Below are 72089 nucleotides of genomic sequence, written 5' to 3'. Positions count from 1 at the left end.
AAGATACATGTGCTGCACAACCAACACCTCACTCCCTACCTCAGGCCCTGGCCATCCCCATCTGTACCTTGCTGGTGCCAGTGTACACCTGTATGTTTGCCTTTCATTAGCTGGGACTAAGCTGCTACACATGGTGTTCAGTGTTTAGGACACTGCAAAATGACACATGTGTAGGCCATAGTTGTCAAGCATCTGCAAAAGGCTGAAGGTGGGGAGGGTGTCATCATGACACAACAGTGCACTGCAGCAGGGATCCAAAGGATGCTATGAATGGCTGTATCTCCCCACACAGTCAGGGTCAGGGAAGTGTGGCAGACATTACCCTGACGCCACAGCAATAGCGATGGCAGTGTGTGAAACTGTCTCACTTGGGTTGGAATTTGTTGGGAGGAGGAGAGGGTTGTCTGTGTTGCAACATTGCATTGGCCCTTGTTCTACTCAGCAACAAAATAAACAACCTTTGCAAAAGCTCGAATCCAGGACCCTGCACACCATAAACAAAGTAATTTACCACTAAACCATGTCAGATATACATAACCCTCATGTTTTCACAAGCATATCATCCAGCATGGTCATTCAACTGCACAGGAAATTCATCCAGCACATTCACTCAACAGTACAGGAAATGTATTTATACATGTAGATGTATGTACGTGTGTGTGTGTGTGTGTGTGTGTGTGTGTGTGTGTGTGTGTGTGTGTGTGTGTGTGTGTGTGTGTGTGTGTGTGTGTGTGTGTGTTGTGTGTAAGCGCTTTGTGTGTGTTTGTGTGTGTCTGTGTATCTATATATATATATATATATACAACAACATATATATATATATATATATATATATATATATATATATATATATATATATATATATATATATATATATATATATATATATATATATATATACATATACATAATCTAGATATATATATATATATATATATATATATATATATATATATATATATATATATATATATATATATATATATACATATATATATATATATATATATATATATATATATATATATATATATATATATACACATATATATATATATATATAGATATAAAAGAGAACATAACAAATACATATACGACAAAAGTTACCATTAATTGAGGTGAGGGGGCCCAAGCTAAGTACCTCTTCTAAGTATTGATATCATCTCCTCCCCCACAGCCAAATAAATCTGCCCTGTAACACAATACAAACACTTGCAAGTCCCATACCCAGGACCCTACACAACATAGCCACATGACATTAACAGTAATCCATCCCACCTGTATGATGTCAGGATGGTATCAACAGCATATCATGCAGTACAGTCTGGCTACCATAGGGAATGTACAAATTGGAAGCAATAAATCTTCTAAAGATACATACACACACACACACACACACACACACACACGCACACACAGACATATATATATGCAGTATATGCAGATACATACATACATATATGTAACTACACATGCACACACATAGATATGTCTAGGAAGATACATATTTAGAGGGTGCACAGCATACTGAACAGCCAGTATTCCTACATTTGCCACCTTTTTAAATGGACAGTTTATGATTCACTTATACAAGAGACAATTGTTGCATGAAACATATACCCACAGAGAAGTCAAAAGATATGACATCACACACAGGTTTGCCTACATAAGAAATATTTATTTGTGTACTATTACAGTTGTATATGTCATGTCATATATCTCTTAGGTCTTTGAAATACATACTGAGTAATGCAACTCTCAAGCAGATCATTTTATGCAGTAATCCGGAAGCATAACATATGTTGCTGTCCAGTCCAAGGCCTTCAAGTAGTACAAGAGTAAAGAAAGACTGGGCCAGAGGATAACAATCAATCAACAGGTAATGCAGATGTATAGTTCAGCAGCCTCCAATTACACTTCTACTCAATCCCTAGGGGAAAAGCATTTAGTTGCCACAATGAGGATGTATCTGTTACATAACAATGCTTAACTGAAAACATCACTATCACACTGACAAACAGAACAGTCTGTATGACAGTAAGTACTAGGCCACCAATGTTCCCAAGGTGAAATGTATGAAAATGTACATCCATATACCGATATCCCTCACATGCTGTAACAGATTAAGTTATATATGGTGCATACCTCTCCCCCATAGACTTACTTACAGGGGCATATAACACTGTTACATACACTGACCTCTGGACTGCAGAAGGGCACACATGTTTTGTCCAGCTATAGCCCACATATATATGGGCCCTACCCACAATATGGAGGGAGAGTCTGCCCATTTATACAGTGGAGGAGAATGATGTCATCTCACACCTGGTGCAGCACTACCAGGTGTTGTTTGGCCAAACAGCCCATGATCAGCAGGAGTGGACCGCCCTGTGGAATAATCTTGCCCACGGAGTAAACGATGGCCTGCATAACCGCAGTTATGAGCAGGTCCGGCATCGCTGCATTGACCTACTTCACCATGCCCATCAGCATGCTGCTGCAGTCAGGGGGGCCAGCTTGCAACAGGGGGAATCATGCCATCCAGCCCCCCCGACACATGTTGAGGAGCTCCTTGCCAGACTCGGGGCACCTGCCTGCCTGCACACACACCTGGCAGAGAGCGTTGTGAAGGTGGGTGCTACTCACACAATGGCAGAGGAGCATGCAGGTAAGGCCACAGGGTACATCAGTAGACCACCATTGCATATCTATCCACATCTGTACAGTTAGATCATGCATATGTGAGATGACATATATAAAGTCTGTTGCTGCATAGTAGTAATAATAAACAGATGTGCATAATATGTAGTATTGTGGGCTTGTACTGTTGATGTACTGTAATGCTGCACCCACCCTGTACCAATGCCACAGCTGTGGCCACTGAGAACACATTTTTCACACACTTATGTAGGTCCCTCTGATATACCTCCAGGGCAGCAGTCTGTTGTTGCTGAGTATGGTGTTTGTTCAGGTTTGCCAATACACCAGTTATGTTATGGTCATGGTATATTCCATGCACACATTTAACACACTTACCCATAATGCATGCCGTACATGTTCACATATTGTTGCTGTTAACTGCATTGCATCATAGTGGTCACCATGATGATGTATCTGAAGGGTATGTCAGACTCCTACAATATAACTAACATCCTGTCATTTCACAATGTGTGCACAGAGTTGAACACAATAGTGGGACAAATGGCCTACAGTAGGGACATGTGTGAAACATCACCCTTATACAGTGCTACAACAGTGTATATACCAGTATTACAATGGCAACTGTTACAGATCTACACTACGGCATATCACAATACTGCAGTCCACAACCTTTACAACCTGCAATGTGGTCCTAATATGAGCAATGAGTGTGTAATATGGAATTGTATGTTAGGACAGCAAATATGGGGAGCACATACCTTCACAAACACTGGAAGCATATGTGTGCACACACTCCAGATAAAATATAGTGGAAGCAGCTGTTGAGGTACTGACTGCATGCATTCTTCATGAGAATGCACCTTCCAGCAAGTACACATCCCCAATGTCACTCCAAGAAATGGTCTGCTGTCCAATACATTTGGCCATCAAATGTGCCCACTTACCTGCAACAGAGGCAGCTGTGGCTTGCACACATCTTACATGCCATGTCGTGGACCCCATACCCAACAGGTAGCACCCAGGAGTCATGTATGTGGCGAGGATTTATGGAACAGGAATAATGTAGGAAATAAACAGATGGCCATCCAAGACAGATGATGTCACATGTAGCAAACTGGTCATGCAGGCTGCCTAGTAACATGCCACAACACTTAGGAAGTTGCAGGAATGTCTAATAAGTACTAGCTGTGCAGTACCCATGTCAGCAATTGCTCGGACTCTGCATACATGTAGTCCATAGCGTTAGGGTAATCAGATGGGACAGTTATACCACAGGAAACATCAGCCAGGCCTCTCTACAGGTAGCATATGCACAACAGAAAAGGTCTCCAAAGGCATTCGTTGCAATGTGCACTGGTATACCAAGACCATGTTGGAAACCTACAGACAGTATCAAGTAAGATACATGTGCTGCAAAACCAACACCTCACCCTACCTCAGGCCCACCATCCCCATCTGTACCTTGCTGGTGCCAGTGTACACCTGTATGTTTGCCTTTCATTAGCTGGGACTAAGCTGCTACACATGGTGTTCAGTGTTTAGGACACTGCAAAATGACACATGTGTAGGCCATAGTTGTCAAGCATCTGCAAAAAGGCTGAAGGTGGGGAGGGGGTGTCATCATGACACAACAGTGCACTGCAGCAGGGATCCAAAGGATGCTATGAATGGCTGTATCTCCACACAGTCAGGGTCAGGGAACTGTGGCAGACATAACCCTGACTCCACAGCAATAGCGATGGCAGTGTGTGAAACTGTCTCACATGGGTTGGAATTTGTTGGGAGGAGGAGAGGGTTGTCTGTGTACATGAGGCAGTTGTAACATTGCCTCAAGATTCCCAGATTCACCAGCTGGACCGGAGAGGAGATTGACAACTGACCTTTGGACATGCTAGAATAATATTGGGAATTCCTTAATAATTGAAAACAAAGGCCAGTGGGGAGTGAGGGTGTAGTGCTTTTCATTTTTAGTGCTGACTTATATAATTGCTTTAGTGAGCAAGTGCCAGATAACTTAAGTGCAATGTGTTACAGGTAACTTAAATGCAAAAACGACAAACAGTAACTTTCTTTCAAGTGAAACAAGGCCAGTGGGGAGTGAGGGTGTAGTGCTCATATGTCAGGAAGTGTAGCGGTTCAGCTATGATGCATTATAGCTGTTATTAACACTGAGTGATTGTGGTCTCTATAATGTTATCCATTTGTGTTGTAGGTGTCCATGTGTCAGAAGGAGGATTGTCTACTGTCATAGCTCACAAGGGGTATGGCACTGTGGTGACACCTTGGCTGTGCCATATCCTGGGTACAGATGAACACATGTCACAGGTCTGAATAACAGTCACTGCCTGTGCCACATGGCTGATAGGTCTGGGGGTGGTGTATACAGGTGGGTGCATGGTGGCTGCTGTTAGCAGCCCTTCTATAGTGGACAATGGTAGTTGTACTGGGTGGTACACACCACATGTTTGTGTATAACACACACAGAGGATTTGGTGTTGATGCACTACACAGAAAATACTGTACACATGGATATATGTACCTGTGAAAGGAACCCATTTTAGCCTATGTAATTCCACCAAGCCAGACTATGCAGGGAAGTAATTAGTGTGGGAAGAAATAGCCAGATAATTGTTATGGATAGGCTTGTATAGGCCCTAGAGCCAATAGCCTAGCACCAACCTATGAGCCTATGAACCCCAGCATCGCTGCACACCTATTCAGTGGGTAAGATGACATTTACACATCTAACACTAGTTGTGATGGAATGTATGTCCACAGAATGATACCTGTGAAATGTTAGCATATGCCACACAGTTCTTGGACAGATGACCCCCTGGGACATGTATATTCTGCAACCTGAAGTAGATCCCTCCACATATGCGCACACTCATTCTTGGCAACACTGGGACTAGACCCCTACCTAGATATGTAGTGCTGCAGATGTGTGTGGCTTTAATTGCACACACCACACAGCTATTAGGATGAGGTGTGTTCCATGTTACATGTTACATGCAGAACATCCCCAGGCATGTACAGTATGGCAATGAGGGATGCAATGGTTGTTTATGGACAATACAGAGTGTGACATACCGTCATATACACATTGACAAACACATAACAGTCAGACACACATCTGAGAGACATGGGCCTATCAGTGCTAACTACCTTGTCAGTGTGTCCATTGTGTTACAGGTAGGTTGCACACACCACATGCATAACTGCCCTGGATAGTATTATCAGTTACCTGCATGGTTGATGGTGACAGTGGTCACCATACAGTGGTACATGGGACATGTACCAGGGGTACCATGGTGTAATGACAGTATACCCAGCACCCACACCCCACTGTGGATATTGTACACAATGGAACCCATGATGACACTCTGACATACCCACCATCTCACATTGACCAGGACTCCAATACAACACCTTGTCCATCCCAAGAGTGCTGCTACAGGGATATGCATCTAATGCACATGCCACATGCATAGTAGGGTGATGCATTGTCATGCCTCTCCTATGGGCAGCAACATCACCAGCCCTAATACTGTGTGGCAATGCATATTGTAATAGGAGTATGTGGCCTCAGAATGCTGTACCCTACATATATACACACATGCACACATACACAAACTTGCCAGAACTCAGTGGGTATCCCATGCCTATCAACCCATTTGTACAACAGTGTTATGCTGGTACTGCAAATCCCAGGTAGCCCTTAAGGAGAAGAGTGTAACAATGTGCATGTAATGTCCGGTACAGCAGCAGCCACATCTAACTATGGCAATGGGGGGGTGCGGTGGATGTGAAGGGCCTCAGGATATTCCCAACTACAGGTCTACAAACACACAGACACTGTAATTCTCAGTAATGCACATGTACACATTTTTCAGTACTGGGGTCCATCGGTGCAGGTGTTCTTATGTGTGTACCAGGCTGTTGTCCATGGAGATATAAGCATAGGAGATGTGTGTACAGTAGTATCATGCCACCTGCCATGTGTCAGCAGGCCATCTATCAATAGACACCAATTGGGTGATCCTCAGGGTGAGAGTGACATGCATCAGCCAATCATCTGGGTTCTTCTTGCAAAGGGCCAGTGAGGTGCTCCAGTTGACATGTATGCAACATGTATTACATAACATGATCAGTGTCTGTCTTGGAGACCTGTACCCAAGCATGTTCTGTTGACTGTAGTAGTGTAGTTGAGGTATCCATGGCATGTGGTGCGTACAGTGGAGTCCTATCTGTAGCATTTATAACACAGTTGGGCAGACATGTCAGTGTCAGTGTCAGTCAAGCATAGATTGCCTGTAAGTATCCAAGATGGATACCTGACATCTGCACATCTGTACAGAGGACTGACAGACATTAGCTAGCCAACTGGCTTTGCATTAAGATGAATGTGTTGACAGATAGATGTCTGACACCGATAGGTATGCCATTACTACATGACAGCAGCCCTCACTGACATGTGCTATACACACAGTAGTCTACAGCAGCCTACAGTTATTTTCCACATGTCAGATCATTATCCAATAGGAAATATTTAATGAGACACAGCTCACACACCAGGAACACGACAGTGAGGACTCAGAGTCCATCTTTGCATGCAGGGGTGTTTGTTTCCAGTGCTACAATTAGCAATCTACTCTTACTTGGGAAAGCACTGTCAACAGTAGTAACATTATGATACACTACATGCCAGTGTGACTGCACATAACTTGGGATACTAGCCAGGTATGTAACACATTCACATGGATAAGAGTGTTGTACATAAGTATACTCAAGTGTCCCAGACAGCAGACTCACAACCCTTGCTACTGTAATGACAGCACATAGATGCATGTAATGTACATGGCATTGCATACACTTATTACAGATGTCATTACCCTGCTATGGTATCAGACTGGAATGTGAGCACTGGTTACCAGGGCTGAGCCATGCTTAGCATGTGTCAGCATTGTTTAAATATTATAGCTAAGTACATTTGCGCACTGGTAAGCAAAGCCTATATGGTGTAAGCACCTGTACATTTAACCATACGTTAGCACTGCTAAGCTTCATGCAAACCAGCGCAAACATGCATCAAGCTGCTCAAAACTGCCTTAATCACTCTGTATCCAACAGCCCTTGTTCTGCTCAGCAACAAAATAAACGGCCCTTGCAGGTCTTAAACCCAGGACCCTGTACACTACTCCATCACAGCTGTGAAGGCAGGTGTTGCTTTTCCAATATATCTGTCAGTACATATTGAATAGTATTGAACAATTGCAGTGACTTTTACAATTGTGTAGTACTTGTTAGTGATATTACTGTTGCATCACATATGTTGTTATATCTAAATATGCACATATCAGATACATACGGTGTGATACATCTGGGAAGGTATACACAACAGTAATGTTTACACATGTGAAGGATATGGATATACATATACATATATATATATATATATATATATATATATATATATATATATATACACATATGTCGATATATGTGTACATGTACATACACATATATATTCATATAGATGTATTTATATACATCTGTATATTGCATCATATATATGGCCATATATAGATCTCTGTATATATATATATATATATATATATATATATATATATATAAATCTGTAGACATATATTTATACATGTGTATATGTATATGTGTATGTATATATATATATATATATATATATATATATATATATACATATATATACGTGTATGTATATGTATGTGTGTATATATATATATATATATATATATATATATATACATACATATATGTATGTAGATATGTATATGTGTATATATCTATATAGATATATGGATATATACATGGAGTGGAGTCATACCTCAGCACCAATAGTTTTAACCTCTTAGTGCAAGGGGATGTCATGTACATATTGCAGGTATATATGTAGATTGCTGCTAATGTAACAGAGGTTGTCTTAACAGAAATGTTGTGTGTTGGAGGTCACATCTGCTATTGACATGTACGCCATGAGTTACTGACAGACATCCTAAGGTCATCATAGTACAGTACCACTGATATCACAGTAATGGTCCTGTGGAATACAGCAGAGATATGACCAATAAATGTGGACAGTCTGACACGCTCTGTTCAGTCTAGAGGTATACACAGAACCCCTTAGTGCAAGACGTGTGGACCAAGCCTGACAATGTGGATGTTAACAGCCATGTAAATGGGTATATCATGTAAATACTTGAATACATATGCCCACACAGTTTATGCATTCGCACACTCCTGTCTGTCCTGACACATAATAACTGATGGTGCAGAGGTCACATGGCCACATACTACCCACTATTTAGTGAATACATCTGTACAGCATCCCACTGCTTTGTCAGAAATACATGACAGTTATGGTGGCCTGGCAGCAGTACATCTGGCAAATATCCGGACATAACATCACACTTGATAAGTACACTAAGCCAATAGGCATATAAAAGCACTGTGCAAACTACAGGCAGACTGCCACAACACTGGCCTACATTTCTTATGGGGGAATACACATGTACCTGCAAATATTTCAGGCTCTACAGGCATGTCACTGCACAGAGTAACAGACACCTGTGTGAAAGTGCATACCCACAACCAATGTGAAAAAAGCCACAGCCACATATGGTAAACAAGCTTAATATTACAGTATATGGACTGTCTGATCAACACCACCCTCATATGTGCCACTCACACACTAACTCTACATCTACTGGGCCACTACACAGTGTGGTCCTTTGCCTGTCTGTGGTATGTGTGGTGTGGTGTGGTATGTGTGTTTGGCCCTACAAACATGTAAGCCGATAGGGTACCATACACTTGAGCAGCATGTAACATCAGATAGAATAGGACCAAGAACAATGACATCTACCACAGTCTGTACACAGGCCAAGGTACATATTCACAATTCACTCACTGTCAACAATCACCCTAAGTAAACAGACCTCACTACTATACACACAACCACAGAATGCCCAGGTTATGTCCTCAAATATAACCCCTACTATACATAACATGTCTAGCAGTCTGATATCTCACTGGCTTGTTATCAGATATGATGTCAATAAATAACGGTGTATAGAACATATGAACCTCTTACTGCATGACATATGTATAAAGTTTGACAGAGTTGTGGCTGGAGGCACAAACACAGGGCCAATATTGACATGTTGTTGTGATAACCTCATACATTTACTGTTGTAACAGGGTTTGTTGTAACATATGTCCTATGAGGGATATGAAGTCAGTAACTCTCATGGCTGTCACCCTGTACTGACTGCAATCCTCAGACTATGCTTCTGCAGTTTTATGATAGGCAATCTGTGAGCAACACAAGAGACATAAGACTCCAAACACTGGCCAGTCTGCAGATAACCCTACTGTCATGACAGGTATTAAATCATGTAGACCAGCCATATCCACACAAACCCTGTTAAACCAACATTACTCCAAATGCAGAAGAGCAAAACTTGCATTTTGTAGTCATGTTTGCAAAATCCCCTTCCTGTTTGTTGGCCTGTCTCCAAAGTGCATATTGTTAGAGGTATAACCCACTACCATCTGAGATGCTGTTTGCCAAACACTGACATGAAAGCCTGCTCACAGTGAATGAAAAAGGCCAACACCCACATGACGTTCCTAGTTATAAGAGTGTGCTTCCATGCAATTGGCTATGGGAATGTTATCACAGCTGTTCCACATGCAATCATCTAGTGGGGGACTGAAATTCGTGCACAGGCCATCAGCTGATCATGAGCATCACTTACAAAACATAAGCTGCTGCCTAAGCAAAGCAGGTGTACTTTTCCACATCAACCAGAGAGGGAGTAAGAGAGACAGACAGACAGAGACAAAGTAAGACAGAGAGGAGGTAGGAGAGTAAAAGCCAAGCACATTTCTGTCACATACGTACCAGTACGGGGTTTCAAACCCCTGCTTGACTATATATTGCTATTACATGTCTATGCAGTCATTGCACACACCACAGAGCTCACATGTTGGGGAGCTGTCCATAGGTATATTTGACGGTGAGTGACATCAGCAACAGTGATAAAGGAAGGATAAGGTAGGTGTAGTACATGTGCCGGTCCACAAGAACAGGTGTCAAGGTCGACACAGCCACACTCTCTCAGGGACTCACACACATTATCACAGTTGGCAGGGACAGGATTAGACTTCCTAACTAGTTAGTTTGCCACAATACAGTAATATACAGGTATCACATGCACCACAGAGGTTAACAGGCTGATATATGGGCAAAGGGTATGTCATGGTGTCTGACATCAGAAGGCATGCTTTAGTAGGCCAATGGGAGGTGTAGTGAGTGTGCATGGCATCCATATCATTATACTCCACACACACACAGACACAGGTTTGCCAGTACTGACATGCATGGTGCATTGCTTCACAGGTGTGTAGTGGTTGACTGTGCCAGAAGGCTGTACAAGGCTAGGTAAAGGATATACCTTGGCATCAGGCCACATGACAATGGTCTGCAGTGTGGCTCAGGGGTGTAGTGTCTGGATTGGCCCACATAGGTGGGTATTGTATTCACCATCCACTCATCCGGGTTACTATTGTGGTTGGTCAGTGCTGTGCAATGCTTGCCATGTATAGGTTCTATATTCCATAACATGGACGGTGACTGGGATGTGCACACATCCCACATGCATGTTCTGTGACATGTGGAATTGTACTTGGGGTGTCTGGGGCATATTGTGTAGACAGATTGATACCATCAGATGTGCTATTCCTGACCTCATATGGTGAGAACTGGCAATGGACACCAAGTTGACCATGCACCTACATTAACAGCATGATACAGGCATTCACTGGTGTCAGTGGCATCTGTCCATACAGGACATGTGTATAAGGCATGGTATGTCCTTTGTGGGTTACATTTGCTGACTCTGCAGTTGTTGCAGGTGTCCAGTGGGGAACATAGCAAAGGAGCACTGTATGAAATGATTTGTAAGGATGGGAAAGGATGCCATGTCCTCTGTAGTCCACTGCAAGTACACCATGGTCACTATATGTGGGCAATATGCAAGGAACTACCAACACAGTGGTTATTGCCTAGCCAAGTGTGTTTGTGTATGAGACATGGGTGGAGATTGTTCTCTGGGTAATACAAAAGTTGCCTAAATTGTTCCCCAAGCCATGATGTCACATGTAGGGGTATGGATTGTTTACCCCAGCATCTCTGCTGTTTGACATCTGTTATCCTAGTAGGGTGGACATTGTGACATGTAATAAGCCCACCATATAAGAAATTTGCAAAACCCACTCCACAGTGAGTCCTGTTATTACACACTCACCACTACCTCCACACAGGATACTTATGATAAGCACACACACACCAAGTCTCACAGTTGCCATGTCTGGGATTAGAATTCCTATCTAACTAGTACATCGCACAACAGCATTATGCAGTTATAGCATGCACCATGGAGATTACTGGGCTTTTCTTTCCCCAAAGGTGTATTTCAAAGTGAATGACATCAGCAGGCTTGCCAAAGTAAGGCAATGGAAGTTGTAGTGACTGTGAATGGCCTCAAAAGCATTGATCCCTACACAGATAAACACACACACACAAAGTTTTACAGTTGGCGTGTTTGGGATTAGAACTTCTACCTAACTAGCACATCATACTACAGCATTACGCAGTTATAGCACGCACCACAGAGCTTTCTGTGCTATTCCTTTCCCAAAGGTGTATATCAAAGTGAATGACATAAGCAGGCTTGTCAAAGTAGGGCAATGGAAGTTGTAGTGACTGTGAATGGCCTCAAAAGCATTGATCCCTACACAGACAAACATACACACACACACACACACAAAGCTTTACACTTGCCATGTCTGTGATTCTAACTCCTATGTAGCTAGTACATCACATTACCACATTATGCAGCTATAGTACGTGCCACAGAGGCTACCAGGCTACTCCTTTCTTAAAGGAGTATTTCAAAGTGAATGACATCAGCAGGCTTGCCAAAGTAGGGTAATTGAAGTTGTAGTGACTGTGAATGGCCTCAAAAGCATTTATCCTTACACAGACAAACACACACAAAGTTTTATAGTTGCTATGTCTGTGATTAGAACTTCTACCTAACTAGTACATCATGCTACAGCATTATGCAGTTATAGCACATGCCACAGAGCTTACTGGGCTACTCCTTCCCCAAAGGTGTATATCAAAGTGAATGACATCAGCAGGCTTGCCAAAGTAGGGGAATGGAAGTTGTAGTGACTGTGAATGGCCTCAAAAGCATTGATCCCTACACAGACAAACACACACACACAAAGTTTTACACTTGCCATTTCTGTGATTAGAACTCCTATCTAGCTAGTACATCACATTACAGCATTGTGCAGCTATAGCACGTGCCACAGAGGCTACCGGGCTACTCCTCCCTCAAACGAGTACTTCAAAATGAATGACATCAGCAGGCTTGTCAAAGTCGGGTAATGGAAGTTGTAGTGACTGTGAATGGCCTCAAAAGCATTTATCCTTATACAGACACACACACACACACACACACACACACACACACACACACACACACACACACACACACACACACACACACAATTTTACAGTTGCTATGTCTGGGATTAGAACTCCTACCTAACTAGTACATCATGCTACAGGATTATGCAGTTATAGCACATGCCACAGAGCTTACTGGGCTACTCCTTCCCCAAAGGTGTATGTTAAAGTAAACAACATCAGCAGGCTTACCAAAGTAGGCCAATGAAAGTTGTAGTGACTGTGAATGGCCTCAAAAGCATTGATCCTTACACAGACAAACACACACACAATGTTTTACAGTTGCCATGTCTGGGATGAGAACTCCTACATCACACTACAGCATTATGCAGTTATAGCACATGCCACAGAGCTTACTGGGCTACTTCTCCCCCAAAGGTGAATTTTAAAGTAAATGACATCAGCAGGCTTGCCAAGGTTGGGTAATGGGAAGTGCAGGTCATAGGTTCATAGGTTCATAGGTTGGTACTAGGCTATCGGCCCTAGGGGTGATACATGCCTAGCCATGACAATTCCCTAGCTATGTCTTACCACAATATTTACTTCCGTGGACCTCTGTCTAGCAGGGCAACTGACATGATCCCCAGGATCTCCCATCCAATCTTCAAGGTTCTTTTTGAGGAGGGCCAAGGAGTCACTCTGCTTGACATGTATGGGCAGTTTATTCCAGAGTCTGGGGAGTCTCTGGGTTAGGAACACATCCCTCCAGCATGCATTGTTCATTTTGCTGACAAGGTTTGGATCCCTGGAGCATGTGGCTGTGAAGGATTTGGATTTAATTAAGTGTAGCATGTCCAACAGCTCTGGGTTTGACATGGCATTGTATGATAAGCAGAGATCACCTCTGAGTACACGATATGTGACAGAGTATAGTTGGGTGATTTTCAGATGGTCAGCATAAGGCATCTAGTTTAGACCTGTGAGTCTTTTAGTGAGGTATGTCTGCAGCTTTTCTAGTTGTTGCAGATGTCTTGTGAGGTACATACCTAACAGGCCATTGCAGTCTGTACTGGGTCTACTGAGAGATGACTACAGTAGGACAATGGCTTCCTTCTTTTTCCTGGATACAAAACCCTTAGTGATGAGGTGTGCCACATAGGAAGATTTCCTGACTGTTGTGGTGATGTGGTTATCAAAGGTGAGACCACTGTCCAGCTGTGTCCCTAAGTCTCTTATCACACTTTAGGTGTTTAGTGTACTGCCACATATGTGGTACTAAACATGCCCCTTCCCAAAGGGGATAACTATACATTTCTTGGCATTGTGTTGAGGACATGGCTCAAGCACCAAGCATCTCTTTCTGTAAGGCCCTTCTGTAGAATATCCACATCATGTAGGAAGTAAATATTGACTCCCAGTGTGCAGTCATCTGTGACCTTTGTTAGCCAGAGTCCCTTAGTGATGGCCTGTACTTCAAATCAGCAGATGCCAAACAAGAGCGGTCCCAGGACTGAACCCTGAGGTACTCCAACTGTCACTTGTCTGGGGCCGGAGGTGGTGTCACCTACTTTTTCAGTGTGGATTCTGTCAGTACAGCAGTTGGCAGCCCATTGGGTGATGTAGGGATTAATGGCCAGCTTAATACATTTATCTATGATTCCAGACTGGGGGATGGTGTCAAAGGCCTTGGTGAGGTCCGGATAGGCTGTATGAACCACCTTACCCTCATCCACAGCTCTGGAGACTGATTCAAAGATGTCAATCAGGTTCAGGAGACATGATTGGCCCTTCACAAACCCAACCTGTGTGGGGTCCAGTGTTTGCAGGTTGCCAATGTCTTTGTTTATAAGTTCCATGATAATACATTCCATTCCCTTACAGATCAGGCACGTCATACTGCTGGTGGTGTAGTTACCAGGATCCAAGGTGGATCTCCCCTTGTGGACTGGGTTAACTGTAGCTGTGCACCACACAGTGGGCATGAATCCTGAGGTGTGGCTATGATTAGACATGGCATGTAGGTGAGGTGCCAGTTCACTTTGTAGTTCATGTAGTACACAACCCATGGTGTTGAATGGTCCCATGGATGCTGTTTTCTTAGCTCTGGAGAGTGTGCTTCTTACCTGTGTGGCCATTATTATTGGAATCTGGCAATCTTTCAGTATTGAGATAGGCCCTTTCGGGGGTGGGAGGGGGTGCAGTTGGCACTGAATTGATCTGCCAGGATATTGACAATATCCTTGGGAGCAGTATATTTAATACCATCCTGTTGTAGCTCAGAGCAGATCTGAGTATTGCCATTTAGATTCCTGACATAGCTATGGAACAGCTAGCAGTTGTCTTTGGCATTTTTGGCTATATTATGTTCTCAGCTAACTTTGAAGGATGTTAGGAGGGATCTCAGCTTCTTACTGAGGCTGGTAAAGGAGTATTTTGCATCTTGGAAATTCCCTCATTTCTGCAACAGTTTCTTCCTTTTGTTGTACAGTATGTTTATGGCAGGGGGCCACCACATTGGCTACCTTTTTCTTGATGGGGAGCATCTTGGTTCTATATTGGATGGCGTGATTCATGTATGAGTGGATGTGCTCATGTAGTGCCTACATGTAGGATTCAGCAGTCATCCTTTTAGTTCCCGTCTGTATGGGTGTCATGACATTAGTCATGTCTGACATGTGTAGCATGATGTTGGCTTTGAAGATGTGTGTTGCGGAGGTTTCCTTACTGGGGTATGGAAAAAGGATGTGGATGTTAAGGGTGAGTAGCTTATGGGCAGACCTGACCACTAATGGGGTGACCATAGGTGTAGAGCATTTATTTCCCATGTTGGTAATGACCAGGTCTAGGATATTTGAGTCCCTGGTGGGACTATGGGTTACTTGATCCAGGGCATTGGGAATTATGACTTCCAAGAACCGTTGGGCACACATGTTGGTACACAAGTAGTTTTCCCATTTAATGGCTGGGTAGTGTAAGTCACCCAGTATTAGGGTGTTTGCTTGTGTCATAATATTTCCCACTATGTTTTGAAAGGTGTAGTGGGAATCTTGGGGCATGGTGGGGGATCTGTAGCAAGCTATACAATTTGGATTGCAGTCTTACCTAGTGTTAGTTGCACCTGGGGCATTTTAGATGCATTCTCTTTGGCAAGTAGCCTGCTGGTGTGAACATCCTTGGTGCATATGGACACTCCACCACCTTTAGTGTTTTGGTCCTGATTTTATGGCTGACAGGTGTGGTGAGAGCTGTACCTGGTACTGCAGGTATGCTCTCTGGACCCTTGGATCAGGTCTCTGTTACTGCACAGATATTGATGTTCTCCATTTTTAGGAGTGTCTAGTGACTGAATGGCCACAAAAACATCGATCCCTAACACACACACACACACACACACACACACACACACACACACACACACACACACACACACACACACACACACAGAATTTCACAATTGCCATGTCTGGGTTTGGAACCCCCACCTAACTTGTACATCATACTACAGCATTAAGCGGTTATAGGATGCGCCACCAAGCTTACTGGGCTATTCTTTCCCCAAAGGTGTATTTCAAAGTGAATGACATCAGCAGCCCTGCCAAATTAGGGCAATGGAAATTGTAGTGAGTGTGAATGACCTCAAAAGCATTGATTCCTGCACAGGCTAACACATACGCAAAGTTCTACAGTTGCCATGTCTGGGAATAGAGCTCCCACCTAAGTAGCACATCACACTACAGCATTATGCAATTATAGCATGTGCCATGGAGCTTATAGAGCTACTCTTTCCCCAAATGTGTATTTCAAGGTGATTGACATCAGCAAGCTTGCCAAAATAGGACAATGAGGAGTGTAGTGACTGTGAATGGCCACAAAAGCATTGATCCCTACACACACACTTGTCATGTCTGGGATTAAAACTCCTACCTAACTAGTACGTCACACTATAGCATTACGCAGTTATAGCACACGCCACAGAGCTTATAGGGCTACTCCTTCTCCAAAGGTGTATTTCAAGGTGAAGACATCAGCAGGCTTGCCATAGTAGGGCAATGGGGATTGCAGTGTGTGTGCATGGGCCATAACCCATTCATCTAGAAGCAGACACACAACACTCAGGCACATGCAGGTTTATATTTCACAAGTACGTGTATACAATTGATAGATGAATACTGACTTGTACAGTCATGTTACATAGTTATCACAAGCACCACAGACACTATAGTGCTGAGGGATACCAGCGGCAAATGTCTACAGTGATTGCCATTTGCACATAGTGTGGTTTTAGCCAATTTGATGTGTGCTGGGTGGGACAGGCCTCATGATGGAGGCTCTTTGTCACTGTCTGTCACTGTCTTCCACATCTATGTATATGTAATTTTGGCCTATTATAGTGTGTTGTCCTTGGATATATGTGTGTATTCCTATCCAATGTGTGTACAAAGCATGACTGGTGTGCAATGATGAGTGTGTGCACAAACATCTGTAACTGTCAGATATGTATAGTCCACTGTTGTTGCCAGACATGGGCTTCATTTCTGTAAGTGTGGGTGCATGCCCAGTATGACCTTTCAGTATTTTGTTGTCAGACATGGGCTTCATTTCTCTAAGTGTGGGAGCATGCCCAGTAAGACCTTCTGTACTGAATGTGTGAGTCCATTCCAGAAAGGTTGTACTCCAGTGCAGGCTTTTGTGTTCTACACCTACAGCTAGCAACCTGTTTCTGCAGGTTATCTGTAGATCAGTTGACAATATGGGGTCAAAATGGGCAAAGGATAGTGAGTTACTGTAGGTAATTATGTCTGTGCTGCTTCTGCTACATGTTCTTGGTGTTAGCAGAGATATTCAGACATATGTACTGTTTTACAAATGTGATGTTTTATGTCATCAACTACTGTCAGGTATACATATTTGCTTGCAGTGATTTCCTGGTGAACACAGGGTGAATGCAGCTGTGTCCAGTATTGTGGTCTGCAGCCTACATTTTCTTGCGTAATCATGCCATTCTGGAGTGGAAGCTGCAGACACTTGCTGATGGGTCTGTGTAAATGGTTCAGCACCTTGGTACAGTGGTGGCTGAGGATCCCATGCTTGTACATCCATCAATATGTCAGTATGGCCATATCCTGCTGTGACCATACCTCACAGCTGTACAGATTCACACAGGTTACCCAGAGGCAGTGGTCATATTTCTGGACATTACACCTTCACATTGTGGTTTACGAGCAGGTTTGTAGCCACCCATTCCTGTGTTTGCAGGCAGAGATAGTATGTGCACATGGCTGAGTTTCAGACTTCACACACTCCATGCCATCCATGCTCCTATGACCCCCCCCCCCATTATTCTATCCTCTTCCAAACATTATGCAAGCATTATCTGATAAATTCCCTATAGTTATCACTTCATCCCCACAGTAATTTGGTGTTGGTCCACAGTTCATGCAGTAGGACATGGTGGACATGTTACTGGGATCTGTTGACATGGCCTTGCATTTGGGTTCTGTGGACTGTGTTATGTTGTTATTTGGGAGTCCATGACATAACATACATTGGCAGTGTGGGTGAGATGCAGGTAGAGGACTGTAGGGGATTTGGTAGTGATACAGGCCAGCTGTAGCAGGCCGTTGCATTCTGTTACTCCTACAGTCCCAGACTGCAAGACACTGTATTGCCTGGGGTGACAGGGTAGGTGTGGAAGGTGTTAATGCCAATACTTTCTGTCATTATTGATCCAGTGGTGTGGATGCTGGCAGGATGCTGCATACAGCTAGGGACACACCTGCATGGGAGACCTATTCTGCATGCTGCATTCTGTGGCTATTGCCATACATAGGTGGGGGTCATATTGTACTCATTCCCAACAGCAGTGATAAGACCTGTGAGGTACATGTGGGTGATGGTGGGTTGAGCTGGGTGCATGTGTGCTATGGACAATACTTGCATCTGACTCACAGATATCCATGGGGTATTCCACTTATGCTGGCTTTTGCAGGGACATCAGAAGTTTCTCATTACTTCATACCTGTGACCTTTGTGGTCTGCCAGCATTTGGCCAGACGACATCGTTATTCCATACTACAAGCCCCGTTAATGTGCTGCTAACCTGTATATATAATTCCAAAGGTGTGTCCATTTGACAGTAGCATATTGTACACTGTCTGTCTGGGGTACTTCCACCTGTGTATGGCTTGTATGTCTGGGCCCACATTCATGCCATGTCCATCTTTCAGATGGTGACAGATATTACATCCAAACATTTATTATGGCTTACTGCTGGAATGTGTTTTGCTAGGATGCATTGTGTTTGGCACTGCGTTTGTGAGACCTTGTCCCTGTCATCAGCAGTACTGACCAATGGCCACCAGGACGAACCTCACCATGCCTACATGCTGACCACTCTCACACAATATACAACACACACCAACCTAACACATGCAGCCCTGCATATTGTACACATGCTACAATCTAGCCTGCTACTTTGGCCGGCCCAGATAATCTGTGCTCCACTGTTATTATACCCACACATACATGTTACTACATTTCTACATAGGATTGTTGGGGGGGCACACCTGACAACTGTACACATTTGCTATGACTGTACTGGTATTTCAGATACTCCATTTCATTCTGTATTCTGACCTATCATGCAGACTAGAGGCATATCAGTGTACTACAGTTCTTAGGTTTGATTGACCTACATTTCAGTTTCAGACTTCTTACCCTTCAGAACTAACATCCCACAGCCTGACCTGTTGTAGTCTGTCTGTGTAGTTCTGGAGGGGGACTGTTATCCATAGCCATCAATCAGAGGCCTTAGCACAGCCGTTGTTTATGTTTGTCTACGCCTGTCCTGCTGGCTGAGACTGTTGTTGGGTATGTGAGCCTCCCTGACTGGCATGTGTGTGTCCTATGGATACAACATTTGGCCCACCACATTTCCTGCAGTGTCATCTTGTCTAGTACTGGCTACTATGGTGATACCAGTATTTGTTACAGATTTCATGCTAACACTATAGGTGCCTACTATCTGCTTGCATCCCATTTAGCCACCCGATTCCCTTGCATACTCACATCCATACCATAGATACAAGTAACAAAACATACTACTCCATTCAGCAGTTGATATGGAGAGTGACTTACCCTGTGGCTGTGCCAGTACTGAGGATGGTGCTGGAGGGCTGACTTATGTCAAATGCACATAGCACACTCCCTATACATGGTTAAGCACAGTTAGTGGCATCCCTTTTACTGTATGTGCGAGTCAAAGAGAGGTGTCATTCCCTGTGTTCCTACCATGTCAGTGTATGTGCTATGCTTTGCCTTTTTGCCAAGGCCTGAGCAAACTGGGAATGCCTCCTTCTGCCTACCAGGGCAGGCTCAGGTTGTTCCTCCTCAGAGACACTCTGTACCTGTGCAGGCCTTGGCAATGGTGGGGGGCTGTGTGGCCCTGCCCCATGCTGTTCCTGCTGCAGCTGTTTCCGCAGGATCATATTGTGTAGCATGGCACATATGATAAAAATTTGGGTACATATAGCTGGTGAGTACTGCAAGGCTCCACCAGATATGTCCAGGCACCAGAACCATAACGTGAGCATCCCAAACACGCGCTCTATTAGGATTCTGGTCTGTGCGTGTGCCTCATTATGGAGTTCTTGTTTGGGTATGTGTACATTTCTGATGGGTGTCATCAGCCACGGGTCCAGTACATAACCAGCATCCCCCACTAGGTGGCCATAAGGGATGTCCCCACTGGCAAATCTCCGGTACAGCTGCGTCATATGCCAGATGTGGGAGTCATGATAGCTTCCAGGGCAGCCAGCACACACACTCATTATAATGCCCTGGGCACCGCACACAACCTGGCAGTTGATGAAGGGGAAGCCCTTGCGGTTGTTGTAGACCCTATCCTGCTCACCAGGTGGTGCTTTGATGTGTATGTGCATGCAGTCTATACACCCACTGCCTCAGGGTATTCTGCTATTTGGTGGAAGAGATGCATATTGATGGTCAATGCCTCACGGCTGTTGTGGAAATATACGCGTTCACTGGCATGTGCTGACATGGCATCCAGGAACTGGTGGAGTACCTTGGATGGTGATGCCTGTGAGATCCCCATGATATCCCCAGTTGGCCTATGGAAGGTACCCGTGGCTAGTATTCTTAGGCCTACACATACCTTGGTATCCACTGGGATGGGTTCCCCTCTGTTGGTTCTGTGTGTGAGGCGTGGCCGGCGCAGCTCAACAATTTGCTGTAGGAGGTCCCTGTCCACCCTATAGCACTCCACTATCTCCCACTCATGTAGCCCCTGGTTAGGTTACCCTGGGTCTCTACACTCTTTTTCTTCTCCTCACTGTGGTTGGTCATCAGCATTCTCATCCTCACCACCCTCAGCCTCTTCCACATGTTTATTTATGAGAGATAATGCAGCCCCTATCATTTTGTTTCTTTTGTTTGGTAGAATTTCTCCACTTGTGTACACCAGTGCTGTAGAGTTTGTGGGAAAAAACAGAGGGAAAAGTGTTTGCATAGTTTATAGTAGTGTGCTGGGCTGAGCTGCTGCCTGTGTAATTGGCTGATTCTGATACATTTCATCTACCAGCTATGCTAGTTCTCCTTGATTACCTTCCTACTGCTGTTTTCCATTCCCATTGCCTTTCTGTTTAAGCCCAGGGGCGCACCACGCAAACACAATACTCAGATGTGCACAGAGTTGCTATTTCCTGGTTTACTTTTTCCCTTTAAAACATAGTGTGCGGCATGCACACCGCTAGGCAATGTAAAGAGTGCTTGGCAGCTTCAGACACCCCTTCCTTAGCTCTGCTAAGCTAAGGGCAAAGCCAAGCCACAGGGCTACAATAAGCTTACAGTATGCGTGACACACCACTCTATGATGTCAGCTAGCTCTTAGGCTTGCACCATGGTCTTCCTGCACCTACATGGTTGGGTGCAGGCTAGCCATGAGGGGGAATCTGGGATTCAGTTTCATTCCCCTCATTTGCATAGGATTGCCTGTAATGCCTAGTTACAAGTCTGACACTGAGCCTTCCCCCTTAGCAACCACTACTCACTGGCTATGTTGTCTTCTGCCCGCCATTGTGTACAATGGCAAAATTGTGATTTTGGATAGAATGCTTTTTTCTAGGTTTTTTTTTTTTTATTTTCGGACCAATCCCATTTGGGTGCCACTGCCCTACTGAGTACATTTCTGCAGATTACACTAGTCCTGCATGGCTGGCTGCCAGCTTCCTGGATCACAAATTCACCTCATTTGTGTGGTTTTCACCTGTAAATGGGATAATTTGCATACAGGGGCTGTGTCCATGCAGGAGTAGTGCAGGAGCGTTCGTGCACATCCTAGGAGCTTTTTCCTGGATCTCTCGGTGTCCATATTGCCTCCAGCAGCTCCTGCACTATTCCTGCACGCTGTGCAGAGCTTGCTGAATCCCAGGGATAACAAAGCTGTAAGAAGTAAAATGAAGTCAGTGGAGGGAGAAAGTGAAGTAAGCCTAAATATTCTCTATGAGAGAAATAGCCTGTATTTGCCAAGTGATGCAAAATGGAAAACAGCAAGAAAGAGTATCCTATCTGGCAATATCATTGACCCTTCCTGTGCCCTTTTGCAAAAAAACTCAATTTAAAATCACACTGACAATATACAGTAGTTGTTGATACCATCAAAATGATCAAGTAATTGCAAATGTAGATACACTGAATACCTTCTGATTTCTGTATTTGAATATATTTGAATGAGGTTACCACAAGCATTCTGAATTAGCAGTAATAAAAATAAGGATAATACATTCACTATGAACTCAGATTCACTTATCTTTCTCAAGGGAAAACCAGAGCAAGTACAACTGTTTAACCAATATTAAGAAAGCATGGTTAGTGGGATTGATAAAACTCCTTTTACATGTACAGTAACAAAACATTAGAGCTAATAAAACTTAGAAATACAAATCATGCCCAAGAGAATGCAACAGAATGCAAGTTTAGACTTCTTGTGTATACCAACTCCAAAATCACCATACCTCAGAGAAAAGGGAACATCCTGAGAAATGGCCATCTCAGACTTAATGCATATAAGACTGGTTTGGCCATTCAGTTTCTGTGCTTCAGGACTCACTGTAGTGGATCCTGGTATTTCCACTGGTTACTGTCTAGGACACTCCATGTCCTGAATGTGTCATCCTTTTCTCTCCATCATTTTCCTTACATCATTATTTTAGGGGTATACTTTTAGTAACACCTAGTGAACATACATATGGATTAATGTTATGAACAGTTAATATGTAACCCCTTTTATTATCACTTGAAGGGGTGCTATACATAAACCAAGAATAGTAGATACAAAAACACATTCAGTCTCACCACAGAAACGGCAAAAAGGCAGTAAAATATAACAAACTTTAATAAAAGACTAGAAGCGCTTTCCAGACAAATACGCTTCTTCAGATCATGAATTACAAAAGAACTGAGAGTTTTTATACATTGTTACTGTGAGTCAGTCACATCAAATTGAACCAGATGAAATCAATTAATCAATCAAGTTAAACACAACAACTGATTAACTAGCTATGCAACAGAGAAAGAGAGGGAAAAAGGCTTGTTCAAGTTTAAAAATTCCCAACTTTTAAAATATAAAATAACATTATAGTGTACAGTTTCATTAAAATATTAATAACTTAAAAAATTTTAGACCATCATATAGTATATATAAAAGTTAAAGCATACACTTCATTAAATTCATGTGTTCAAAAGTTCTTTAAAAAACCATTGTTCTAAAAAACAAAAAATATGATCTATAATATGAGCAATTTCATAATAATAAACTATTGTTGAAAACATTAAGTATATTTTAAATATAAATACAAATACAAGATCTGGATATATAGAATGACCCTAGATTAATTTATTAGTGTTCTTATATAGTAGAGCATATATTGGAACTACATAAGACATATGGATATATGTATGAATGACAATACTCAAAACTCCAGGTAGCTATATATATCTAATGGTCATTGCTAAACCATTATACAATCTATGAGATATATATATTTTATCTGCGTGAAGCTAAAAAAGACCTTATGGAGACATAAGCATTAAGTCCTGGCAAGTGATGTGCTTTTAGTTTAAAAATCCACTCTAGCTCTTTGCTTTCTAAGTGATTCATATAATCTCCACCTATATATATATATATATGTATATATATATATATATATATATATATATATATATATATATATATACAGAGAGAGACAGACAGAAAGATAGAGCACCCCCATATGATAATAAAAGGTCTATGATTTAACTGGCATTAAAAGTAAGAAATCCATATATATGTTTTATTTTATTTATTTATTTTCCATTTGTTTACCAGGTTAGTCTGACTAGACACAAGGTAAGTATTTTTGTCGGGGGCCCGGTGAGAAAAGGTCCAGATACATAATAAAAAATTATATAAACATAGCTATTTTGTATAAAGAGCATCAAATATATAAAAGGAGTAAAATCAGAGTTTTACAAATGATACAGCATACGGTGGTTAGAATACTGAGAAACAATTAAACAAGATATTATACAACAAATATACAGTAGCTTAAACATAAATTCAAAAAGAAGTTTCCACAGAGAAACAGAGTCAAAAACTAGAAATCATAACTATAAAGGTGGCCTAAACACCTGGTTCACAGTACTCTGTATTAAGTGAAACTACAGAGTATACCTGTGATCTAAGGATGATGAAAGTCAGGAAAAGAGGAAATTAGTCTGGTTCTATACAGGAACATATCCAAGTTTTGAACAGGAGATCTTTTAGCAGGGATTTGAAAGTATGTTTACTATTTAGACATCTAATGTTAAGAGTAGAGAGTTCCAGGCCTTTGCAACAGCATGGGATAAAGAGATTGGCCTGAGCTATATGAGCAATTGGTAACAGTCAGTCAGGCAATATTGGAAGATCTTAGTTGATACGCAGTATTATAGAAGGTGAGCAGACCAGAGAGGGCAGGTATTTTATTTGGTTGATATAGCAGTTGATGGGCCAGGAGAAGTTGATTGTATTTTAGTAGGTTAGGAAGTTCTAACCATCCTAGTTGTATTAGGGAGAGGCAATGGTGAGAATGAAACTTAGCATTGGTTGCAAATTTTGAGATTTTAGCGGTGGTGGTGCTGCGGTAGCATTGTTGCCTCACAGTAAGACGTTGTCCCATTCGATTCTCAGTTAGAGCATCTTCTGTGTGGTGACATGCGTGAATGGGCATCCCTTCGTTGAAGGTTGTGCATCAGGCCCAGCAAGTCGTCACGCAAAAATCTACTGCCAATCATTAGAGGACCAGAGTTCCGCTGTGGCGACCCCTAACCAGGAAAAGCCGAAAGACACAACAACAACAACATTGTAGCAGGTCAATAGTTTTAGAAGGTCAGATTTGTTTAGGTTAGTTAGGTCTGGGGAAGCGTATAGTAAGGTGGAGAGTAGATGGGTATGGGAGATAGTGATTCAGGATTCCTGTGTGAGGAGGCTCTTGCCGCAGTAGAGTGAACCTAGTTTTTTATGAACTTTGGCAATTGTTAGTGTGATATCTTTATCAAATTTTAGGTTTTGGTCAATAGTTATACCTACTACCTTGGCTTGAGTTACTGGTGTGATAAGAGTATTGTTAGAGGATATTATTGAGAATAATGAGGTAGGGGTGAACGTTTTGGATGGATGGAAGATCATTAGTTGGGTATTAGATGGGATTAGTATGAGTTGGGAGGAATTTAGCCATTTTTTTATAGTAGTGAAGGCTTCTTGGTTTCTATCTTGGAGTAATTGTAGAGAGGGGCCTGAGCAAATAAGGGTGGTGTCATTAGCATACTGTATTATATTAGTTTGTTTGGTAGCCGAGGGGAGGTTATTAGTAAAGATGGAAAATAGTAAGGGACCAAGAATGGATTCTTGCGGAGCACCTTGTCCCACTGGAAGGAGAGGGGGGAGAGAATTATGCCATTTAACAGCTTGTTGCCCGGGGGACAGAAAATTTTTATATGTATGTATATATATATATATATATATATATATATATATTTATATATATATATATATATATATATATATATATTTATATATATATATATATATATATATATATATATATATATATATATTTATATACATACACATACATTGGATTTCACTAAATGTAATAGTCTATGATAATTGTGTATGCAAAATGGTGCATACTTAAATGCAGATATCCACATTAATGCATTGATTTACCCACCATCAGTTATCCACTTAATTTATTTTAGGGTCGCAGGGAAATCATCATCCTGAGCGATGTAAATATCATCTGGCTAGACATTTTAATTCCACTCAGGTTATCACTTCTCCAACTACACCGAATAGGAACAATGACTGTGGCTCCATTTTAGATTGGATTCTGGTCTCTGACCCTATTAAAATATCCTCTGCTGGCACTTTCCCTAACACCCTCAGTGGCCACCTCCCCACATTTGTTCAGTGAACTGTCCCTCCTTTCAAAAGCCACATCAGTATAAACATGTAAAATTTAGCCCACTGTTCTTCATAGATACTCTGAAAATCATTAACTGTTACATGCTAAAAGCTTTCTGTCTAGATGATGCAGTGAACTACTTCAACTCAACATTTCTACATATACTGAACAGCCTAGCTCCAATTCTTCATAAGTGAATCAAGGCAAACCATACCCCATGGCTAACCAAGACCACTAAAGAACTCACGAAAGCCAAAAACAAAATTTGGAAACAATAGCTAGCAAATAAAAACCAACCAGACCTGCTAAAAATTAAACAATTTTGAAACCAGGTGAAAAAACAAGTAAGTCATTAAAGAAAAAAAAAGCATAGCCTAAAAATTCAGACCCACCATAAATTAAACCCCCAAAAATTCTGGAACTCCATTACATCACTGCTAAATCCAGGCACAAAAAGCAACCCTGGTCCACATCCTGACAAAACACCTCAAGAAATTGTCACTCTTCAATTCTCATTTTATCAAAACTATAGTACATATCACTGCTATTTTTCCCCACCATAGCAGCCCAAACCCAACTACTCCATCAAAATTTCTTCTTGCTCCCCCTCCACCACACCCTCCCACTCCACTAACAACACCTCCACCCATTCTACCCATGTTCACTGTTAAGCCTATTCCTACCACCACAATAAAAAGATTACTTCTTAAGCTCAAACCTAGCTCTAATGCTTCTGACAACCTATCTACACAATTCCTAAAACTAGCAGCTGAAGCCATTCCCCACCCTATTGCCATATTTCTAAATAGATCCATTCAAGAATCTTATGTCTCCAAAATCTGTAAAAAAAGCATTTATTCTTCCTCTTCATAAAGGTGGCAATAATACTGATATCTCAAACTTCAGATCAATAGCCATTCTCTCACCCATCTCAAAGACCTTGGAAAATGCATACATATTCAAATTCTAGACTTTCTGATTCATAATCAAATTTTATCTCCCGCACAACACAGATTCAGGCCAGGTCACAGCACTACAACCACCCTCATATCTTTTATGGCCACAATTAACAGAGCCAAAGACACTGGTAAAATTGTCTCCTCTCTATTCCTAGACTTGTCAAAAGCATTTGACACTGTCTCCCACCCTACACTTCTAACCCAGCTCTCTAAGACTGGCCTTCACCTCCTCTCTTAACTGGTTCTCAAGCTACTTAGAAGACAGGCAACAGGCTATTAAATGACAATATTCCCTCACTCCATATCTTAACATCTCTACTGGAGTTCCCCAAGGCTCCATACTAGGACCCCTCCTATTCAAGATTTTCATTAATAGGTTTCATACTTCACTAGGCTAAGCACCACTCATTCAATAAGTAGATGACTCAACTATTATATTCTCAGTCAATTCCATTTTCAAACTTCAACAAATAACTCAACTGGCCTTTACCTCCACTGAGACCTGGATGTATAATAATCATTAATCCCTTAACCTAAGCAAAACTAAGCTCATGCTATTCACTCCTAGGAAGACAGCTCCATTAAACAAAGCCAAATTCACTATACTTTCTCAAAGTAATTCTGCAACTGAGGTTGTTTCCCCACACAAAAATATTAGGAGTAATTGTAGATGAACACCTGAAATGTGACCTACACATACACCATAGCATCAGCAAAACTCATCAAAAGCTAGGAATCACTTCCTCAGCGCCTCCACAAAACAAGTCTGAGCTTCCACTTGTCTATTATCCTCTCTCTAATATGGTAGTCCAATACTTATTAATCTTCAAACCTCCCTAAAAGCTAAACCTCAGATTTAATATAACAAAATTGCCAAATTCGCTAGTAACGCTAAACACTGTACCTATCCACTGTGCTGCTCTTCATGCTCTGAACTGGCTTGAACTACCTCACTATCTCTCCTACCTGCAACTAACTAGCATGCACAAAATAATCTTTAAACCATCTGACTGCTCTGCTCTCAGCCCAGTTTTCAGTTTCTATCATCCAAACTCAGATCTAAGAATCATCACCGTATGGCAGTAGAAAAACCTAATCTGCCAACTGGCCAGCTTCTATACTCCTGCTCAGTAGCCAAAACATGAAATGCCGTACCTCTAACTATCAGGACTACTACAATTCCTGCTGCTTTTAAAACTTCTTTAACAGACTACCTATTTTCTATCTGGAATTGCAGCGGCACCTTGTCTCCTCCTCCTCCTTTTAAAACCTAACATCCACTGTTGATTACTAACATTGATGTTTAACATTTACTACTGTCTGAAACAACTATGAAATGTCATTTTTGTCAATTATTACACCTGTAATATATGTAGTTGTTAAATGTTACCTTTGCTGTATATACTCTTGAACTGAACCCATTGCATTGTATTCACTCTATGTATATACTATGAGTAATTGCTATAACATACCTCTCAACTGTACATATTTTCACAGAATATTCTGATTTCTGCCACATATTTTTGGTCTATTTTTCAAAAAATTGTGGTCTTTTGGCAAATTAGTGGCAATTCATTAAAGACTAAAGTTACAAAATAATGGCAGACATTTGAGTTTCAGACTTCATAAACTTCAGGAAATTCATGCTAATGCAAAGCTTTCTAAGTTTGTAAGTGCAATATTTAAAAATTGTTCCTATTTTTGGGGCTTTGTCCCACTTTTATATATGGCTTTGTCCAGATTTCTTGTTCTAAGAGGCTGAGAGGTATGTTCATGGAGCTTTTCTCCCTGTGCCTCCACTGAAAATGGGTTCATTACAGCCCAGTGAACTACCCCAGTAAATACATGGAAATAAATAAATAAATTGGAGTTTATCTAACAGTCACTGGATGCTCTCAGTTAAGAGAAACTAATGAGACTCCAGTCATTCACAGGAAGCAGGCACACACACACACACATGCACATGCACTGCTTTTTCATATGATTGTCCTCCACATGCTTCCTCGTTCAGTCAATTATTGCCAAGGGAAAAAACGAAAAGGTGGATGTGCTCCAAAACCCAACGGACCACTCTGTAGATAAAAAATAAAACACTCGAATCGATAAAAATCCAATTTCGTATGTTTAATTTAAGCACAACACACAGGCTTTTCATCAGTAACACTACCAACTTCCTCAGAAACGGAAACAGCATCACACAGTCAGAACTTCTATTTATACTAAAAACAAAGTTGTCACATGTTCTTTAAGGTCTGCAAGACCGCATTGAAACCCTCATGAAACATATTGAGTGAATAAAGACTAGTGCACTCCTTAAAAAATAAAGGGCTACAACTAGAATCATCATTAAATTCCCCAATATTGATCCTGTGAAACTGTATATCCCCCGGTAATTCAAAATAAAAACTTTTAATAAACCGACTTACAATAAATAACCATAATGGTCATATAAACACATGCTCATGAAATAAAAACACGAGTTGCTATCGGCTTAAAAAACAGTCAATAATAAAATATAAAATCAAACACGGAATATATATCTACTTCAGCCCTGTATAACTCCTGGATAAACTAATAATTCTGTGCTGAACATGCTGATAACATAAACAAATAAGACAGTAAAAAAAAAAAATAAAAATGTATAATAAGCCATAGTCGGCTATAAAATAGAAACAGCCTTTGCATGATAGTTAAAATAGGGTCAGTGTGCTGTAAATTACTGACCGAACACAGAACAAGTGAAGAAACCTACACATTCAACAGAAAAATATGAACAAGTATAAACCACTATTGGCTGCTCCAAGATGTCAAAAAATTTCTTGGATATAATACTATGAACAAGTACCATAGAAAATACAGAATAAAATGAAATTAAATTAAATCAAAATTAAAACTACATGCAACCAAGACTAGAGATACTCTCTCTCTCAGTCCCTAATGCACTGAAGATGCATAAATCTAAAATCTCAAACCTACACTCCCCCTTACATCTCCCTACATCAAAAATAAGGGGGCTACCAGGGAGAAAACTGATATTATAAACTCTACAAGTAAATTGACAACCGTGTGCTAACACATGCCTAACCAACATGTACAAGATGTGTGTATTAGACCCTGATACTACTACAGAGTATCGTCATCTATTCAACCTCTTGAGCTTTAATAGACATGTTATGGATGACATGCTATTAATGCCAGGAGAATGACAGGCATCTAACCTAAGTTGCCATGACAATTCTCTACTCTCCAGGATGAGGGACAATGGATCTCCCCTACCATCTGACTGCACTTGGTCTATAACTAAAAACAGAAATTCATGTTTGGGGTTCTCCGCTATATGTTTTGCCAAAGCGTTCTTCAACTTGCCCTTTCTTATAGCATACAGATGTTTGTAAATGTGCTCTTGTAATTTTCTGTCTGTTTTACTGACATAAGGCCGGGCAGGGGGAACACTTGGCTAAATATACAACTTGGGTACTGGTACAATTGTACCCACCTAATATGTTATACTTAGTGCCTCTTATTTCAAATTTAGAACCCGTCTTTATGTTACTACAATAACGGCACATACTACACTTGTACATGCCATCCCTCCTATTGGGAACCCTGGATTTCTTCTCTAATATACTTTTGAGATTGTGGCCCCTTTTAAACACAATTCTTGGAAATTCTGTCAATTTCTTTCAGATAAAATCATCCTGTATGACCAAGTTCCAGTTTTTCAAAATAATGGAAATGATCTCCTTTGCATCCATACTATATGTTAATATAAAACTATTAGACATTGAGGTTCCTACATCTAATTTCACGTCATAATCGCCCTGAGGTGTACTGGTTTGGTTAAGTATGGGTGAATAAAAATCCTTTTCCCTCTTCCTCTGTACCTCTCTCTTGAGATCATTGATAAGATCCTCAGGATAACCTCTATTAAGAAAAAGACTCCCCATGAAGATATATTCTTCCAAGAAATCACTGTCTTTAGACACAATTCTAGCAGCTCTAACTAGTTGTCCTTTGATTATAGATCTCTTCCGTGAGAAGGGGTGACGACTGTTGAACTGTACATAGCTGTTAGAAAAAGATTCCTTCCGATAAGTCTTAGCTATATAGCAACCATTTTCCTTATCTTTCATGAGATCCATGTCTAGATATGCTACCCTATCCAATGCAAAACTGTAGCTAAACTGGAGAAATTCTGTAGAAGAACTAAACAATTCTAATAACGAATTTGCTACCTCCTCATCTCCTTTTAGGATGATAAATATATCATCCAGGAAATGTGTGTACATCAATACCTTGTCTTGAAATAGTGGATTGGATAGAATATACTCTCTCTCCCAATAGGCCATGACCAAATTATTAACTAGCTCCACATGGTGACCCCATGGGAGCTCCTATCAACTGGAGAAAATATCTGTTATTAAATGTCACAAAATTACTAGTCAAAATTATATCTAGCAATTCACTGACCAGTTGCATTTCTTCGGCTGGAACCATTTTTATGATCATCATGGCTGGGATCCAGTCCAAAGCTACTGTATGTGGGATGGAGGAATACGAACCCTTCACATCTATGGTCAAAAAATGGCTATCCACACTATAAGGTATTTGGTTTACCCTAGATAGGAAAGACCAAGAATCCTTAGAAATCTGTGGTTCACTTACCACATATTTCTTCAGTATGGTGTCTGCCACTTTGGCACTGGCATAGGTGATGCTACCCCTAGCACTTACCAACGGATGCATAGGTGGATCTAAAGGATTCTTATGAATCTTAGGGAACCAAATATGATGGGAATTTGGGAGGCTGGTAGAGATATAAAGTTTAATAAATCCAAATCAATAGTCCCATTGATAAACATGTCATTGAAGTAGGAAGACACCTTGGACATACCTATATTTAATTAATTCCTAGACACCTCCCTGTATGTCTCGGAAGTTAGAATGTCTTCCATTCTCCTAATGTAATCTGACTCGTTCATCACTATTTCGTGACCTCTGCCCTTATCTGTACAACACTGCCAGACCTCTGCCCTTGTCTGGTTGCATAACCTAACTGAGGAGCTATTTAAAGAATCCAATAATGATCTCTCCCTTTACTAATGTTGAACTTACATGATTGCTTTGAAAGAGGTTGACAAAGAACATGATAGCGTATGTCTAATTCACTTATTTGTTCAAGCAAGTTTAAGGAAGGATGTAATGGGTATTGCACGCATTCAGGCACAAAAAATCACCTTTGTCTCTAGTTAGATTACCCAAGTGGCCTGGCAGCAGTACATCTGGCAAATATCCGGACATAACATCACACTTGATAAGTACACTAAGCCAATAGGCATATAAAAGCACCTGCAAACTACAGGCAGACTAAGCCACAACACTGGCCTACATTTCTTATGGGGAATACACATGTACCTGCAAATATTTCAGGCTCTACAGGCATGTCACTGCACAGAGTAACAGACACCTGTGTGAAAGTGCATACCCACAACCAATGTGAAAAGCCACAGCCACATATGGTAAACAAGCTTAATATTACAGTATATGGACTGTCTGATCAACACCACCTCATATGTGCCACTCACACAATTAACTCCACATCTACTGGGCCACTACACAGTGTGGTCCTTTGCCTGTCTGTGGTATGTGTGGTGTGGTGTGGTATGTGTGTTTGGCCCTACAAACATGTGCTCGATAGGGTACCATACACTGGAGCAGCATGTAACATCAGATAGAATTGGACCAAGAACAATGACATCTACCACAGTCTGTACACAGGCCAAGGTACATATTCACAATACACACACTGTCAACAATCACCCTAAGTAAACAGACCTCACTACTATACACACAACCACAGAATGCCCAGGTTATGTCCTCAAATATAACCCCTACTATACATAACATGTCTAGCAGTCTGATATCTCACTGGCTTGTTATCAGATATGATGTCAATAAATAACGGTGTATAGAACATATGCACCTCTTACTGCATGACATATGTATAAAGTTTGACAGAGTTGTGGCTGGAGGCACAAACACAGGGCCAATATTGACATGTTGTTGTGATAACCTCATACATTTACTGTTGTAACAGGGTTTGTTGTAACATATGTCCTATGAGGGATATGAAGTCAGTAACTTCCTGTGGCTTGCCACCTTGTACTGACTGCAATCCTCAGACTATGCTTCTGCAGTTTTATGATAGGCACCGTGGAGCAACAAGAGACATAGACTCCAAACACTGGTCAGTCTGTATAACCTCACTGTCAAGACAGGGCTAATCATGCAGACAGCTTATATCCACACAAACTCTATAAACCAACATTACCCAATGCAGAAGAGCAAAACTTGTATTTTGTGAAATATGTTTGCAAAATCCTCCTGTTTGTTACTGTTCCAAAGTGGTTGTTGAGGTAGAAACCCACTACCACTGAGATGCTATTGCCAAACATCGACACATGAAAGCCTGCTCAGTGAATGAAAAGGCCAACACCCACATGGACGCTCAGTTATGGGAGTGTGCTCCATGCACTGGCTATGTGGAATGTTATCGCTGCTGTTCCACATGCAATCATCTAGTGGGGACTGAAATTCAAAAGCCAGGCCATCAGCTGACTTTATGAGCATCACTAAAACATAAGCTGCCTGGCAAAGCAGGTGTACTTTCCACATCAACCAGAGAGGGAGGGTGAGAGACAGACAGACAGAGACAGTACAGAGGAGGCAGGAGAGCGCCGCTGTCATTTTTGTCAGACACGCATTCAGCACAGGGCTCAAACCCCTGCTTGACTATATATTATTGTTATTACATGTCTATGCAGTCATTGTACACACCACAGAGCTCACACGTTTGGAGCTGTCCAGGTATTTTGTGAGTGACATCAACAGTGATAAAGGAAGGATGGGGTGTAGGTGGACATGTGTCGGTTCACAACAGGTGTCAAGGCCACAGCCACACCTCTCAGGGACCTGTTATTACTTAATGGTGCTGGTAGGACAGGATTAGGACTTCCTAACTAAAGTTAGTTTGCTGTCAAGGTACAGTAATATATTAGGTACTGGCACATGCACCCACAGTGAGGTTAATCAGGCTGATAAGTATGGGCCAAAAGGGTATGTCATGGTGTCTGACATCAGAAGCCAGCATGCTTTAGTAGGCCAATGGGAGGTGTAGTGAGTGCATGGCATCCATACTCATTATGGCTCCACACAGGGCTGGGTTGCAGACACAGGTTTGCCAGTACTGACATGCATGGTGCATTGGCTTCAGGTGTAGTAGTGGTTGACTGTGCCAGAAGTTGCTGTACAAGGCTAGGTGGTGTGGACGATACCTTGGGATCAGGCCACATGACAAATGGGTCTGCAGTGTGGCTCAGGGTGTAGTGTGTCTGGATTGGCCCACATAGGTGGGTATTGTAGCCCACCATCCACTCATCCGGGTTACTATTGCATGGTTAGTGCTGTGCAATGCTTCTGCCATGTATAGGTTCTATATTCCATAACATGGACGGTGACTGGGATGTGCACACATCCCACATGCATGTTCTGTGACATGTGGAATTGTACTTGGGGTGTCTGGGGCATATTGTGTAGACAGATTGATACCATCAGATGTGCCATTCCTGACCTCATATGGTGAGAACTGCCAATGGACACCAAGTTGACCCTGCACATACATTAACAGCATGATACAGGCATTCACTGGTGTCAGTGGCATCTGTCCATACAGGACATGTGTATAAGGCATGGTATGTCCTTTGTGGGTTACATTTGCTGACTCTGCAGTTGTTGCAGGTGTCTCAGTAGAACATAGCAAAGGAGCACTGGCAGGAAATGATTTGTAAGTGATGGGACAGGATGCCATGTCCTCTGTAGTCCCACCGCAAAGTACACCATGGTCACTATATGTGGGCAATATGCAAGGAACTACCAACACGAGTGGTTATTGCCTAGCCAAGTGTGTTTGTAGTATGAGACATGGGTGGAGATTGTTCTCTGGGTAATACAAAAGTTGCCTAAATTTGTTTCCCCCCAAGCCATGATGTCACATGTAGGGGGTATGGATTGTTTAGCCATCCAGCAGCTCTGCTGTTTGACATTTGTTATCGTTGTAGGGTGGACATTGTGACATGTAATAAGCCCACCATATAAGAAATTTGCAAAACCCACTCCACAGTGAGTCCTGTTATTATACACTCACCACTACCTCCACTTTACACAGGATACTTAAGGATAAGCACACACACACACCAAGTCTCACAGTTGCCATGTCTGGGATTAGAATTCCTTATCTAACTAGTACATCGCACAACAGCATTATGCAGTTATAGCATGCACCATGAGATTATGGGCTATTCTTTCCCCAAAGGTGTATTTCAAAGTGAATGACATCAGCAGGCTTGCCAAAGTAAGGCAATGGAAGTTGTAGTGACTGTGAATGGCCTCAAAAGCATTGATCCCTACACAGATAAACACACACACACAAAGTTTTACAGTTGGCGTTGTTTGGGATTAGAACTTCTACCTAACTTCTTTTAGCACATCATGCTACAGCATTAGCGTGAAATGATTATAGCATGCACCACAGAGCTTTCTGTGCTATTCTTTCCCCAAAGGTGTATATCAAAGTGAATGACATAAACAGGCTTGTCAAAGTAGGGCAATGGAAGTTGTAGTGACTGTGAATGGCCTCAAAAGCATTGATCCCTACACAGACAAACATACATACACACACACACACACAAAGCTTTACACTTGCCATGTCTGTGATTCTAACTCCTATCTAGCTAGTACATCACATTACCACATTATGCAGCTATAGTACGTGCCACAGAGGCTACCAGGCTACTCCTTCCTCAAAGGAGTATTTCAAAGTGAATGACATCAGCAGGCTTGCCAAAGTAGGGTAATTGAAGTTGTAGTGACTGTGAATGGCCTCAAAAGATTTATCCTTACACAGACAAACACACACAAAGTTTTATAGTTGCCATGTTTGGGATTAGAACTCCTACCTAACTAGTACATCATGCTACAGCATTATGCAGTTATAGCACATGCCGCAGAGCTTACTGGGCTACTCCTTCCCCAAAGGTGTATATCAAAGTGAATGACATCAGCAGGCTTGCCAAAGTAGGGGAATGGAAGTTGTAGTGACTGTGAATGGCCTCAAAAGCATTGATCCCTACACAGACAAACACACACACACACAAAGTTTTACACTTGCCATTTCTGTGATTAGAACTCCTATCTAGCTAGTACATCACATTACAACATTGTTCAGCTATAGCACATGCCACAGAGGCTACCGGGCTACTCCTCCCTCAAACGAGTACTTCAAAATGAATGACATCAGCAGGCTTGCCAAAGTCGGGTAATGGAAGTTGTAGTGACTGTGAATGGCCTCAAAAGCATTTATCCTTATACAGACAAACACACACACACACACACACACACACACACACACACACACACACACACACACACACACACACACACACACACACACACACAAAATGTTACAGTTGCTATGTCTGGGATTAGAACTCCTACCTAACTAGTACATCATGCTACAAGATTATGCAGTTATAGCACATGCCATAGAGCTTACTGGGCTACTCCTTCCCCAAAGGTGTTTGTTAAAGTAAACGACATCAGCAGGCTTACCAAAGTAGGCCAATGAAAGTTGTAGTGACTGTGAATGGCCTCAGAAGCATTGATCCTTACACAGACAAACACACACAATGTTTTACAGTTGCCATGTCTGGGATGAGAACTCCTACATCACACTACAGCATTATGCAGTTATAGCACATGCCACAGAGCTTACTGGGCTACTTCTCCCCCAAAGGTGAATTTTAAAGTAAATGACATCAGCAGGCTTGCCAAGGTTGGGTAATGGGAAGTGCAGGTCATAGGTTCATAGGTTCATAGGTTGGTACTAGGCTATCAGCCCTAGGGGTGATACATGCCTAGCCATGACAATTCCCTAGCTGTGTCTTCCCACAATATTTACTTCCGTGGACTTCTGTCTAGCAGGGCAACTGACATGATCCCCAGGATCTCCCATCCAATCTTCAAGGTTCTTTTTGAGGAGGGCCAAGGAGTCACTCTGCTTGACATGTATGGGCAGTTTATTCCAGATTCTGGGGAGTCTCTGGGTTAGGAACACATCCCTCCAGCATGTATTGTTCATTTTGCTGACAAGGTTTGGATCCCTGGAGCGTGTGGCTGTGAGGGATTTGGATTTAATTAAGTGTAGCATGTCCAACAGCTCTGGGTTTGACATGGCATTGTATGATAAGCAGAGATCAGCTCTGAGTACACGATATGTGACAGAGTATAGGTGGGTGATTTTCAGATGGTCAGCATAGGGCATCTGGTTTAGACCTGTGAGTCATTTAGTGAGGTATGTCTGCAGCTTTTCTAGTTGTTGCAGATGTCTTGTGAGATACATACCTAACAGGCCATTGCAGTCTGTACTGGGTCTACTGAGAGATGACTACAGTAGGACAATGGCCTCCTTCTTTTTCCTGGATACAAAACCCTTATTGATGAGGTGTGCCACATAGGAAGATTTCCTGACTGTTGTGGTGATGTGGTTATTAAAGGTGAGACCACTGTCCACCTGTGTCCCTAAGTCTCTTATCACACTTTAGGTGTTTAGTGTACTGCCACATATGTGGTACTAAACAGGTACATGTCCCTTCCCAAAGGGGATAACTATACATTTCTTGGCATTGAGTTGAGGACATGGCTCAAGCACCAAGCATCTCTTTCTGTAAGGCCCTTCTGTAGAATATCCACATCATGTGTTAAGTAAATTTTGGCTCCCAGTGTGCAGTCATCTGTGACCGTTGTTAGCCAGAGTCCCTTAGTGTTGGCCTGTACTTCAAATCAGCAGATGCCAAACAAGAGCGGTCCCAGGACTGAACCCTGAGGTACTCCAACTGTCACTTGTCTGGGGCCGGAGGTGGTGTCATCTACTTTTTCAGTGTGAATTCTGTCAGTACAGCAGTTGGCAGCCCATTGGGTGATGTAGGGATTAATGGCCAGCTTAATACATTTATCTATGATTCCAGACTGGGGGATGGTGTCAAAGGCCTTGGTGAGGTCCGGATAGGCTGTATGAACCACCTTACCCTCATCCACAGCTCTGGAGACTGATTCAAAGATGTCAATCAGGTTCAGGAGACATGATTGGCCCTTCACAAACCCAACCTGTGTGGGGTCCAGTGTTTGCAGGTTGCCAATGTCTTTGTTTATAAGTTCCATGATAATACATTCCATTCCCTTACAGATCAGGCACGTCATACTGCTGGCGGTGTAGTTACCAGGATCCAAGTTGGATCTCCCCTTGTGGACTGGGTTAACTGTAGCTCTGCACCACACAGTGGGCATGAATCCTGAGGTGTGGCAATGATTAGACATGGCATGTAGGTGAGGTGCCAGTTCACTTTGTAGTTCATGTAGTACACAGCCCATGGTGTTGAATGGTCCCATGGATGCTGTTTTCTTAGCTCTGGAGAGTGTGCTTCTTACCTGTGTGGCCATTATTATTGGAATCTGGCAATCTTTCAGTATTGAGATAGGCCCTTTCGGGGGTGGGAGGGGGTGCAGTTGGCACTGAATTGATCTGCCAGGATATTGACAATATCCTTAGGAGCAGTATATTTAATACCATCCTGTTGTAGCTCAGAGCAGATCTGAGTATTGCCATTTAGATTCCTGACATAGCTATGGAACAGCTAGCAGTTGTCTTTGGCATCTTTGGCTATATTATGTTCTCAGCTAACTTTGAAGGATGTTAGGAGGGATCTCAGCTTCTTACTGAGGCTGGTAAAGGAGTATTTTACATCCTGGAAATTCCCTAATTTCTGCAACAGTTTCTTCCTTTTGTTGTACAGTATGTTTATGGCAGGGGGCCACCACATTGGCTACCTTTTTCTTGATGGGGAGCATCTTGGTTCTATATTGGATGGCGTGATTCATGTATGAGTGGATGTGCTCATACAGTGCCTTCATGTAGGATTCAGCAGTCATCCTTTTAGTTCCCGTCTGTGTGGGTGTCATGACATTAGTCATGTCTGACATGTGTAGCATGATGTTGGCTTTGGAGATGTGTGTTGCGGAGGTTTCCTTACTGAGGTATGAAGAAAGGATGTGGATGTTAAGGGTGAGTAGCTTATGGGCAGACCTGACCACTAATGGGGTGACCATAGGTGTAGAGCATTTATTTCCTGTGTTGATAATGACCAGGTCTAGGATATTTGAGCCCCTGGTGGGACTATGGGTTACTTGATCCAGGGCATTGGGAATTATGACTTCCAAGAACCGTTGGGCACACATGTTGGTACACAAGTAGTTTTCCCATTTAATGACTGGGTAGTGTAAGTCACCCAGTATTAGGGTATTTGCTTGTGTCATAATATTTCCCACTATGTTTTGAAAGGTGTAGTGGGAATCTTGGGGCATGGTGGGGGATCTGTAGCAAGCTATACAATTTGGATTGCAGTCTTACCTAGTGTTAGTTGCACCTGGGGCATTTTAGATGCATTCTCTTAGGCAAGTAGCCTGCTGGTGTGAACATCCTTGGTGCATATGGACACTCCTCCACCTTTAGTGTTTTGGTCCTGATTTTGTGGCCGACAGGTGTGGTGAGAGCTGTACCTGGTACTGCAGGTATGCTCCCTGGAGCCTTGGATCAGGTCTCTGTTACTGCACAGATATCGATGTTCTCCATTTTTAGGAGTGTCTAGTGACTGTGAATGGCCACAAAAACATTGATCCCTAACACACACACACACACACACACACACACACACACACACACACACACACACAGAATTTCACAATTGCCGTGTCTGGGTTTGGAACTCCCACCTAACTTGTTCATCATACTACAGCATTAAGCAGTTATAGGATGCGCCGCCAAGCTTACTGGGCTATTCTTTCCCCAAAGGTGTATTTCAAAGTGAATGACATCAGCAGCCCTGCCAAATTGGGGCAATGGAAATTGTAGTGAGTGTGAATGACCTCAAAAGCATTGATTCCTACACAGGCTAACACATACGCAAAGTTCTACAGTTGCCATGTCTGGGAATAGAGCTCCTACCTAAGTAGCACATCACACTACAGCATTATGCAATTATAGCATGTGCCATGGAGCTTATAGGGTTACTCTTTCCCCAAATGTGTATTTCAAGGTGATTGATATCAGCAAGCTTGCCAAAGTAGGACAATGGGGAGTGTAGTGACTGTGAATGGCCACAAAAGCATTGATCCCTACACACACAGTTGTCATGTCTGGGATTAAAACTCCTACCTAACTAGTACGTCACACTATAGCATTACGCAGTTATAGCACACGCCACAGAGCTTATAGGGCTACTCCTTCTCCAAAGGTGCATTTCAAGGTGAAGACACCAGCAGGCTTGCCATAGTAGGGCAATGGGGATTGCAGTGTGTGTGCATGGGCCATAACTCATTCATCTAGAAGCAGACACACAACACTCAGGCACATACAGGTTTATATTTCACAAGTACGTGTATACAATTGATAGATGAATACTGACTTGTACAGTCATGTTACATAGTTATCACAAGCACCACAGACACTATAGTGCTGAGGGATACCAGCGGCAAATGTCTACAGTGATTGCCATTTGCACATAGTGTGGTTTTAGCCAATTTGATGTGTGCTGGGTGGGACAGGCCTCATGATGGGAGGCTCTTTGTCACTGTCTGTCACTGTCTTCCACACATCTATGTATATGTAATTTTGGCCTATTATAGTGTGTTGTCCTTGGATATATGTGTGTATTCCTATCCAATGTGTGTACAAAGCATGACTGGTGTGCAATGATGAGTGTGTGCACAAACATCTGTAACTGTCAGATATGTATAGTCCACTGTTGTTGTCAGACATGGGCTTCATTTCTGTAAGTGTGGGTGCATGCCCAGTATGACCTTTCAGTATTTTGTTGTCAGACATGGGCTTCATTTCTCTAAGTGTGGGAGCATGCCCAGTAAGACCTTCTGTACTGAATGTGTGAATCCATTCCAGGAAGGTTGTACTCCAATGCAGGCTTTTGTGTTCTACACCTACAGCTAGCAACCTGTTTCTGCAGGTTATCTGTAGATTAGTTGACAATATGGGGTCAAAATGGGCAAAGGATAGTGAGTTACTGTAGGTAATTATGTCTGTGCTGCTTCTGCTACATGTTCTTGGTGTTAGCAGAGATATTCAGACATATGTACTGTTTTACAAATGCGATGTTTTATGTCATCAACTACTGTCAGGTATACATATTTGCTTGCAGTGATTTCCTGGTGAACACAGGGTGAATGCAGCTGTGTCCAGTATTGTGGTCTGCAGCCTACATTTTCTTGCGTAATCATGCCATTCTGGAGTGGAAGCTGCAGACACTTTCTGATGGGTCTGTGTAAATGGTTCAGCACCTTGGTACAGTGGTGGCTGAGGATCCCATGCTTGTACATCCATCAATATGTCAGTATGGCAATATCCTGCTGTGACCATACCTCACAGCTGTACAGATTCACACAGGTTACCCAGAGGCAGTGGTCATATTTCTGGACATTACACCTTCACATTGTGGTTTACGAGCAGGTTTGTAGCCACCCATTCCTGTGTTTGCAGGCAGAGATAGTATGTGCACATGGCTGAGTTTCAGACTTCACAGACTCCATGCCATCCATGCTCCTATGACCCCCCCTATTATTCTATCCTCTTCCAAACATTATGCAAGCATTATCTGATAACTTCCCTATAGTTATCACTTCATCCCCGCAGTAATTTGGTGTTGGTCCACAGTTCATGCAGTAGGACATGGTGGACATGTTACTGGGATCTGTTGACATGGCCTTGCATTTGGGTTCTGTAGACTGTGTTATGTTGTTATTTGGGAGTCCATGACATAACATACATTGGCAGTGTGGGTGAGATGCAGGTAGAGGACTGTAGGGGATTTGGTAGTGATACAGGCCAGCTGTAGCAGGCCGTTGCATTCTGTTACTCCTACAGTCCCAGACTGCAAGACACTGTATTGCCTGGGGTGACAGGGTAGGTGTGCAAGGTGTTAATGCCAATACTTTCTTTCATTATTGATCCAGTGGTGTGGATGCTGGCAGGATGCTGCTTACAGCTAGGGACACACCTGCATGGGAGACCTATTCTGCATGCTGCATTCTGTGGCTATTGCCATACAGAGGTGGGGGTCATATTGTACTCATTCCCAACAGCAGGGATAAGACCTGTGAGGTACATGTGGGTGATGGTGGGTTGAGCTGGGTGCATGTGTGCTATGGACAATACTTGCATCTGACTCACAGATATGCATGGGGTATTCCACTTATGCTGGCTTTTGCAGGGACATCAGAAGTTTCTCATTACTTCATACCTGTGACCTTTGTGGTCTGCCAGCATTTGGCCAGACGACATCGTTATTCCATACTACAAGCCCCGTTAATGTGCTGCTAACCTGTATATATAATTCCAAAGGTGTGTCCATTTGACAGCAGCATATTGTACACTGTCTGTCTGGGGTACTTCCACCTGTGTACGGCTTGTATGTCTGGGCCCACATTCATGCCATGTCCATCTTTCAGATGGTGACAGATATTACATCCAAACATTTATTATGGCTTACTGCTGGAATGTGTTTTGCTAGGATGCATTGTGTTTGGCACTGCGTTTGTGAGAACTAGTCCCTGTCATCAGCAGTACTGACCAATGGCCACCAGGATGAACCTCACCATGCCTACATGCTGACCACTCTCACACAATATACAACACACACCAACCTAACACATGCAGCCCTGCATATTGTACACATGCTACAATCTAGCCTGCTACTTTGGCCGGCCCAGATAATCTGTGCTCCACTGTTATTATACCCACACATACATGTTACTACATTTCTGCATAGGATTGTTGGGGGGGGGGCACACCTGACAACTGTACACATTTGCTATGACTGTACTGGTATTTCAGATACTCCATTTCATTCTGTATTCTGACCTATCATGCAGACTAGAGGCATATCAGTGTACTACAGTTCTTAGGTTTGACTGACCTACATTTCAGTTTCAGACTTCTTACCCTTCAGAACTAACATCCCACAGCCTGACCTGTTGTAGTCTGTCTGTGTAGTTCTGGAGGGTGACTGTTATCCATAGCCATCAATCAGAGGCCTTAGCACAGCCTTTGTTTATGTTTGTCTATGCCTGTCCTGCTGGCTGAGACTGTTGTTGGGTATGTGAGCCTCCCTGACTGGCATGTGTGTGTCCTATGGATACAACATTTGGCCCACCACATTTCCTGCAGTGTCATCTTGTACTGGCTACTATGGTGACATCAGTATTTGTTACAGATTTCATGCTAACACTATAGGTGCCTACTATCTGCTTGCATCCCATTTAGCCACCCAATTCCCTTGCATACTCACATCCATACCATAGATACAAGTAACAAAACATACTACTCCATTCAGCAATTGATATGGAGAGTGACTTACCCTGTGACTGTGCCAGTACTGAGGATGGTGCTGGAGGGCTGACATGTCAAATGCACATAGCACACTCCCTATACATGGTTAAGCACAGTTAGTGTCATGTTTGGCATCCCTTTTACTGTATGTGCGAGTCAAAGAGAGGTGTCATTCCCTGTGTTCCTACCATGTCAGTGTATGTGCTATGCTTTGCCTCTTTGCCAAGGCCTGAGAAAACTGGGAATGCCTCCTTCTGCCTACCAGGGCAGGCTCAGGTTGTTCCTCCTCAGAGACACTCTGTACCTGTGCAGGCCTTGGCAATGGTGGGGGGCTGTGTGGCCCTTCCCCATGCTGTTCCTGCTGCAGCTGTTTACACAGGATCATATTGTGTAGCATGGCACATATGATAACAATTTGGGTACATATAGCTGGTGAGTACTGCAAGGCTCCACCAGATATGTCCAGGCACCAGAACCATAACTTGAGCATCCCAAACACGCGCTCTATTATGATTCTGGTCTGTGCGTGTGCCTCATTATGGAGTTCTTGTTTGGGTATGTGTACATTTCTGATGGGTGTCATCAGCCATGGGTCCAGTACGTAACCAGCATCCCCCACTAGGTGGCCGTAAGGGATGTCCCTACTGGCAAATCTCTGGTACAGCTGCGTCATATGCCAGATGTGGGAGTCATGATAGCTTCCAGGGCAGCCAGCACACACACTCATTATAATGCCCTGGGCATCGCACACAACCTGGCAGTTGATGGAGGGGAAGCCCTTGCGGTTGTTGTAGACCCTATCCTGCTCACCAGGTGGTGCTTTGATGTGTATGTGCATGCAGTCTATACACCCACTGCCTCAGGGTATTCTGCTATTTGGTGGAAGAGATGCATATTGATGGTCAATGCCTCACGGCTGTTGTGGAAATATACGCGTTCACTGGCATGTGCTGACATGGCATCCAGGAACTGGTGGAGTACCTTGGATGGTGATGCCTGTGAGATCCCCATGATATCCCCACTTGGCCTATGGAAGGTACCCGTGGCTAGTATTCTTAGGCCTACACATACCTTGGTATCCACTGGGATGGGTTCCCCTCTGTTTGTTCTGTGTGTGAGGTGTGGCCGGCACAGCTCAACAATTTGCTGTAGGAGGTCCCTGTCCACCCTATAGCGCTCCACTATCTCCCACTCATGTAGCCCCTGGTAGGTTACCCTGGGTCCCTACACTCTTTTTCTTCTCCTCACTGTGGTTGGTCATCAGCATTCTCATCCTCACCACCCTCAGCCTCTTCCACATGTTTATTTATGAGAGCTAATGCAGCCCCTATCATTTTGTTTCTTTTGTTTGGTAGAATTTCTCCACTTGTGTACACCAGTGCTGTAGAGTTTGTGGGAAAAAACAGAGGGAAAAGTGTTTGCATAGTTTATAGTAGTGTGCTGGGCTGAGCTGCTGCCTGTGTAATTGGCTGATTCTGATACATTTCATCTACCAGCTATGCTAGTGCTCCTTGATTACCTTCCTACTGCTGTTTTCCCTTCCCATTGCCTTTCTGTTTAAGCCCAGGGGCACACCACGCAAACACAATACTCAGATGTGCACAGAGTTGCTATTTCCTGGTTTACTTTTTTTTCCCTTTAAAACATAGTGTGCGGCATGCACACCCACTTAGGCAATGTAAAGAGTGCTTGGCAGCTTCAGACACACCCCCTTGCTTAGCTCTGCTAAGCTAAGGGCAAACCCAAGCCACAGGGCTACAATAAGCTTACAGTATGCGTGACACACCGCTCTATGATGTCAGCTAGCTCTTAGGCTTGCACCATGGTCTTCCTGCACCTACATGGTTGGGTGCAGGCTAGCCATGAGGGGGAATCTGGGATTCAGTTTCATTCCCCTCATTTGCATAGGATTGCCTGTAATGCCTAGTTACAAGTCTGACACTGTGCCTTCCCCCTTAGCAACCACTACTCACTGGCTATGTTGTCTTCTGCCTGCCATTGTGTACAATGCCAAAATTGTGATTTTGGATAGAATGCTTTTTTCTAGGGTTTTTTTTTTCATTTTCGGAACGATCCCATTTGGGTGCCACTGCCCTAACTGAGTACATTTCTGCAGATTACACTAGTCCTGCATGGCTGGCTGCCAGCTTCCTGGATCACAAATTCACCTCATTTGTGTGGTTTTCACCTGTAAATGGGATAATTTGCATACAGGAGCTGTGTCCATGCAGGAGTAGTGCAGGAGCGTTCATGCACATCCCAGGAGCTTTTTCCTGGATCTCTCAGTGTCCATATTGCCTCCAGCAGCTCCTGCACTATTCCTGCACGCCGTGCAGAGGTTGCTGAATCCCGGGGATAACAAAGCTGTAAGAAGTAAAATGAAGTCAGTGGAGGGAGAAAGTGAAGTAAGCCTAAATATTCTCTATGAGAGAAATAGCCTGTATTTGCCAAGTGATGCAAAATGGAAAACCGCAAGAAAGAGTATCCTATCTGGCAATATCATTGACTCTTCCTGTGCCCTTTTGCAAAAGAACTCAATTTAAAATCACAATGACAATATACAGTAGTTGTTGATACCATCAAAATGATCAAGTAATTGCAAATGTAGATACACTGAATACCTTCTGATTTCCGTATTTGAATATATTTGAATGAGGTTACCACAAGCATTCTGAATTAGCAGTAATAAAAATAAGGATAATACATTTACTATGAACTCAGATTCACTTATCTTTCCCAAGGGAAAACCAGAACAAGTACAACTGTTTAACCAATATTAAGAAAGCATGGTTAGTGGGATTGATAAAACTCCTTTTACATGTACAGTAACAAAACATTAGAGCTAATAAAACTTAGAAATACAAATCATGCCCAAGAGAATGCAACAGAATGCAAGTTTAGACTTCTTGTGTATACCAACTCCAAAATCACCATACCTCAGAGAAAAGGGAACATCCTGAGAAATGTCCATCTCAGACTTAATGCATATAAGACTGGTTTGGCCATTCAGTTTCTGTGCTTCAGGACTCACTGTAGTGGATCCTGATATTTCCACTGGTTACTGTCTAGGACACTCCATGACCTGAATGTGTCATCCTTTTCTCTCCATCATTTTCCTTACATCATTATTTTAGGGGTACACTTTTAGTAACACCTAGTGAACATACATATGGATTAATGTTATGAGCAGTTAATATGTAACCCCTTTTATTATCACTTGAAGGGGTGCTATACATAAACCATATACACCTATATATATATATATATATATATATATATATATATATATATATATATATATATATATATATACAGAGAGAGAGAGACAGAAAGATAGAGCACCCCCATATGATAATAAAAGGTCTATGTATTAACTGGCATTAAAAGTAAGAAATCCATATATATGTTTTATTTTATTTATTTATTTTCCATTTGTTTACCAGGTTAGTCTGACTAGACACAAGGTAAGCATTTTCGTCAGAGGCCCAGGGAGAAAAGCTCCAGATACATAATAAAAAATTATATAAACAATTTTTTTTGTACAAAGAGCATCAAATATATAAAAGGAGTAAAATCAGAGTTTTACAAATGATACAGCATACGGTGGTTAGAATACTGAGAAACAATTAAACAAGATATTATACAACAAATATACAGTTGCTTAAACATAAATTCAAAAAGAAGTTTCCATAGAGAAACAGAGTCAAAAACTAGAAATCATAACTATAAAGGTGGCCTAAACACCTGGTTCACAGTACTCTGCATTAAGTGAAACTACAGAGTATACCTGTGATCTAAGGATGATGAAAGTCAGGAAAAGACGAAATTAGTCTGGTTCTATACAGGAACATATCCAAGTTTTGAACAGAAGATCTTTTAGCAGGGATTTGAAAGTATGTTTACTATTTAGACATCTAATGTCAAGAGTAGAGAGTTCCAGGCCTTTGCAACAGCATGGGATAAAGAGATTGGCCTGAGCTATATAAGCAATTGGTAACAGTCAGTCAGGCAGTATTGGAAGATCTTAGTTGATACGCAGTATTATAGAAGGTGAGCAGACCAGAGAGGGCAGGTATTTTATTTGGTTGATATAGCAGTTGATGGGTCAGGAGAAGTTGATTGTATTTTAGTAGGTTAGGAAGTTCTAACCATCCTAGTTGTATTAGGGAGAGGCAATGGTGAGAACGAAACATAGCATTGGTTGCAAATTTTGAGATTTTAGCGGTGGTGGTGCTGCGGTAGCATTGTTGCCTCACAGTAAGACGTTGTCCCATTCAATTCTCAGTTAGAGCGTCTTCTGTGTGGTGACATGCGTGAATGGGCATCCCTTCGTTGAAGGTTGTGCATCAGGCCCGGCAAGTCGGCAAGCAAAAATCTACTGCCAATCATCAGCGGACCAGAGTTCCGCTGTGGAGACCCCTAACCAGGAAAAGCCAAAAGACACAACAACAACAACATTGTAGCAGGTCAATAGTTTTAGAAGGTCAGATTTGTTTAGGTTAGTTAGGTCTGGGGAAGCATATAGTAAGGTGGAGAGTAGATGGGTATGGGAGATAGTGATTCAGGATTCCTGTGTGAGGAAGCTCTTGCACCAGTAGAGTGAACCTAGTTTTTTATGAACTTTGGCAATTGCTAGTGTGATATGTTTATCAAATTTTAGGTTTTGGTCAATAGTTATACCTACTACCTTGGCTTGAGTTACTGGTGTGATAAGAGTATTGTTAGAGGATATTATTGAGAATAATGAGGTAGGGGTGAACATTTTGGATGGATGGAAGATCATTAGTTGGGTATTAGATGGGATTAGTATGAGTTGGGAGGAATTTAGCCATTTTTTTATAGTAGTGAAGGCTTCTTGGTTTCTATCTTGGAGTAATTGTAGAGAGGGGGCTGAGCAAATAAGGGTGGTGTCATTAGCATACTGTACTATATTAGTTTGTTTGGTAGCCGAGGGGAGGTTATTGGTAAAGATGGAAAATAGTAAGGGACCAAGAATGGATTCTTGCGGAACACCTTGTCCCACTGGAAGGAGAGGGGGAAGAGAGTTATGCCATTTAACAGCTTGTTGCCCGAGGGACAAATAATTTTTATATGTGTATATATATATATATATATATATATATATATATATATATATATATTATCCACTTAATTTATTTTAGGGTCGCAGGGAAACCATCATCCTGAGCGATGTAAATATCATCTGGCTAGACATTTTAATTCCACTCAGGTTATCACTTCTCCAACTACACCGAATAGGAACAATGACTGTGGCTCCATTTTAGATTGGATTCTGGTCTCTGACCCTATTAAAATATCCTCTGCTGGCACTTTCCCTAACACCCTCAGTGGCCACCTCCCCACATTTGTTCAGTGAACTGTCCCTCCTTTCAAAAGCCACATCAGTATAAACATGTAAAATTTAGCCCACTATTCTTCATAGATACTCTGAAAATCATTAACTGTTACATGCTAAAAGCTTTCTGTCTAGATGATGCAGTGAACTACTTCAACTCAACATTTCTACATATACTGAACAGCCTAGCTCCAATTCTTCATAAGTGAATCAAGGCAAACCATACCCCATGGCTAACCAAGACCACTAAAGAACTCATGAAAGCCAAAAACAAAATTTGGAAACAATAGCTAGCAAATAAAAACCAACCAGACCTGCTAAAAATTAAACAATTTTGAAACCAGGTGAAAAAACAAGTAAGTCATTAAAGAAAAAAAAAACATAGCCTAAAAATTCAGACCCACCATAAATTAAACCCCAAAAAATTCTGGAACTCCATTACATCACTGCTAAATCCAGGCACAAAAAGCAACCCTGGTCCACATCCTGACAAAACACCTCAAGAAATTGTCACTCTTCAATTCTCATTTTATCAAAACTATAGTACATATCACTGCTATTTTTCCCCACCATAGCAGCCCAAACCCAACTACTCCATCAAAATTTCTTCTTGCTCCCCCTCCACCACATCCTCCCACTCCACTAACAACACCTCCACCCATTCTACCCATGTTCACTGTTAAGCCTATTCCTACCACCACAATAAAAAGATTACTTTTTAAGCTCAAACCTAGCTCTAATGCTTCTGACAACCTATCTACACAATTCCTAAAACTAGCAGCTGAAGCCATTCCCCACCCTATTGCCATATTTCTAAAATAGATCCATTCAAGAATCTTATGTCTCCAAAATCTGTAAAAAAAACATTTATTCTTCCTCTTCATAAAGGTGGCAATAATACTGATATCTCAAACTTCAGATCAATAGCCATTCTCTCACCCATCTCAAAGACCTTGGAAAATGCATACATATTCAAATTCTAGACTTTCTGATTCATAATCAAATTTTATCTCCCGCACAACACAGATTCAGGCCAGGTCACAGCACTACAACCACCCTCATATCTTTTATGGACACAATTAACAGAGCCAAAGACACTGGTAAAATTGTCTCCTCTCTATTCCTAGACTTGTCGAAAGCATTTGACACTGTCTCCCACCCTACACTTCTAACCCAGCTCTCTAAGACTGGCCTTCCCCTCCTCTCTTAACTGGTTCTCAAGCTACTTAGAAGACAGGCAACAGGCTATTAAATGACAATATCCCCTCACTCCATATCTTAACATCTCTACTGGAGTTCCCCAAGGCTCCATACTAGGACCCCTCCTATTCAAGATTTTCATTAATAGGTTTCATACTTCACTAGGCTAAGCACCACTCATTCAATAAGCAGATGACTCAACTATTATATTCTCAGTCAATTCCATTTTCAAACTTCAACAAATAACTCAACTGGCCTTTACCTCCACTGAGACCTGGATGTATAATAATCATTAATCCCTTAACCTAAGCAAAACTAAGCTCATGCTATTCACTCCTAGGAAGACAGCTCCATTAAACAAAATCAAATTCACTATACTTTCTCAAAGTAATTCTGCAACTGAGGTTGTTTCCCCACACAAAAATATTAGGAGTAATTGTAGATGAACACCTGAAATGTGACCTACACATACACCATAGCATCAGCAAAACTCATCAAAAGCTACGAATCACTTCCTCAGTGCCTCCACAAAACAAGTCTGAGCTTCCACTTGTCTATTACCCACTCTCTAATATGGTAGTCCAATACTTACTAATCTTCAAACCTCCCTAAAAGCTAAACTTCAGATTTAATATAACAAAATTGCCAAATTTGCTAGTAACGCTAAACACTGTACCCATCCACTGTGCTGCTCTTCATGCTCTGAACTGGCTTGAACTACCTCACTATCTCTCCTACCTGCAACTAACAAGCGTGCACAAAATAATCTTTAAACCATCTGACTGCTCTGCTCTCAGCCCAGTTTTCAGTTTCTATCATCCAAACTCAGATTTAAGAATCATCGCCTTATGGCAGTACAAAAACCTAATCTGCCAACTGGCCAGCTTCTATACTCCTGCTCAGTAGCCAAAACATAGAATGCCCTACCTCTAACTATCAGGACTACTACAATTCCTGCTGCTTTTAAAACTTCTCTAACAGACTACCTATTTTCTATCTGGAATTGCAGCGGCACCTTGTCTCCTCCTCCTCCTTTTAAAACCTAACATCCACTGTTGATTACTAACATTGATGTTTAACATTTACTACTGTCAGAAACAACTATGAAATGTCATTTTTGTCAATTATTACACCTGTAATATATGTAGTTGTTAAATATGTTACCTTTGCTGTATATACTCTTGAACTGAACCCATTGCATTGTATTCACTCTATGTATATACTATGAGTAATTGCTATAACATACCTCTCAACTGTACAGATTTTCACAGAATATTCTGATTTATGCCTCATATTTTTGGTCTATTTTTCAAAAAATTGTGGTCTTTTGGCAAATTAGTGGCAATTCATTAAAAACTAAAGTTACAAAATAATGGCAGACATTTGAGTTTCAGACTTTTTAAACTTCAGGAAATTCATGCTAATGCAAAGCTTTCTAAGTTTGTAAGTGCAATATTTAAAGGCTCCTGAGAGCACCCCAGCACTATCAGGTTTCACCTCATATCATGCATTCCGGCCCCAAAATCCGGAAAAATTGTTCCTATTTTTGGGCCTTTGTCCCACTTTTATATATGGCTTTGTCCAGATTTCCTGCTCTAAGTGGTTGAGAGGTACGTTCATGGAGCTTTTCTACCTGTGCCTCCACTGAAAATGGGTTCATTACAGCCCAATGAACTACCCCAGTAAATACATGGAAATAAATAAATAAATAAATTGGAGTTTATCTAACAGTCACTGGATGCTCTCAGTTAAAAGAAACTAATGCAAAGCAGTCACTGCCCTTAAGGCCAAATACAACACCAAACATACTTGTCATAGGTGACTCCATAGTCAGACACACTGACGGCCCACCAGACTGAGTAAGGAGAAGGTCACAGTAAGCTGCCTGTCGGGCGCTAGAATCCACCACATAACGCAAGCACTCAGGTCTCTCAGCAGCAGGTACAAGTACGACTCAGTCATTGTCCACGCTGTCTGGTGTCACCCTGAGACGTACTTGGACTACAGGGAGACATTGAGGACTATGAAAAGAGACATTGAGGATTCCAGGCCCAGGCAGTATGACCTGACCTTGAGCAGTATCCTACCTTCACCTAGAATGATACCACAATACAGTGATAAGAGCAAGATGTGATCAGCTTTTATTAGCCACTTTGGTGTCATTTAAAGGCCCAAGTTCCAATGTCTTGGGGATGCGCTGACAAGCCGCTGCTCGCATGGACGGCTTGCACCTGTCACCCCTAGGCTTCCGGATATTGGCAAAGGCTCTGCCCCACATAGTGCCTTTTTAGCAAGGCTCAAATTCTAAACCTACCACCCTAGAACACAAAAAGGAAAAACTAAGGGTAATGCTGCTCAATGCCAGAAGTCTCAATCTCAAGATGCAGCCCTTTCGAGGCCTCAGTATGGAGAACATCGATGTCTGTGTGACAGAAACCTGGTTCAAGGCTCCTGAGAGAGCACCCAGCAGCACTATCAGGTTTCACTCATATCATGCATTCCGCCCCAAAATCCGGGACAACACTAAGCATAGGGGGCTGAGGGGGTGTCCATATTCATAAAGCGACACCTACACCTCAAGTTGTTGGTGGTACATGCAATTTATGCATCGGAGACCATCCAGGTGCAATTAACTATAGGCAAGACTGTTCTGGTAATTTGTAGGCATGTTACAGGCTACCCTCTCAAACTCGAACCCTACATGGCCTTCCTGAAACATTGGAGGATAAATTCCAAACACCATCATACTCAGGTGACTTCAACTACCCTAATATAGACTGGGAACACTACTCAAGCCCAAAACACTCTAGCCCAAAGGCGTCCCTGGAGTTCGCAAACTCAAAATGCCATGGGAACAACTAGTCACCATCCCCACAAGAGTGAGAAAACATACTTGATCTCATCATCACTTAACATGTGGGATCACAATGTTCAACACCGAAGTATACCCTCACTGGTGAGATCAGATCATAGCCATCTCGGCTGAGGTCCTCATCCCTACTCTACCTGAAATAAAAAAAGACCACAGTGAAAATCCTCAAAAAGTTTTAATTTACACTTCTCAAAAAACTAGTGTGGTCTCCCTTTTAAGGCCCTGAGCCAGTGGTAAACATTACTCAAACCGGCTGAATCATTTCTACAAAATGCCTCTACTGAATCACAGGACTGCATGGATCAGGCAATCCCAAACAAACTAAGAGACTCTTTGTACCGCCAAGCAAGTCATCCAGTCTGGTGGACCCCAGCCTACTAAACAAGCCTACAACAAAAGGAGGAAGCTACTACAAGATAGAGCAAAACCATTGAAAGGTAAGACACCTTTGATCAATATAAGTAAAAACTAAGAGCCTTGCTAAAATTATCCAAGGCAAATTTTGAGAGAAAAAAATCGCCAAGGACCTCAAAAGACAATCATGCAAGGCCTTCTTTAGCTATGTTAGAAACCTAGGAGGAAACTCCCAGAGATATGCTCAGAATTAGTTCAAAATGATGTGAAGATTACTGAACCACACACATTGCCAATATACTGGCTGAGAGGTTCAGTGCAAACTTCTCCCCCAAAAAAGGAGAGATATCTATACCAGAGGATTGTAGCCCCCAAACACCCCAACCCCAGGTGAAAACTGCTCTCCAAGGCAAAAACACAGCATCCATGGGACCGGATGGTGTCCTCAGCTGTGTGCTCCACTTAACTCAATGAGGAATTAAACCTACAGTTAGGATAGCTGTTTAATTCCTTTGCCCTACCTCGGGATACTTAATTCCAAGGAGGGTACACGGGCGCACTGTGGTCCCATCTCACAAGGGCGTGTGCCTCCACCACCCCTGAAATTACCGCCCCCATTAGCCTCAGATGCCTTATATGCAAAAGCCATGGAGAGGATCATAAATGGAACTCATAAATAAAAGATATGGGAACTTGTAGACTTTGGATCCAACCTAAGTTTGGCTTTGCCGCAGATCATGCCTTTTTAGAACCTGGCTGACTTTTCGAGACAAAATACCAAGGCCATTGATGAGGGAAAGGCAGTCCATACAGCCTACCTCGACCTGGCAAAGGCCTTCTACACAATAATTCCCACTCCAGGTATCATCGAAAAACTCATCAGCTTGAATGTAAAACCCATACATCACAAGATGGCTGCGGTAAACTGGCTAAGTGTGACAGAACCCACAGGGTCAGAGTTGCTTGAGCCATGTCAGACTCAAAGCCTGTCATAAGTGGAACCCACAGGCTCAGTCCTGGGTCCACTCTTGTTCGCATCTACTTTCTTCTGGAAGTACAAGCAAACACAGGAGGGTTAAGGGCTGACAAAAGTTTGGTAGATGACTGCAAAATTGTGGGCCATAGTCGAAAAAACACATCTGACACAGATATCCTTCAGAAGGGCCTCAAGAGAAATGGATAACTGGTGCCAGAGCCATGGCCTTCCAAAGTTAAACGCCAAGAAATGCATAGTCATACCCTTCGGGAAAAATAAGCAATACCCCTTAGCTACTATATAGGTGGTAACTACTGAGTACAGAAGAAGTTTCAGGGATCTGGGGACCCAGGTTGACAGTAGCCTTTTGTTTGACACTCACATAAAGCGAAGTTAGGAAAACCTTCTACATTGCCCACCTGGGATCATGAGAAGGGATTCACATCTAGATCAAGGAGGTCATCATCCCCTGTACTCATCACTCATTAGACCTGCATGATTGAGTACAATGCCCCATTCGGAATGTATCTGACCCGACATCTGCAGCAGCTGGAAAGGCCCCAAAAGTTCCTCACCAAAAGGATAAAAGGGTCTCAAAATATGTTCATGCTGCCCGACTGAAAGAACTCCAGCTCTATTCAGTCTCATAACCGGGCTTTGCTCAGGAGGTGACCCAGCTCGGGATAAGGCTACAAGTCAAACCCAGATTTGATGAATATGCTTCACCTCAAAAAATCTAGATCCCTCAGAACCACAAGGGCGGGAGACTTAAACCTTGACACGGTTATTAATAGAACATAGTGGAGGTACAGATTCATCACCCAGAGACTCTATGCTGTGGAACAAAATCCCGTACATGTGAGGCAGAGCTACCCCTGGTCTATCTAATGTTCATGAATCTTGACCATGGATGAGACGAGATATACCCTAGGATTACTTGAAGTGTCAAATACTGCTTGACAGAGGCACAGCAAAATAATAGGCATAGTTTTATGCAAACTAAATGGGTGGCGAAAGCCACATAACTATGGGCTAGGCTTATAAATGCCCTTGGGCAGATAGCCTAGTATGAACCTATGAACCTATGAACCTATGCTGGATGAGACTCCAGTCATTCATAGGAAGCAGGCACACACACACACACACACATGCACACACATACACATGCACGTGCACTGCTTTTTCATATGACTGTCCTCCACATGCTTCCTCATTCAGTCAATTATTGCCAAGGGAAAAAACGAAAAGGTGGATGTGCTCCAAAACCCAACGGACCACTCTGTAGATAAAAAATAAAACACTCGAATCGATAAAAATCCAATTTCACATGTTTAATTTAAGCACAACACACAGGCTTTTCATCAGTAACACTACCAACTTCCTCAGAAACGGAAACAGCATTACACAGTCAGAACTTCTATTTATACTAAAAACAAAGTTGTCACATGTTCTTTAAGGTCTGCAAGACCACATTGAAACCCTCATGAAACATACTGAGTGAATAAAGACTAGTGCACTCCTTAAAAAATAGAGGGCTACAACTAGAATCATCATTAAATTCCCCAATATTGATCCTGTGAAACTGTATATCCCTCGGTAATTCAAAATAAAAACTTTTAATAAACAGACTTACGATAAATAACCATAATGGTCATATAAACACATGCTCATGAAATAAAAACATGAGCTGCTATCGGCTTAAAAAACAGTCAATAATAAAATATAAAATCAAACACGGAATATATATCTACTTCAGCCCTGTATAACTCCTGGCTAAACTAATAATTCTGCGCTGAACATGCTGATAACATAAACAAATAAGACAGTAAAAAAAAAAATAAAAATGTATAATAAGCCATAGTCGGCTATAAAATAGAAACAGCCTTTGCATGATAGTTAAAATAGGGTCAGTGTGCTGTAAATTACTGACCGAACACAGAACAAGTGAAGAAACCTACACATTCAACAGAAAAATACGAACAAGTATAAACCACTATTGGCTGCTCCAAGAAAATATGTCAAAAATTTCTTGGATATAATACTATGAACAAGTACCATAGAAAATACAGAATAAAATGAAATTAAATTAAAGCAAAATTAAAACTACATGCAACCAAGACTAGAGATACTCTCTCTCTCAGTCCCTAATGCACTGAAGATGCATAAATCTAAAATCTCCAAACCTACACCCCTCGACCCCCCCTTACATCTCCCTACATCAAAAATAAGGGGGCTACCAGGGAGAAAACTGATATTATAAACTCTACAAGTAAATTGACAGCCGTGTGCTAACACATGCCTAACCAACATGTACAAGATGTGTGTATTAGACCCTGATACTACTACAGAGTATCGTCATCTATTCAACCTCTTGAGCTTTAATAGGCATGTTATGGATGACATGCCATTAATGCCAGGAGAATGACAGGCATCTAACCTAAGTTGCCATGACAATTCTCTACTCTCCAGGACGAGGGACAATGGATCTCCCCTACCATCTGACTGCACTTGGTCTATAACTAAAAACAGAAATTCATGTTTGGGGTTCTCCGCTATATGTTTTGCCAAAGCGTTCTTCAACTTACCCTTTCTTATAGCATACAGATGTTTGTAAATGTGCTCTTGTAATTTTCTGTCTGTTTTACTGACATATAAGGCCGGGCAGAGGGAACACTTGGCTAAATACACAACTTGGGTACTGGTACAATTGTACCTACCTAATATGTTATACTTAGTGCCTCTTATTTCAAATTTAGAACCCGTCTTTATGTTACTACAATAACGGCACATACTACACTTGTACATGCCATCCCTCCTATTGGGAACCCTGGATTTCTTCTCTAATATACTTTTGAGATTGTGGCCCGTTTTAAACACAATTCTTGGAAATTCTGTCAATTTCTTTCAGATAAAATCATCCTGTATGACCAAGTTCCAGTTTTTCAAAATAATGGAAATGATCTCCTTTGCATCCATACTATATGTTAATATAAAACTATTAGACATTGAGGTTCCTACATCTAATTTCACGTCATAATTGCCCTGAGGTGTACTGGTTTGGTTAAGTATGGGTGAATAAAAATCCTTTTCCCTCTTCCTCTGTACCTCTCTCTCGAGATCATTGATAAGATCCTCAGGATAACTTCTATTAAAAAAAAAGACTCCCCGTGAAGATATATTCTTCCAAGAAATCACTGTCTCTAGACACAATTCTAGCAGCTCTAACTAGTTGTCCTTTGATTATAGATCTCTTCCGTGAGAAGGGGTGACGACTGTTGAACTGTACATAGCTGTTAGAAAAAGATTCCTTTTGATAAGTCTTAGCTATATAGCAACCATTTTCCTTATCTTTCATGAGATCCATGTCTAGATATGCTACCCTATCCAAGGCAAAACTGTAGCTAAACTGGAGAAATTCTGTAGAAGAACTAAACAATTCTAATAATGAATTTGCTACCTCCTCATCTCCTTTTAGGATGATAAATATATCATCCAGGAAATGTGTGTACATCAATACCTTGTCTTGAAATAGTGGATTGGATAGAATATACTCTCTCTCCCAATAGGCCATGACCAAATTGGCCACACTAGCTCCACATGGTGACCCCATGGGAGCTCCTATCAGCTGGAGAAAATATCTGTTATTAAATGTCACAAAATTACTAGTCAAAATTATATCTAGCAATTCACTGACCAGTTGCATTTCTTTGGCTGGAACCATTTTTATGATCATCATGGCTGGGATCCAGTCCAAAGCTACTGTATGTGGGATGGAGGAATATGAACCCTTCACATCTATGGTCAAAAAATGGCTATACACACTATAAGGTATTTGGTTTACCCTAGATAGGAAAGACCAAGAACCCTTAGAAATCTGTGGCTAACTTACCACATATTTCTTCAGTATGGTGTCTGCCACTTTGGCACTGGCATAGGTGATGTTACCCCTAGCACTTACCAACGGATGCATAGGTGGATCTAAAGGATTCTTATGAATCTTAGGGAACCAAATATGATGGGAATTTGGGAGGCTGGTAGAGATATAAAGTTTAATAAATCCAAATCAATAGTCCCATTGATAAACATGTCATTGAAGTAGGAAGACACCTTGGACATACCTATATTTAATTCATTCCTAGACACCTCCCTGTATGTCTCGGAATTAGAATGTCTTCCATTCTCCTAATGTAATCTGACTCGTTCATCACTACCAGACCTCTGCCCTTATCTGGTTGCATAACCCTAACTGAGGAGCTATTTAAAGAATCCAATAATGATCTCTCCCCTTTACTAATGTTGAACTTACATGATTGCTTTGAAAGAGGTTGACTAAGAACATGATGTATGTCTAATTCACTTATTTGTTCAAGCAAGTTTAAGGAAGGATGTAATGGTGGGTTGTACGTACTAGGCACAAAAAAATCACCTTTGTCTCTAGTTAGATTACCCAACAATAACTGAAGATTCTGTTTCCTGACAAACAATTTCAGATCAATTATAGATGAAGCCAAATCAGCTCTCTTGGAAGGCACAAAGGAAAATCCCCTGGCCAAAAGATCCACTAAATCCTTAGAAAAAATAAAATCAGAGACATTATATATTCTGAAGTCCAGTCCAGTGTTGGAAATAATGTTACATGCACTTGCATCTATTTGACCAATGTTTGAATAGGACTGGGCTAATTTCTCCTGTTCTTGGACCAGTTGCTGAGTTTCCAGCCCTGATTCAAAGGTGAAGACGAGGCTGGATCCCGAAAATTTGGACCCTCACCCTCTTCATTGGGATTGTTTGACTTGTGATGGGCAGCCAGCTGTTCACTACATCTGACTTGTTCGATTGCATCAATAGAATCTACAGGGCGATTCTCCAACCTGTTGGAACTCATTCCCCTTACCGAGCCAGCAGTATTAGGGCCACCTGTCTGCCGTGTACTGGTAGACAAAAAAGTACCTTGGGACAAAGGGGGTTTCGGGTAGGCTGAACCCTCTTTGTACACTCTATCATCCCTTTGTAACTTTTTAATTTTTGTTGATGTAAGTTTAGAAATGTGTTGATCTATACTGTTGAAAGAATAGTCATAATCGAACCTGTACCTGTGGAAAGTTTAGATCATTTTTATTTCCCCATTCAATTCGTTAATATCTATGATCAAACTGTCTGTTGCCAGCTGATAATGTTTACATATTAAATCCAAAAGTTCGAAACCTTGTCTATCGAACAATTGGATTAACTTAAGGTGGAAGATGGACCCCTCCTCCAATCCCGTGAGGTATTGCCAGGACCTGAGGCCTTTAGGTACAACTCCAGACCATTTGCATTCACCGAAATAGGCCACTTCCAGTTGGATTTTCCTAAGCTTCATAATATTCTGGTCAAACACATTCAATTTACAAGGTAAATCAGACACACTGAACATACCTTGATCTGTAGCATTAGATCTCTCATTATCATAAAAGGAAAAAGAGCGGCTAAGCCATTGATTTAAATTGGGAATATCTTGGGAATTATTTGCAGGTATATTGTTCCTCTCAGACTGGAAAGAAAAGATCCCCTGCCTCTGTATGCCATCCGGCAATGGTTTATCCAAGAATTGAACACCTGCAGATACATGAATTCTCCTATGGGTAAGGGACTCTCCACAGGATGTAGAGAGACCTGCAGTATCCCTGGAACTGTTAGAAGGACCGCCTCCAACATGCCCCTCTACGCTGACTCCGCTGGAAAAGTTGGAAGACATGGATCCTGTTGGGATCCCATGATGTCATCGAACCGATTGGAGAGGGTATTCACCTTCTGTGTCAACAGTTCGATTAACTGTGTCAAGTTGCCTGTTTCTCCTTCCGTGCAAGAGCCTGATGGTGTAACCGGAGCGCCTTCCATCTCAGTACGAACACACTAAACAAACTAAAGTGAAAAAAGACTCTAGAAAAAACGAAAAGGTGGATGCGCTCCAAAACCCAACGGACCACTCTGTAGATAAAAAATAAAACACTTGAATCGACAAAAATCCAATTTCATATGTTTAATTTAAGCACAACAAACAGGCTTTTCATCAGTAACACTACCAACTTCCTCAGAAACGGAAACAGCGCCACACAGTCAGAACTTCTATTTATACTAAAAACAAAGTTGTCACATGTTCTTTAAGGTCTGCGCGACCGCATTGAAACCCTCATGAAACATACTGAGTGAATAAAGACTAGTGCACTCCTTAAAAAATAGAGGGCTACAACTAGAATCATCATTAAATTCCCCAGTATTGATCCTTTGAAAGTGTAAATCTCCCGGTAATTCAAAATAAAAACTTTTAATAAACAGACTTACAAGAAATAACCATAATGGTCATATAAGCACATGCTCATGAAATAAAAACATGAGCCGCTATCGGCTTAAAAAACAAACAGTCTTAATAATAAAATATAAAATCAAACGCGAAACATATATCTACTTCAGCCCTATATAACTCCTGGATAAACTATTAATTATGTGCTGATAACATAAACAAATAAGACAGTAAAAGAAATATATAAAAATGTATAATAAGCCATAGTCGGCTATAAAATACAAACAGCCTTTGCATGATAGTTAAAACAGGGTCAGTGTGCTGTAAATTACTGACCGAACACATTACTGTCCAGATTTCTTGTTCTAAGAGGTTGAGAGGTACGTTCATGGAGCTTTTCTCCCTGTGCCTCCACTGAAAATGGGTTCATTACAGCCCAGTGAACTACCCCAGTAAATACATGGAAATAAATAAATAAATTGGAGTTTATCTAACAGTCAGTGGATGCTCTCAATTAAGAGAAACTAATGAGACTCCAGTCATTCACAGGAAGCAGGCACACACACACACACGCACACACATACACATGCACATGCACGGCTTTTTCATTTGATTGTCCTCCACATGCTTCCTCGTTCAGTCAATTATTGCTAAGAGATTTAAACACCTTCTACAAACATTCTGTAATAAATCGTGCTTTGTCTCAGCAGCTACACATTTTAAATGGCATTAAGCTTTACAACCAAGCCTCTCTGTTTCCTCTATAACCCTTCTCACCTGGATATTGTACCTTTTTTGCAGCTTGGAGACATTTTGTAATTGTCAAACTCCCACAATGCAATATTTATAGACATGTTGGTTGCCAATCAACCTATATAGTTCTGCAGAATGGGGAAACACTGGAATATCCAAAGAAAACCTGCAAATAAATCTGGTGAGCATGTAAACTCCGTGTACATGGTGGCCAGAGGTCAGGACTGAAACCCAGACTTTGATGCAGTAAAGCAGAAAGCTTATCAATGGAGTGACTGTGCTGCCTTTAAAGTTTGAATAATCAGTTCAAGACTTGACCTTTACTGTTACTATAAATAATGTCAGATGTAGTAGATGCCCCTGGCTTGTCCCTTAACGTGGTTCTAAAATGGATATCATGTTATGTATTTGTGGAAACAAACTCTTATCCCTTGTCTATTAAATTTAAACTTCTATGAAATGAATGCAGAAGTATAGTTAAGGTTGTTTAGGAAAAAAACATTGTGCTTATTCTTTCATCAGCTAATCAATTCTGAAGTCATAAGAAAAAATACTTAGTGGATCATCTACTAGTTTCTTCTTTTCTGATTGGATCCACCATACCCTGCATGATGTTATCAATACACTATATTTTCTTACATTTTGTTCACTGACTCTAGCCAAACTAACTTCATAAAGTCCAGATTTATGCCATCAGTCCCCAAACACACACACACACACACACACACACACACACACACACACACACACACACACACACATAGAAACACACACACACACACACACACACACACATATAGAAACACACACACACATATAGAAACACACACACACACACACACACACACACACACACACATATAGAAACACACACACACACACACACACACACACACATATAGAAACACACGCACACACTCTGCTTCTTCATATGACTTTCTCCACACAATTATTCTTTCATAAAATTATTGTCAAGAAATGTAAACATCTTCTACAAACACTCACTGATAAAACCTATACTTTGCCTCAACAACTACAGTAATCATTTCTCAAATGGCACTCAACTTTATAAAAACTGTCTGCTTCCTGTATGACTTTCTTGTTACATCCTGCACTTTTTCTGCAGCTTGGAAATAAAACTAGAATTGTCACACTAACGAAGATTTCACCGTGAGTAATCTCAGACCCATTTGTAGTCTGCTCTGACAAACTAAACTTAAGGAAAACAATTTCTTTATCAAGATCCTGAATTAGTAAACAACTGCAGTGAGCTCTCACATTCCAACCTAACCTCATAACTCTCCAGATTTTTGCGGAATGTCCACATTTTTCTTTCATATTTTTGGTCTATTCTTCATACGATTTGTGATTTTCCAGCAAACACTGAGTATTGAAGTCAATAAATAATGAAACACGTTTTTTTTTGTTTTGCTTCGGACTTTATATCATGCAAAAATGCATGCTAACACAGAACCTTGTTATTCTAGAAACTTTCTAAATTTGTAAGAGCAATATTTAAAGTCTGTCCCTATTTTTGTGCCTTTGTCACCACATTAGGCTTTATCTAGATTTCATCCTCTAAGAAGTTGAGAGGTATGCATTCCTAACATGGCTCCTGAGTCATAAATTGTTGTAGTGCTAACTGCTACTAGCATACTCTAATATAGTACAGACCTAGCAATCCAAATCAATGATTGCAAAATGACCTATGACATGGTAGCTCACATGTTCCTTTTTCTTGACTTTTATACTACGATTTTGGTGATGGCTATGGTTCAGGGTCATCAGACCAAGAAGACAGCCCAAGTCAAAATAGAATCCATCATGTCTAGTCCCAGAACAATATACTCAGCAATGTTCAGAACAAGGTAGTAGGATGCCTTCTTTTCACAGTCTTTATTAATGCATTCCTGAACTACCTCCATTGTCCTCATATTACACTATATATTGACAATCTCATTCTTACTAAAGTTGGAGACTCATCCCAAAGTAAATATACCTCTTTTCAGAATGTCTGTCTTTCAGCGTTTCCCAGTTAGGGATCACTACAGCGAAACTCCGGTCCGCTAATGATTGGCAATAGATTTTTATGTTCTGGCTTGCTAGACCTAATGCACAACCTTCAACGAATGCCCATTCACACATGTCGACAGACAGAAGATGCTCTAACTGAGAATCGAACGTGCAACGTCTAACTGTGAGGCAACAATGCTACCTCAGCACCACCACCACAGTTTTACCTCTTTTCAGAATGATCCTAACTATTTCTGTATATGGCTTTCCCTTAAGACGCTCTCAATTCCATTAAAACATATGCTGTACACTCATCTAATGGCTACATCAAACTTTACATTTCAGTGAACTTTATAATACTCCATTCCTTCATGTGCAGTCCTATAAGTACCTACTCCCCTTCCTTGCCTTTCTGTCTGTATAGTAGCCTGATCTGTTCCTGATTTATTGTGCAGCTCAATGGAGCATATAACTCCAAATCTTTTCCCAGAAGCCCATGCTTCTAGTGGAATAGACATTTGTAATCCCAGCCCAGAATAAGCCCTTACCTTACTCTACTTTCTTAATTCTTCAATTTAGCTCTACTTAAGATTTCTCAAAATAAAATCAGTCATGTTCCTTTTCTTTCCCTTTTCTTCTAAATAGCACAACTTCACATTCTTCTCGTCAATGCAAACTGCCTTCCATTTATGAGTATATTTATAGTCCTATTTGGACTTTAGTGTTTGTTTGAGATCATTTATCAAAGTTATTGCCCCACACTGTCCCAACTTTTCCCTTCTGTTCCTATCTCAGTTCAGCTAAAAGGTCAAGTGATTAAAGAATTAGAAAGAGAAGAGAGAATATTAGGTCTTATTCAAGAAATCAATCTGAAAGGTAATGCAAAAAGACGTGTGCTACTCTATAGAGGGTTAATACCAATTAAAACAAATATCAAGTAGATTGTCATAGGCACACCTCTCAAACTCTTGGAACAAGAAATCTGTACAAAGCCATAAATTATGAGGGACAAAGACACAAAAATATGGATTTTTTTTAAATATTCCTCTTACAAACTTAGAAAGATGATAGCATAGCAGGTTTTGCATTAGCATGCATTATCTAAAGTGTATAAAGTCTGAAACCCAAGCGTCTGTCATTATTTTCTGACTTTAATTTTCAATGACTTGTCAATACTTCATCAAGAAACACAATTTTATGAAAAAATGGACCAAAAATATGAGGCAAAAATCTGGACATTCTGCAAAAATCTGTACAGTTGAGAGGCATGGCAGGCAGTAGACAATTATAGGAGAATAGAAGTTTGGAAATTGAAAAGAGTGAACATACATACACCAAACAATGATGATAAATAATTAAAGACATTGGAAGTAATGGAAGGATAACCAGAGGTAGAAATAACAGCAGGTGATTATTGTGTCACATTAGGCTAAATTGATTATAATTTATTGTCCTTGCTGCCTTTCAGCTATCAGACACTATCACAGTCTATCAGTCCATTCATTCCTTAACAGTCAGGACCTGAATAAAAGGGTTCATTATCCAGGCAGCCATTGGAGTGGTGTCCACACACACACACACACACACACACACACACACACACACACACACACACACACACACACATATATACATAGGCACTCACACACAATTCCAAAGGGAAGGCTGGTAGAATTCTCCATTTCCCAATATGGTTCATCCTGGCAAAGTAGTACTCCCATCAGCCTAGACTGAGCTAGGGATAAACCAGATATCACTTAGCTAGTATTAACAATAAGTGCAAATGATACTGTGCAGCATGGGCAGATGTGGAATTCAGCAGCCTGACAAAGTGCAGTGCTAAAAATATTGTAAATACAGATAATGAATAACACAAAAATAAATACCCCACCACAAAATCTTAAAAGTGAATAAATAAAAAAACTTTAGAAGTTGGGCAACACTGCTACAAGTTAACTATATAAAGTTATATACATTTGCACAATGAATTAATGAAAAATAATTAATTACATAGATAGAATACTTAAAGAAAAACTCTAACTCATACTTGTTAAATAATCTGTAGAACAAACAAGATAGGACCACCATGATAAATGTCATAAAAGGAGGTTTAATTCTTCTTTAAAACAAAAGATAAGCACTTTTGCGTGCTAACAGGGCACGCTTCTTCAGATCTTACAAGACAGTTAAAACTGCTTCCTATATATATATGTGTTAGCATCACCTTCATGAAAAAGACCTGAGGCAATCATTCAATTAACAGTTCATCCTATTGTGCTCTAGATGCAACTTCATTTAAATGATAGTAAATTTGGATGATTTTAAGCTAACAAAAAACAACCATTACATTCAATCTAGTAACTATATTCAAACTTATACTTGGTTGCCATAAAACTATGCAGGCAAAACATCCTTTCACATGGGATATAAAATATAACTATACATCTGTCATAAATTATATATGTATATAAAAATATATAAAAACATAGTATAATATGAAATATATAGAAAATGCTGATATTAACTATATAAAGTAGGTATGTGGCTATGTGTGGAAAAAATTATACAACCAACATAGACACACTACATAAATTCTATTGATAATATGTATGTTCAAATCTAGCAGCTAAATTCAAAGTTGTATTTGGTTGCCATAAAACTATGCAGGCAAAACATTCCTTCACATAAAATACAGAATATAACTATACATCTGTCATAAATTGTATGTGTGTATAAAATCTATAAAAACATAATATAATTTGTTTGTTTGTGTCTTTCGGCTTTTCCCAGTTAGGGGTTGCCACAGCGGAACTCTGGTCCGCTAATGAATTACATAGATAGAATACTTAAAGAAAAACTCTAACTCATACTTGTGAAGTAATCTATCTGACTGTCTCTATCAAAGAGTATGAAAGCCTTAACTGAGATATGCTACCAGAATATTATACTACAAGATTACAAAACAGCAACATACATAGATATTTCCTCAAAAATGTCTATAAAATAACTGATTTTATGCATTTAATTCATTTCAAAATACATTAGCTTATTATTTTTATCCATACCATATTTCCCCAAAAATAAGACCAGGTCTTATACTTTTTCCCCCACTGAAATACGCATTAGGGCTTATTATCAGGGGATGCTTTATTTACCCCCCTGTACAACAATCTAAATTTATTCATTTATTCATGTACAAAAATCGACATTTATTCATGTACACAAATCAACATTTATTCATGTACAAAAAATCAACATTTATTCATGTACACAAATTGACATTTATTCATGTACACAAATTTTCTGTTATTGGGCAACAGTTCTAGGTAACGCGTTAACAGTTGTGTGAGAATAAACAGTGCAACAAACATTTTGACTTCAGAATATCTACACCTTGGTGTTCACGGTGAAATATTTCATGCTTAACAGAAAGTGCAGAAAAATCTCAATACATGTGCGTTGGAGGAAGGGAATAGAACAGGTGAATAACTGCCACTTTCTGAATGGTGATGCTTTCTTTATTCCTTACCCAAACCTTAAGAGAAGAATAATGGAAAGTCATAAAAATTAAGTCTGGGAAATAGTGGCCTTACTTTGTAATTACCCCTTGATAATGAAACGCTATCTTAATATAATAAAGTCAAAAAACTGACAAGAGCTTGCTGGCAGCTGAAAGCAGAAGCAATCTGTTCTGTTGCCCTGATAACAGAAAAGTTATTCAAATACAGTCATGTCATCTCCTTCTGGAACATTGCCATAAGTCTCCAACCCCCAAATTCAGGCCTGAATTTCTTGTGACTCCTTTTCCTGTAGAACCATTGAAACCAGTCTGCCATGCCTAGCAATAGATCTCTCCTTAAATGAGCACTGCTTGTCCATGTAGCCTGCTCTTAGTGCATTGGCAACACAGCTGTCAGTGATTTTATCCTATGATTTCTTCACCCAAGTCACGACTTCTTGCAGGCCAGGTTTCGCAAAGTTTCCACACTAATTTCTCTCCATTCTATGTTCAATGAAGCCATTGAGTTCCATGCACGAATGGTCCTTGAATGGCTTGTTTATTGCAATATCAAGAGTCTGGAGATAGGCAGTCATTCCTGTGGGAATCATTATTTGATCTATTCTTCTCTGTGCAAGGAAGTTCTTCATGTCTTTAGCGTGGTGAGTGCTGGCTGAATCCTAGACTAGTAGACCTCTTTTGCCACCTCGCAAAACAAATGGCAGCATTACATTGACTCACTTCCTTATAACTGCTTGTGTGCACCAGGCTTTTTTGATTTCAAGAATGTAAATGCCTGAAACATGTTCAATCTTATCTTTCTTGCCCTTACTAAAGATTAGAGGTGGGGTTTTCTTTCCATCTAGATGAATTGCCAAAATAAAGGTAACATGTGAACTTTTGTAACCAGTAGAGGGAATGTAGATTGATGAGGCACCCCTCTGATCAATTGTGTTTGAGATCCTTGGTCCATAAACACTGCAGTTTCATCCACAGCAATCATGTTGGAGAGTTGGTATTTAGAAAAGTCCATGCCATTAACAAAGGACTTGAATGCAAGTGCACATTTAATAACTTCAGTATCTTCCAGCTTGAACAGTGTTGTCAATCTTCTTAGAGACAGTTCATATCCATCCAGCCAATGTTGTGATGCTTTGAATTCTTCAGGGGATATTTCTAACTGTGGAGCCATTGCAAGAGCAAATGCTTGAATATCAAACCTGCGCACAACCAAAGCCTTTGCTCTCCTGTTAGCAATCCATTCACAAATGATGTCTTCCAGCTCAGGAAATAATGGTTGCCGACATGATCCATACTTGCACTTTTTAGCATTTCCCTCATCTACCTGTTGACTGAAGTTATCATACACTACTCACCATTTTCTGACCATTTAGAGATCCAACTTCTTCTCTTTGCAGAAAGCCATCAGATTCTTTCCCCAGGAGTCTTCCACAATTCCTTTCTTGTACTCAGTGGAATAGATATTTCTTTTTGAGCTCATCTTGTCTGGTGGGTGGTAATTGAAGACTTATGAAACAGGAGTGGCAACACAAAGCGGCAATGGTTAAGAAGACACAACTACACCCATTCATTATCAAGTGCGCATGTTTTACATGTGTTGTCTGTACTTTAACCAATCAAAGTACACTTCCGAGTGTTTATGGGCCAAGGATCTCAACCGTCAAGTGTAAGTGAGGATTAGGGTTACAGTAAGAATCGTGGAGGACTCCCAGGGAAAGAATCATATGACTTTCTGCAAAGAGAAGAAGTTGGGTGTCCAAATGGTCAGAAAATGGCGAGCAGAGTATAATAACCTCAGTCAACAGGTGTCAATAATATTATTATTTTATAATTTAACACGTCCGTCCTGTGTTTTTGACAATCTTAACTGGGGCTTATTTTTGGGGTAGGGCTTATATCATGAAAACCCTGGAAAACAATGCTAGGCCTTATTCTCTGGCTAGGTCTTAATTATGGAGAAATATGGAAGTCAATTAATTTTTTTTTCACATATGTAACAAGAAAATAAATGTGTAACTTGGACAGGTGAATGGGGAATTGGACATTTTATGCCTGGTCTGGTAGCTATGTCTCTAGTAGAAAGAGTCAGCCTGTAATTTCTCCTGTTACTAATAGGAACAATAGTGAAAGGAACTTATTTCTGTAGTGCTTTTTGCTAATTCAGATGCACTGTGTAACAGAGATTTTAGCCACTTACCTTAGAGATTTTCTGGATAACCTTCACTGTCACATGGTTTAATAGCAACAACCAAGCCAATTGTACCTCTAGCCCAGCCCTCCCCCCTCTATTGAGAGAATTTACTTAAGTCACGGGAACTATGGGTGCCATTTTTAAAATATTCCTGTTACTAATAAGATCTACCCATGTCCCTGGCATGTAGTGTGCTCACCATGTAAGTTTACTTGACTTCAGGTATATATCTCTCTCTCTCTCTCTCTCTATATATATATATATATATATATATATATATAGATATATATAGATATATATAGATATATATATGGGTTTATGTTGCTCGATGAAAATCTCACAATCTCGATCAAGCAACATCGAAACCCATTAAAGCGAAAGTGCCCTAGATTAAAAGTGCACTTTCGCAAAAGCTGGTTCTCCAAACCGGAAAAAAACAAAACAAAACTGATTTAAACAGTATTTTGCTGCAACCCCCCCCACCCTCCCCTACTTAAATATGCTAACTAACTCCGAGATCGCACTACAGTGGGGAAAAGGATATATTTCCTTATCCCCATTGTAATGTGCTCTGGAGAACCGGCTTTTGTGAAAGTGCACTGAATCGAAAGATCTTCTGGTTGTCGAAAAAGTGAGTTTTCAACAATCAGAAATAGACCCATATATATATATATATATATATATATATATATATATATATATATATATATATATATATATATATATATATATATATATATATATATATATATATATACATGTATAGTGTTTTGAACAATGTTATTGCACAAATTGTTTAAACTATGCTAGTTGTTGACAGAATGCTGGGGTGATATATGCAGCTAATGTACTATGGCGCATCAGCATATTCTCAGCGTCTGTTACCATTCTCTGGCCATCTGGTTTGTGAATAGCAATACTGTTTAAACAGTGGCATTTTTCTTTGGAAAAGCTCAGTTGTCTTAGGACAAAGTGCATTAGAACTAAACTTAAGGGCTTATTGTATTCACTAGCATATTACAACCTTTAATTTAGATATACAAAAATTTTACTGGCTGATTTTTTCAGAGAAATGCAAATGCTATTCAAAGTGGTTGCTATTGTATTGTAATCTCAGCCACATGTGTAATAATTTATATGCTTACATAATGCTGGTATCAAATGTATATATTTTGTCAATGCTGTTTTCACAACTCTTTACTCAAAATGCTCTCCAAATTGGTGACTGGGGTTTCTGATGTATCAACCTATTTAACAGGATGTTTTTTCTCAGTGGATTGCACATACCCAGGGATATTATATCCAGATCCCCGTTTTTATATAACTTGTTTCCCATAATTTTCTCTTACCATTCTTTGGAAATGGCCCCTCTCTCACACTGGTAAAATGGCAATTTGGATGAATATAAATACTTCTGCATATTTTCATTGTCTGAAATCATTACCTAGCTCTCTGTAGCTTATACAATATCGAGCTGCTACCTCTGCAAGGGATTGTTTACAACAACAGTAAAAGGGACTTTTTTCTGTAGTGCTTTTTGCTAATTCAGACACACTGTGTTGCAGATATTTTAGCCACTTACCTTGCAGATTGTTTCTTGGGTATCGCTTCCTGTCACAAGGTTTAATAGCAGCAGCCAAGTCAATCGTACCTCTACTCCAGCCCCTCCATCTCTCCCTCTATGGAGAGAATTTACTTAAGTCACTGGAACTAGGGGTGCCATTTTTAAAATTCTCCTGTTAATAATAGGATCTGTCCATATGTAAGTTTACCTGACTTCAGGAATATATATATATATATATATATATATATATATATATATATATATATATATATATATATATATACACACACACACACACACACACACACACACACACACACACACACACACACACACACACACACACACACACACAGTGTCTCCCAGATTCTGCAAGCCTTGAACGGCTTGCAGGATTAGTGCAGGAGCTCCAGCAGGCAATATGTCTGCCGTGCGATCCAGGAATAACCTGTAGGGGTGTGCACATGTGCTCCTGCACTAGTACTGCACGGACTCAGCCCCTGTATGCAAATTACCCCATTTGCAGGAGAAATCCATGCAAATGAGGTGAATCTGCATGGCCGTGCAGGACTAGTGTTGTTGTTTGTCTTTCGGCTTTTCCCGGTAAGGGGTCGCCACAGCTGAACTCCAGTTCGCTAATGATTGGCAGTAGATTTTTACAAAACGCTGAGGTGCCAGCTTGATGCCCAACCTTCAACGAAGGCACGCCCATTTCGCACGCATGTCTTTTGAATGTTTTGACTAGTGTAATCTGCAGAAATGTACTCCACCAGTAACAGAGTACATTTCTGGAAATTCCAAAACGGAGCCATGACAGCTCCAAATAAAGGGTGGATATCATATAAAAATGTATTCCATG

Source organism: Protopterus annectens, chromosome 3.part0, assembly GCF_019279795.1.
Source record: "Protopterus annectens isolate FY-2018-M chromosome 3.part0, PAN1.0, whole genome shotgun sequence".
NCBI classification, from domain to species: Eukaryota; Metazoa; Chordata; order Ceratodontiformes; family Protopteridae; genus Protopterus; species Protopterus annectens.
Note: the sequence above shows the minus strand (reverse complement) of the source record.